Below are 72,089 nucleotides of genomic sequence, written 5' to 3'. Positions count from 1 at the left end.
GCTGTTACTGCTATTACTATGCTGTTACTGCTATTACTGTGCTGTTACTATGGCGTTACTGCTATTACTGTGCTGTTACTGCTATTACTGTGCTGTTACTGCTATTACTGTGCTGTTACTGCTATTACTGTGCTGTTACTATGGCGTTACTGCTGTTACTGCTATTACTGTGCTGTTACTATAGCGTTACTGCTATTACTGTGCTGTTACTGCTATTACTATGCTGTTACTGCTATTACTGTGCTGTTACTGCTATTACTGTGCTGTTACTATAGCGTTACTGCTATTACTGTGCTGTTACTGCTATTACTGTGCTGTTACTGCTATTACTATGCTGTTACTGCTATTACTATGCTGTTACTGCTATTACTATGCTGTTACTGCTATTACTGTGCTGTTACTATGGCGTTACTGCTATTACTGTGCTGTTACTATGAGATTACTGTGCTGTTATTGCTATTACTGTGCTGTTACTATGGGATGACTGTGCTGTTACTGCTATTACTGTGCTGTTACTATGGCGTTACTGCTATTACTGTGCTGTTACTATGGGATTACTGTGCTGTTACTGCTATTACTGCGCTGTTACTATGGGATTACTGTGCTGTTACTGCTATTACTGTGCTGTTACTATGGGATTACTATGCTGTTACTGCTATTACTATGCTTTTACTGCTATTAGTGTACTGGTACTGTGTTACTGCTATTACTGTGCTGTTACTATGGCGTTACTGCTATTACTGTGCTGTTACTATGGTGCTACTGCTATTACTGTGCTGTTACTATGGCGTTACTGCTATTACTGTGCTGTTACTATTACTGTGCTATTACTGTGCTGTTACTGCTATTACTGTGCTGTTACTATTACTGTGCTATTACTCTGCTGTTACTGCTATTACTATGCTGTTAGTATGCTGTTACTGCTATTACTGTGCTGTTACTATGCTGTTACGGCTATTACTGTACTGGTACTGTGTTACTGTTATTACTGTGCTGTTACTATGGCGTTACTGCTATTACTGTGCTGCAGTGACGTGCGGTGGTGGCTGTGAACGGAGAGGCACTGTCACAGCCACCACCGCACCGCAAACACCCCCCTTCCTGGCTGCCGCCGACACCTGCTGCCCCCCTCCTCCAGCAGCAGCAGCTAGCACCCGTCCCCTGCCGCAAACCTCCGCCCCTGCCCGCTGTAACACCCCCCCCCATCCCCGCCCGTTAGACTCCCCCCCCCCCACAAAAAAAATGATACTCACTGGGCAGGGGAGATGGGGGAGCAGTAGCCACACAGGCAGGGAACCGGGACTCGGGAGCCGGCACAGGTCACAGCATAGGGAGCATACGCGGCACTGTCGGAAGCTTACATGACAGGGGCTGCTGTGATTGGACAGCAGCTGGATCTGCTGTCCAATCACAGCAGCCCCTGTCAATTAGGCACTTCTAGAAGTGCCACTTTTAGTGTTATTTTTAATGGGCTTTTTAGCCCACTGCTTAGCCCTGCCCCAAGCCCCGCCCCCCGCTTCGTCCCCTTGCAGTTCTGTTTGGGAGGCACGCTTATCGATGCCTCCCAAACTAGGTTAAATCATTCAAACCAGTAAAATAATATAAAGAAAATACTTATGACAGAATATATGTCATAGGTATATTCTTTGTATTATTTTAAAACAAATTGACAGGGGAAGCACTGCCTCCCCTGCCTCCCCTGACTGCACGTCCCTGCTGTGCTGTTACTATGGCGTTACTGCTATTACTGTGCTGTTACTATTAATGTGCTGTTACTGCTATTACTGTGCTGTTACTGCTATTACTGTATTGGTACTGTGTACTGGTACTATGGTGTTACTGCTATTACTGTGCTGTTACGGCTATTACTGTACTGGTACTGTGTTACTGCTATTACTGTGCTGTTACTATGGCGTTACTGCTATTACTGTGCTGTTACTATTACTGTGCTATTACTGTGCTGTTACTGCTATTACTGTGCTGTTACTGTGCTGTTACTGCTATTCATGTACTGGTACTGTGTTACTATGGTGTTACTGCTATTACTGTGCTGTTACTGCTATTACTGTGCTTTTACTGCTATTACTGTGCTGTTACTATGGCGTTACTGCTATTACTGTGCTGTTACTGCTATTACTGTACTGGTACTGTGTACTGGTACTATGGTGTTACTGCTATTACTGTGCTGTTACGGCTATTACTGTACTGGTACTGTGTTACTGCTATTACTGTGCTGTTACTATGGCGTTACTGCTATTACTGTGCTGTTACTATTACTGTGCTATTACTGTGCTGTTACTGCTATTACTGTGCTGTTACTGCTATTCATGTACTGGTACTGTGTTACTATGGTGTTACTGCTATTACTGTGCTGTTACTGCTATTACTGTGCTGTTACTGCTATTACTGTACTGGTACTGTGTTACTATGGTGTTACTGCTATTACTGTGCTGTTACTGCTATTACTGTGCTGTTACTATGGTGTTACTGCTATTACTGTGCTGTTACTGCTATTACTATGGTGTTACTGCTATTACTGTGCTGTTACTGCTATTACTATGGTGTTACTATGGTGTCTGTGCTGTTACTGCTATTACTGTGCCGTTACTTTTACTTTTATTGCTATAACTGTGGTATTACTACAATGTTACTGCTATTACTTTGCTGTCACTGCTGTTACTATGATGTTACTGCTATTACTGTGCTGTTACTGCTATTACTATGATGTTATTGCAATTACTGTGCTGTTACTGCTATTACTATGCTGTTACTGCTATTACTGTACTGTTACTTTTACTTTTATTGCTATAACTGTGGTATTACTACAATGTTACTGCTATTACTGTGCTGTTACTGCTATTACTGTGCTGTTACTTTTACTTTTATTGCTATAACTGTGGTATTACTACAATGTTACTGCTATTACTGTGTTGTTACTATGGTGTTACTGCTATTACTGTGCTGTTACTATGGTGTTACTGCTATTACTGTACTGGTACTGTCTTACTGTGCTGTTAATTTTACTTTTATTGCTATAACTGTGGTATTACTACACTGTTACTGCTATTACTGTACTGGTACTGTTACTGCTATTACTGTGCTGTTAATTTTAATGTGGTATTACTGTGCTGTTACTGCTATAACTGTGGTATTACTATGTTGTCACTGTACTGGTACTATGTTCAGGGCCGATGCAAGCAATCCTCCCCCTGCCCCAGGCAAATCCTCCGCCCGCCGCCCGATGCAAACCCCCCCCCCCCCGTGCTCGGGGGGGGGGCAATACTGCGGCGGGCACCCACACTCCAGGGGGGGGTGTTTGCGGGCGATACTGAAGCGCTGCCCGATGCACACACCCCACCCCCCCCCCCCCCCCCCGTGCGCTCTGGGGGGGTGATACTGCGGCGGGCACCCGCACTCCGGGGTGTGTGTGTGCGGGCAATACTGCTGCTGCAGCCCCCGTGTCCAGGGGGGGAGGGCAGTGTTGATTCACAGGTGGGATGGGGGGGGGAGGGAAGCCCTCTGTCTTACCTGCTCCCCGCTCCCAGCTTTCTATGTTACCTCTATGGTACCTCTCCACGACGGCTCATTACCGCCCTCCAGTGGCTGGCCCTGACTATGTTACTGCTATTAATGTGCTGGTACTATTAATGTGGTATTACTGTGCTGTTACTATGGAATTACTATGCTGTTACTGCTATTACTATGTTATTACTGTGCTGTTACTGCTATAACTGTACTGGTACCAGGGGCGGATTGGCCCGTCAGGAAACCAGGCCACTTTCTGGATTACATTACATACACGACCCCCATAGAGGGAGAATAGAACCTGTGGCTTCTTTGCGCTCGCCCCCCTGTCGGAGGTGCATACCACTGTGTTGCTGCTATTACTGTGCTGTTACTTTTACTGTGGTATTACTGTGTTAACCTGCATTACTCTGAGCATAGTAATAATAGCACAGTAATAGCAGTATGTGCCGTTGTGTTACTGTGCTGTTACTATTAGTGTGTTGCTGCTATTACTGTGCTGTTACTATTACTGTGGTATTACTGTGTTAACCTGCATTACTCTGAGTATAGTAATAATAGCACAGTAATAGCAGTATGTGCTGTTGCATTACTGTTGCATTACTGTGCTGTTACTATTACTGTGTTGCTGCCATTACTGTGCTGTTACTATTACTGTGCTGTTACTATTACTGTGGTATTACTGTGTTAACCTGCATTACTCTTAGTATAGTAATAATAGCGCAGTAATAGCAGTATGTGCTGTTGCATTACTGTGCTGTTGCTATTACTGTGTTGCTGCTATTACTGTGCTGTTACTATTAGTGGTATTACTGTGTTAACCTGCATTACTCTGAGTATAGTAATAATAGCACAGTAATAGCTGTATGTGCTGTTGCATTACTGTGCTGTTACTATTACTGTGTTGCTGTTATTACTGTGCTGTTACTATTACTGTGTTCACCTGCATTACTGTGAGTATAGTAATAATAGCACAGTAATAGCAGTATGTGCTGTTGCATTACTGTGCTGTTACTATTACTGTGTTGCTGCTATTACTGTGCTGTTACTATTACAGTGTTGCTGCTATTACTGTGCTGTTACTATTACTGTGGTATTACTGTGTTCACCTGCATTACTGTGAGTATAGTAATAATAGAACAGTAATAGCAGTATGTGCTGTTGCATTATTGTGCTGTTACTATTACTGTGTTGCTGCTATTACTGTGCTGTTACTATTACTGTGGTATTACTGTGTTCACCTGCATTACTGTGAGTATAGTAATAATAGCACAGTAATAGCAGTATGTGCTGTTGCATTACTGTGCTGTTACTATTACTGTGTTGCTGTTATTACTGTTCTGTTACTATTACTGTGGTATTACTGTGTTCACCTGCATTACTGTGAGTATAGTAATAATAGGTACTTGTGAGTTATCCGGGCGTCCGATTTTTTGATTGTATGCCTTAAGTTAAGGCATACAATCAGATGCGATGCGATGCGATATCGCATCGCATCGCATGCGACCATCGGATGCGATGACCCGATTTTTCCATAGGAATCAATGTTAAAATGATTCCTATGGAAAAAGGGGTCCTTTTCATACCCCTACTATCCAAGTGGGCATGGAGTTGGATATAAACCTGTGGCGAGCGTAGCGAGGCGAGCCCCGCGAGGGGACGGTATTCTGTGTCCGCTCGCCACGCTTCGGGCTCGGTGGCTCGCTACGCTCGCCACAGGTTTATATCCAACTCCATGCCCACTTGGATAGTAGGGGTATGAAAAGGACCCTTTTTCCCATTGAATTCCATGTTAAAATGTGCTGTTGCATTACTGTGCTGTTACTATTACAGTGTTGCTGCTATTACTGTGCTGTTACTATTACTGTGGTACTACTGTGTTCACCTGCATTACTGTGAGTATAGTAATAATAGCACAGTAATAGCAGTATGTGCTGTTGCATTACTGTGCTGTTACTATTACAGTGTTGCTGCTATTGCTGTGCTGTTACTATTACTGTGGTACTACTGTGTTCACCTGCATTACTGTGAGTATAGTAATAATAGCACAGTAATAGCAGTATGTGCTGTTGCATTACTGTGCTGTTACTATTACAGTGTTGCTGCTATTACTGTGCTGTTACTATTACTGTGGTACTACTGTGTTCACCTGCATTACTGTGAGTATAGTAATAATAGCACAGTAATAGCAGTATGTGCTGTTGCATTACTGTGCTGTTACTATTACAGTGTTACTGCTATTACTGTGCTGTTACTATTACTGTGGTACTACTGTGTTCACCTGCATTACTGTGAGTATAGTAATAATAGCACAGTAATAGCAGTATGTGCTGTTGCACTCCTGCAGACAGAATGAGTAGCATCCGTTACACACCGGACCTAGATTCCATTGCTATTCGATTTAAGATTTGAGTACTATGCAACCTGTACTATTTATATACAATTCATACAATCTGCATTAGTCAAAATCTAATGTCAAATCTCACTGTGTGTACACAGCATAACAGTTCTGATAATCCCAATAAAAGGCAAACAGATAATGGACATAATTATTATCTCAGCCTTCTAACATGTGAGCAGCACAGTCCTCCATCATCAGGACACAGGCTCACATGGGGCCTTATTTTGGTTCACTCTTTCTGACAAATTTCTTCTTAGATGGACAAAACCATGTGCACTGCAGGTGAGGCAGATGTAACTTGTGCAGAGAGAATTAGATTTGGGTGGGGTCTTACTTCAAAGGGAGATCTATATTGCAGTGTAAAAATAAAGCAGCCAGTATTTACCCTGCACAGAAACAAAATAACTCACCCAAATCTAATTCTCCCTGCACATTTTACATCTGTCCCCCTGCAGTGCACATGGTTTTGTCCATCTAAGAAGGATTATGTCAGAAAGAGTGAACTAAAATAAGGCCCATGGTCCTTTGCAGTGTTATACTCTTCCGGATCAGGTAGGTAGCACAACACTTACCTGGATCTCACCTGGGCCGTGGATTCTTTCATCGCCGGTGGCAGGTGTGACTGCTGCAGACAGGTCACGCAGGAAATATCTATAAAAGTTAAATATTTATAACCTGTAAAGTAGCAACCAGGAAGCTGTGCTAGAACCTTATTAATATGTAGCTAAGGGCGAGGAAGGACATTGTGCTCCTGCTGAGAGCAGGGCTGGTGCTAGGCACCGGAGCGCCCCACTCAACTGCTGGGTGGGTGCACGACGTGTCCGTCCGGCCACCGGGGGTGCACGCGGTGTGTCTGGCCGCCGGGGGGGGGGGTGTCAGCGATGTGGCTACCCGGCCGCCGGGGGGGGAAGGGGTGCGCAATGTGGCCGTCGTGCTGCTGGGGGGGTGGGGGGTGTTCACTCACCGAACACCTGCTCCTTCCTCCGGCTCTCTGTCCTGCTCCTCTGCTGATGCAGTGGTAGAGCTTTCCAGCTCACTACCGCCCTCCAGTGGCCGGTGCCCTAGGCAAATGACTGGACCTGCCTAGTGGTGGTGCCGGCCCTGGCTGCGAGACACACAGTGCAGGGTGCAGAGGGTAGTATTGGATTTATACTAGAGATGTGCAGGCTTGGATTTCAGATCCGAGCCTGCACAAACGTTGGGTATCCGAGCCCAGATCCAAGCAGTGCTCGGAGCTTCCCGCCTGACTCGGATCCGGGCAAGTGGGCAAAACATCATCGCCCGCGTCGGATTCTCACGAGATCTAGAATCCCTTAAATTGCACCTCCCGCACCGCCATCTTCACTCCAGTCTAGGAGCAGGGTGGGGAAAGGTGTGCTGCTGCTGCTCTGTTCTGTCTCTCTGCTGGCGCCACATGTGCTGCTGTGTACTGTCTCTCTGCTGGCGCCACATGTGCTGCTGTGTACTGTCTCTCTGCTGGGGCCGCGTGTGCTGCTGTGTACTGTCTCTCTGCTGGGGCGCTTGTGCTGCTGTGTACTGTCTCTCTGCTGGCGCCACATGTGCTGCTGTGTACTGTCTCTCTACTGGGGCAGCGTGTGCTGCTGTGTTCTTTCTCTCTGCTGGGGCCGCGTGTGCTGCTGTGTACGGTCTCTCTGCTGGGGCCGCATGTGCTGCTGTGTACTGTCTCTCTGCTGGGGCCGCGTGTGCTGCTGTGTACTGTCTCTCTGCTGGGGCCGCGTGTGCTGCTGTGTTCTCTCTCTCTCTGCTGGGGCCACGTGTGCTGCTGTGTACTGTCTCTCTGCTGGGGCCGCGTGTGCTGCTGTGTACTGTCTCTCTGCTGGGGCCGCGTGTGCTGCTGTGTACTGTCTCTCTGCTGGGGCCGCGTGTGCTGCTGTGTTCTCTCTCTCTGCTGGGGCCGCGTGTGCTGCTGTGTACTGTCTCTCTGCTGGGGCCGTGTGTGCTGCTGTGTACTGTCTCTCTGCTGGGGCCGCGTGTGCTGCTTTGTACTGTCTCTCTGCTGGGGCCGCGTGTGCTGCTGTGTACTGTCTCTCTGCTGGGGCCGCGTGTGCTGCTGTGTACTGTCTCTCTGCTGGGGCCGCATGTGCTGCTGTGTTCTGTCTCTCTGCTGGGGCCGCGTGTGCTGCTGTGTACGGTCTCTCTGCTGGGGCCGCATGTGCTGCTGTGTACTGTCTCTCTGCTGGGGCCGCGTGTGCTGCTGTGTACTGTCTCTCTGCTGGGGCCGCGTGTGCTGCTGTGTTCTCTCTCTCTCTCTGCTGGGGCCACGTGTGCTGCTGTGTACTGTCTCTCTGCTGGGGCCGCGTGTGCTGCTGTGTACTGTCTCTCTGCTGGGGCCGCGTGTGCTGCTGTGTACTGTCTCTCTGCTGGGGCCGCGTGTGCTGCTGTGTTCTCTCTCTCTGCTGGGGCTGCGTGTGCTGCTGTGTACTGTCTATCTGCTGCGGCCGTGTGTGCTGCTGTGTACTGTCTCTCTGCTGGGGCTGCGTGTGCTTCTGTGTACTGTCTCTCTGCTGGGGCCGCGTGTGCTGCTGTGTACTGTCTCTCTGCTGGCGCCACGTGTGCTGCTGTGTTCTTTCTCTCTGCTGGCGCCGCGTGTGCTGCTGTGTTCTGTCTCTCTGCTGGGGCCGCGTGTACTGCTGTGTACTGTCTCTCTGCTGGGGCCGCGTGTGCTGCTGTGTTCTGTCTCTCTGCTGGGGCCGCGTGTGCTGCTGTGTACTGTCTCTCTGCTGGGGCCGCGTGTGCTGCTGTGTACTGTCTTTCTGCTTGGGCCGCGTGTGCTGCTGTGTACTGTCTCTCTGCTGCGGCCGTGTGTGCTGCTGTGTACTGTCTCTCTGCTGGGGCCGCGTGTGCTGCTGTGTTATGTCTCTCTGCTGGGGCCGAGTGTGCTGCTGCTTACTGTCTCTCTGCTGGGGCCGCGTGTGCTGCTGTGTTCTGTCTCTCTGCTGGGGCCGCGTGTGCTGCTGTGTACTGTCTCTCTGCTGGGGCCGCGTGTGCTGCTGTGTTCTGTCTCTCTACTGGGGCCGTGTGTGCTGCTGTGTACTGTCTCTCTGCTGGGGCCGTGTGTGCTGCTGTGTACTGTCTCTCTGCTGGAGCCGCGTGTGCTGCTGTGTACTGTCTCTCTGCTGGGGCCGCGTGTGCTGCTGTGTTCTGTCTCTCTGCTGGGGCTGCGTGTGCTGCTGTGTACTGTCTATCTGCTGGGGCTGCGTGTGCTGCTGTGTTCTGTCTCTCTGCTGGGGCTGCGTGTGCTGCTGTGTACTGTCTTTCTGCTGGGGCCGCGTGTGCTGCTGTGTTCTGTCTCTCTGCTGGGGCTGCGTGTGCTGCTGTGTACTGTCTCTCTGCTGGGGCTGCGTGTGCTGCTGTGTACTGTCTCTCTGCTGGGGCCGCGTGTGCTGCTGTGTACTGTCTCTCTGCTGGGGCCGCGTGTGCTGCTGTGTACTGTCTTTCTGCTTGGGCCGCGTGTGCTGCTGTGTACTGTCTCTCTGCTGCGGCCGTGTGTGCTGCTGTGTACTGTCTCTCTGCTGGGGCCGCGTGTGCTGCTGTGTTATGTCTCTCTGCTGGGGCCGAGTGTGCTGCTGCTTACTGTCTCTCTGCTGGGGCCGCGTGTGCTGCTGTGTTCTGTCTCTCTGCTGGGGCCGCGTGTGCTGCTGTGTACTGTCTCTCTGCTGGGGCCGCGTGTGCTGCTGTGTTCTGTCTCTCTGCTGGGGCCGTGTGTGCTGCTGTGTACTGTCTCTCTGCTGGGGCCGTGTGTGCTGCTGTGTACTGTCTCTCTGCTGGGGCCGCGTGTGCTGCTGTGTACTGTCTCTCTGCTGGGGCCGCGTGTGCTGCTGTGTACTGTCTCTCTGCTGGGGCCGCGTGTGCTGCTGTGTACTGTCTCTCTGCTGGGGCCGCGTGTGCTGCTGTGTTCTGTCTCTCTGCTGGGGCCGCGTGTGCTGCTGTGTACTGTCTATCTGCTGGGGCTGCGTGTGCTGCTGTGTTCTGTCTCTCTGCTGGGGCCGCGTGTGCTGCTGTGTACTGTCTTTCTGCTGGGGCCGCGTGTGCTGCTGTGTTCTGTCTCTCTGCTGGGGCTGCGTGTGCTGCTGTGTACTGTCTCTCTGCTGGGGCCGCGTGTGCTGCTGTGTACTGTCTCTCTGCTGGGGCCGCGTGTGCTGCTGTGTACTGTCTCTCTGCTGGGGCCGCGTGTGCTGCTGTGTACTGTGTCTCCTCTCTGCTCAGATAGAACGAGGGCTGCATAGGCTCGAGTGAATTTAAAAGCCTGTGAATTTGATGGTTGTAAGTAAAGATATAGAAGTGATTGAAAAGTGCCCAGGGGAAATCTCAGGTTGAGTGGCAGTTAGATCTGCCAATCAGGTAGCATAGGGGCGTCAGCTTAGAGAGGGGTATATTAGGTGATGCTGGTAGGAAGTACTTCCTCTTTGAGGGGTCGATTCTCTAACACAGAAATGTGGTAAAAACCCATTATCAGTGTTTTTACCACATTTCTGTATGCTCTGTGCCCCATCCGCAGTGTCACCGCTGCGGAGGGAATCGCCAGCAAAAGCCTATGGGCTTCTTACCACTGTGCTGTTTGAGGGATCCGTCACGGATCCCTCCCAGCATGCCCTGCGGCCGGCGCCGTCACTCTGCGCATGCACAGATGGACTCCCAGGCCACAGACCCGGAAGTCCAGTGCTGGCACCACATCGCAAGGGACAGCTCTTATCGAAAGAGCTGTCCCGTGTGTTAATAACGGCATATGTTACAGCATACAGTATGCCGTTATTAATAATGCGATGCCCGGCGATAAATGTTACAGCATATGCCGTTATTAATAATGCAATTACCAGCGATAAATGTTACAGAATATGCCGTTATTAATAATGCGATGCCCGGCGATAAATGTTACAGCATATGCCGTTATAAATAATGCGATGCCCGGCGATAATGGGCAGCGGATGTTACAGCATATGCCGTTATTAATAATGCGATGCCCGGCGATAAATGTTACAGCATATGCCGTTATTAATAATGCGATGCCCGGCGATAAATGTTACAGCATATGCCGTTATTAATAATGCGATGCCAAGCGATAAATGTTACAGCATATGCCGTTATTAATAATGCGATGCCCGGCGATAAATGTTACAGCATATGCCGTTATTAATAATGCGATGCCCAGCGATAAATGTTACAGCATATGCCGTTATTAATAATGCGATGCCCAGCGATAAATGTTACAGCATATGCCGTTATTAATAATGCGATGCCCGGCGATAAATGTTACAGCATATGCCGTTATTAATAATGCGATGCCCGGCGATAAATGTTACAGCATATGCCGTTATTAATAATGCGATGCCCAGCGATAAATGTTACAGCATATGCCGTTATTAATAATGCGATGCCCAGCGATAAATGTTACAGCATATGCCGTTATTAATAATGCGATGCCCAGCGATAAATGTTACAGCATATGCCGTTATTAATAATGCGATGCCCGGCGATACAGGGCTGCGGATGTTACAGCATATGCCGTTATTATTAATGCGATGCCCAGCGATACAGGGCTGCGGATGTTACAGCATATGCCGTTATTAATAATGCGATGCCCGGCGATACAGGGCTGCGGATGTTACAGCATATGCCGTTATTAATAATGCGATGCCCGGCGATACAGGGCTGCGGATGTTACAGCATATGCCGTTATTAATAATGCGATGCCCGGCGATACAGGGCTGCGGATGTTACAGCATATGCCGTTATTAATAATGCGATGCCCAGCGATACAGGGCTGCGGATGTTACAGCATATGCCGTTATTAATAATGCGATGCCCGGCGATACAGGGCTGCGGATGTTACAGCATATGCCGTTATTAATAATGCGATGCCCAGCGATACAGGGCTGCGGATGTTACAGCATATGCCATTATTAATAATGCGATGCCCGGCGATACAGGGCTGCGGATGTTACAGCATATGCCGTTATTAATAATGCGATGCCCGGCGATACAGGGCAGCGGATATTACAGCATATGCCGCTATTAATAATGCGATGCCCGGCGATACAGGGCTGCGGATGTTACAGCATACAGTATGCCGTTATTAATAATGCGATGCCCGGCGATACAGGGCTGCGGATGTTACAGCATACAGTATGCCGTTATTAATAATGCGATGCCCGGCGAGACAGGGCTGCGGATGTTACAGCATATGCCGTTATTAATAATGCGATGCCCGGCGATACAGGGCTGCGGATGTTACAGCATACAGTATGCCGTTATTAATAATGCGATGCCCGGCGATACAGGGCTGCGGATGTTACAGCATATGCCGTTATTAATAATGCGATGCCCGGCGATACAGGGCAGCGGATATTACAGCATACAGTATGCCGTTATTAATAATGCGATGCCCGGCGATACAGGGCTGCGGATGTTACAACATATGCCGTTATTAATAATGCGATGCCCGGCGATACAGGGCTGCGGATGTTACAGCATATGTCGTTATTAATAATGCGATGCCCGGCGATACAGGGCAGCGGATATTACAGCATACAGTATGCCGTTATTAATAATGCGATGCCCGGCGATACAGGGCTGCGGATGTTACAGCATATGCCGTTATTAATAATGCGATGCCCGGCGATACAGGGCTGCGGATGTTACAGCATATGCCGTTATTAATAATGCGATGCCCAGCGATAAATGTTACAGCATATGCCGTTATTAATAATGCGATGCCCGGCGATACAGGGCTGCGGATGTTACAGCATATGCCATTATTAATAATGTGATGCCCGGCGATAATGGGCAGCGGATGTTACAGCATATGCCGTTATTAATAATGTGATGCCCGGCGATAATGGGCAGCGGATGTTACAGCATATGCCGTTATTAATAATGCGATGCCCGGCGATACAGGGCTGCGGATGTTACAGCATATGCCGTTATTAATAATGCGATGCCCGGCGATACAGGGCTGCGGATGTTACAGCATATGCCGTTATTAATAATGTGATGCCCGGCGATAATGGGCAGCGGATGTTACAGCATATGCCGTTATTAATAATGCGATGCCCGGCAAAACAGGGCTGCGGATGTTACAGCATATGCCGTTATTAATAATGTGATGCCCGGCGATAATGGGCAGCGGATGTTACAGCATATGCCGTTATTATTAATGCGATGCCCGGCGATACAGGGCTGCGGATGTTACAGCATATGCCGTTATTAATAATGCGATGCCCGGCGATACAGGGCAGCGGATGTTACAGCATATGCCGTTATTAATAATGCGATGCCCGGCGATACAGGGCTGCGGATGTTACAGCATACAGTATGCCGTTATTAATAATGCGATGCCCGGCGATACAGGGCTGCGGATGTTACAGTATATGCCGTTATTAATAATGCGATGCCCGGCGATACAGGGCTGCGGATGTTACAGCATATGCCGTTATTAATAATGCGATGCCCGGCGATACAGGGCTGCGGATGTTACAGCATATGCCGTTATTAATAATGTGATGCCCGGCGATACAGGGCTGCGGATGTTACAGTATATGCCGTTATTAATAATGCGATGCCCGGCGATACAGGGCAGCGGATGTTACAGCATATGCCGTTATTAATAATGCGATGCCCGGCGATACAGGGCTGCGGATGTTACAGCATACAGTATGCCGTTATTAATAATGCGATGCCCGGCGATACAGGGCTGCGGATGTTACAGTATATGCCGTTATTAATAATGCGATGCCCGGCGATACAGGGCTGCGGATGTTACAGCATATGCCGTTATTAATAATGCGATGCCCGGCGATACAGGGCTGCGGATGTTACAGCATATGCCGTTATTAATAATGTGATGCCCGGCGATACAGGGCTGCGGATGTTACAGCATACAGTATGCCGTTATTAATAATGCGATGCCCGGCGATACAGGGCTGCGGATGTTACAGCATATGCCGTTATTAATAATGTGATGCCCGGCGATAATGGGCAGCGGATGTTACAGCATATGCCGTTATTAATAATGCGATGCCCGGCGATACAGGGCTGCGGATGTTACAGCATATGCCGTTATTAATAATGTGATGCCCGGCGATAATGGGCAGCGGATGTTACAGCATATGCCGTTATTATTAATGCGATGCCCGGCGATACAGGGCTGCGGATGTTACAGCATATGCCGTTATTAATAATGCGATGCCCGGCGATACAGGGCTGCGGATGTTACAGCATATGCCGTTATTAATAATGCGATGCCCGGCGATACAGGGCAGCGGATGTTACAACATATGCCGTTATTAATAATGCGATGCCCGGCGATACAGGGCTGCGGATGTTACAGCATATGCCGTTATTAATAATGTGATGCCCGGCGATACAGGGCAGCGGATATTACAGCATATGCCGTTATTAATAATGTGATGCCCGGCGATAATGGGCAGCGGATGTTACAGCATATGCCGTTATTAATAATGTGATGCCCGGCGATAATGGGCAGCGGATGTTACAGCATATGCCGTTAATAATAATGTGATGCCCGGCGATACAGGGCTGCGGATGTTACAGCATATGCCGTTATTAATAATGCGATGCCCGGCGATACAGGGCTGCGGATGTTACAGCATATGCCGTTATTAATAATGCGATGCCCGGCGATACAGGGCAGCGGATGTTACAGCATACAGTATGCCGTTATTAATAATGCGATGCCCGGCGATACAGGGCTGCGGATGTTACAGTATATGCCGTTATTAATAATGCGATGCCCGGCGATACAGGGCTGCGGATGTTACAGCATATGCCGTTATTAATAATGCGATGCCCGGCGATACAGGGCTGCGGATGTTACAGCATATGCCGTTATTAATAATGCGATGCCCGGCGATACAGGGCTGCGGATGTTACAGCATATGCCGTTATTAATAATGCGATGCCCGGCGATACAGGGCTGTGGATGTTACAGCATATGCCGTTATTAATAATGCGATGCCCGGCGATACAGGGCTGTGGATGTTACAGCATATGCCGTTATTAATAATGCGATGCCCGGCGATACAGGGCAGCGGATGTTACAACATATGCCGTTATTAATAATGCGATGCCCGGCGATACAGGGCTGCGGATGTTACAGCATATGCCGTTATTAATAATGCGATGCCCGGCGATACAGGGCAGCGGATGTTACAACATATGCCGTTATTAATAATGCGATGCCCGGCGATACAGGGCTGCGGATGTTACAGCATACAGTATGCCGTTATTAATAATGCGATGCCCGGCGATACAGGGCTGCGGATGTTACAGCATATGCCGTTATTAATAATGTGATGCCTGGCGATACAGGGCAGCGGATATTACAGCATATGCCGTTATTAATAATGTGATGCCCGGCGATAATGGGCAGCGGATGTTACAGCATATGCCGTTATTAATAATGTGATGCCCGGCGATAATGGGCTTCGGATGTTACAGCATATGCCGTTATTAATAATGTGATGCCCGGCGATACAGGGCTGCGGATGTTACAGCATATGCCACTATTAATAATGCGATGCCCGGCGATACAGGGCTGCGGATGTTAGAGCATATGCCGTTATTAATAATGCGATGCCCGGCGATAATGGGCAGCGGATGTTACAGCATATGCCGTTATTAATAATGTGATGCCCGGCGATAATGGGCAGCGGATGTTACAGCATATGCCGTTATTAATAATGCGATGCCCGGCGATAATGGGCAGCGGATGTTACAGCATATGCCGTTATTAATAATGCGATGCCCAGCGATAAATGTTACAGCATATGCCGTTATTAATAATGCAATGCCCGGCGATAATGGGCAGCGGATGTTACAGCATCCTGCCCTGAGTCTATATCAGTCTGGAAGCAGAAGCAGCTAAGGGGCGCATTTATCATTGGAATGCGATGCCGGGGCGGTGACATCGCCCGACATCGCATTGCGGTACCCTGCAATACTGCCGGGATGTATCATCTGGCAGGCGCAGGGACAGGGCTCCGAAAGGAGCCCGTCCCTGCGATGCCTGGAGCCAGAAGCCGGGGGAGTCTGCGCATGCGCGGTTATGCGATGACCCCCGCCGACCCCTCTTACCGCACTGCCCGAGCAGGCCATAGGCTACAATGGGCTATCGCCATCCCAGAATGGCGATAGCCCAGGGCTGCGATGCCGTGCTGCCCGATGTTGATACATCGGGCAGCTTCGCATCCCCCATAGAAACCTATGGGGGATGCGTCCGGCGGCGCTGCAGGGAGGATCGCAGTAGGGATTGGAGATTCCTGCTGCAGTCCCCCTTTGATACATTTAGGTGAAACAATATTTGCGGTTAACCCCCGAAAACGGGTGTTTTCGGAGATTTAGCCGCAAATATTAGTTGATAAATGGGCCCCATAGTCACCACATTCTCTCCTAGGGCGAGATGTATTAAAATACATCGCCCTTCGCCGCCCCCCCCCCCGCCGCGATGCCAGCGCATATGTACTAACATATGCGGCTGGCAGTGCGGTGACGGAGGCCCCCCGCGATACCTGTACTGTGGTGTGCGGGGGGGGTCTCCGTCACCTTTCTGCTGCCTCCTGCTCCCCTCACACCAGGGGACAGCTAAGCAGGCTGTCCCCGGCGCCTTCTCCTCCCCCTGCAGCCGGAAAGACGTCCGTCTGCTTCACTAGGGGGAGGAGGGGTTTACCTTCCGGGGTGCAGGAGGATCCTTCAGGAAGGTAAGCCCAAGGGGGGGTCAGGTTTGCGTGGGAGGCGGTGGGCGGCGAAAAGAAGCCCATAGGCTTCTATAGGGTATCGCCACCCAAAGGTGGCAATAACCTACAATGCGGTATCGGTGCGGCCGGGTTTTGATACATCGGAAAATGCGGTAAAACCCCGGTTTCAGTTTAATACATCTCGCTACTATTCCTCACACTTTTGTACTTACCCTCCTCATTCCTCCATGTATAGTTTGCTTTTTCTGTCTGTGTACCTTATCTGCTCCCTCTTGTACAGAATACCCTGTCACAGCCACATGTAGACAGTGTCAGGGCTGGGGATCTCCATGCTGGCAGTGGTGGTGCTACAGCACCACCTGCTGGTGCCCTGGTTACTAGGTTTGATTCCACTTCTGGCATTTGGTATGCGGGGTGTCTTTGAGGCACAAGGCCTTCTGTCTGTGGGCTCCCTGCCTGGGGATGGTGCAGCCATGCCTGTTACAGTTGGCCCACCATTTCTGCCCGCTCTGTTAGCTAAAGCAGTGTTAAGAGCTGCTCAATCAAACTAGTTATGCCCCCCAGGTGCTGCAAGGGGGGGGGGATTTAACCCCCAGCACACCAAAGGGCATTAGTAATAAGATATGAAAAACCAACATAATAGAGGGATTCAGAGATCTTAGTAACATATATTATGCAATAGATATGATAAGCTTCCAGGCCTCGTCACGGCTTCTCTGATGCCGGAAGTCCTACACCAGATATAATTGTCTTACTGTAAGGCTACATGATAACAGCACTTACCAATATATCTGAGTTGAGAGCCAGCCTATCAGGAGTTACCCCTAAATCCTCCTTGTGGCACTACAGGAACCAGCATGCCCTCCAGGGCTCACTCCATGTGGCCTCCCTGCCTACTGGCATAGCCGGGTCCCAGTCTGAGCAGCCTTGCTTACAGGGCCTTATGCCTCTTAATTTTACCACGAGTTTACCAGTAATGTTTTTGTTGCTGGTGGGTCACCAGTTTGCAGAATACATGGTTGTTTACCTCACCTCTGACCGCTGGGCACCTAGTTGTTTATACTGGCTTACAGTAGTTTGGTTTCCGGGCTTTTCCATTGCAGCAGGCTGCATATCAGAAATCCACTCTTCTGCTAGCAGCGAGGAGTCGGGGTCCCCCAAGCGCCCACACAAATTTGCGAAGCTAGGGGTGTGCAGTGGCTAAGCTAAGCGTGAACCCACTGGCAAGTCGCCCTTTCCTGGGGGAAATCCGGGGCAAAGCCCGGCAGCAAAGGGAAGTGTTTCGCCTTTAATGACGGCAAATGTGACAGGGGCACAAGGTGCCGCTTTCGTCACGAATGCCAGGTGTGCAGGGTGGGTCACCCCAGCAAGTCTTGCAAGGCAGCCAAGCAGGGTTACGCCAGCACTGGTGGCAAATAAGGCCCCTTCTCCCATAGTCGGTTCCGAGTTAGCCCGCAGGTGGTGGGTTACCCAAAGTTCTTGTTATAAGGTCAGTTACGGTGGTGTCCAATAGGAACCTTAAGTCTGCGAGGAAGTTTCCCGAGGTGGTGAGACAGAAGGTGCATGCGGAAGTAGAGTTGGGCAGGATGGCAGGTCCTTGCCTGGCTGACCCTCTTCCCCGGATGTGTTTTCCCTTTTGGGGGTTGTTCCCAAGAAAACACCCAGGAAATATAGACTAATACAGCACTTGTGTTACCCCCATGGGAGGTCCATCAATGACTCTATTACTGATGACCAGTGCAGTGTGCATTATCAGCTGTTTGATGAGGTTCTCAGCATGGTCCGGGGGTGCTCATGGCCAAGCTGGACATAGAGTTCGCTTTTTGCCTCCTTCCCCTTCACCCTGAGTCTTTTCGGTTTATGGGTTTCCGGCTTGGCGGCGGCATTTTCATAGACAAATGCCTGCCTATGGGTTGCTCCGTCTCCTGCTCCTATTTTGAGAAATTCAGCACCTCTGTGCACTGGTGTATAAATGCTGATGCATAACAATGCATGGGTTGTTATGGTGTGGCTCACTCCTTGGATGATTTTCTCTTTGTAGGGTCAGGAGACTGCAGTATGTGCGCAGATATCCTTGCAGCAGCAGCCACTATCCTAGGGTCGTTGGGGGTCCCCATTGCAGCTGACAAAATGGAGGGCCCGACTAGGGTACTTTCGTACCTAGGCATAGAGATTGATTCAGCCGAGGGCTGCTGTTGCTTGCCCGAGGACAAGGTGGCCAAATTGTTGGCTCTCATTGGGTAATGCCTTTGAAAGAGGAGGGTCCGGCTGCGGCTGATTCAGTCGTTGCTTGTATCTTTCAATATCGAATGTCGTATCATCCTCATGGGGCGCGTCTTCTGACAAAAATGGCAGAGGGCCACGGCGGGGGTTAGGGACCCACACCACACTATTAAATTGTGCCGGGAGATGAGGGATGACCTGGTAATTTGTCCAAGTTCCACAGTTTAATTGCGTGCTTCTATGGCCCTCCAAGCCCTCCTCTAGCGTTGAGCTTCAGCTGTTCACGGACGTTGCAGGCTCTGCGGGGTTCAGGGCATATTTATAGGGTGAGTGGAGCTGCGCCCCATGGCCTCAGTCGTGGATTATCCGTGGTTTCACGGCCAACCTGCTGCTGCTAGAGCTTTTCCCTATCATAGTCGCGGTGGAGTTATGGGCCACTCAGTTGGTGGATCGGAGCATAGTGTTCTGGTGTGACAACTTAGGGGTAGTTCACGCCATCAATAACGGTTTCCCCGGAGGCACTCTGGCTTTTGAGGCACCTGGTGTTGCATTGTTTACAGCACAACATTCAGTTCAGGGCTAGAGATGTCCTGGGGGTGGATAACAGCATAGCAGATGCCCTCTCGCGGTTTCAGTTCACGAGGTTTCGCGATTTGGCTCCCGGGTCTTAGTTGTCCCCCTTTTGTGTTTCAGGTCATAGAGCTGGCATGACGAACTTGGCTTTACTGCCCTTGGCCCCTTCCAAGCGTAGAGCTAACGGGGCTGCTTGGCGGGACTGGTCAGCATTTCAGGGTTTCCCTGAAGTCAGCGGTAAGTCAGTCGAAGACCGGTGACACGCTGTGGGATCACCACCAGAAGGGCAGGTCAAAGTCGGCTATGGCGGCGGCTTTGGCAGGTATAGCATTTCATTCACGCTTGCGTAATGAGCCCGATCCCATTTGGTCTTTCGTACTGGCGAAGGCTATGAGGGGTTGGGCTAGGGTGCAGCCGGTGGCACCGGACTCACGAAGACCTATAGATGAGCGCATGCTGGGCGAGATTGTGGCCTGCTTACCCAGCGAGAATGAGTTTGAGATGGCCCTCTTTACGGTGGCTTTTTCATTTGTTTTCTTTGGCGCATTCCGCATTGGCGAGCTGGTTGCTGCTAGTCTTTCAGGAGGGGCTGATAATGGACGGGATTAGGTCTAAGATGGACCAGCTGAGCAAGGGCAACTGGGTTACCTTGAGAGCCCTGGAGGACAATGCTATCTGTCCGGTTTCCCTGGCTAGGGAATATGGCTCTCGCAGACCGGGTGCTGCCTTACAGTTTTTGGCACACGCTGATGTGTTGCCTCTGACCCGATTCCGGTTTGTGGCTGTGTTTTGGGGCTGTTTGGTGGCTTCAGATTTGCGGGAGCAAGATTTTGGGACGCACTCGTTCCGTATTGGGGCTGCTACTTACGCAGCGGCGGTTGGGCTTCTACCTTCCGCCATTCAGGCGGTTGGCAGGTGGAAGTCTTCCGCTTATAAGAGTTATATAAGATTAGATAAGTTGTAATTATGTGCCTGTTGCAATCGGTTCTGGAACGGGTAGCGTTCTGGAATCGACGGTGTGAAGGGAATTTTTTACTTTTTCCTCCGATTGTGGACTAATTCAATTAGCTGTCCCATTAAGTTCACCGGAGTTTTTTTTTAAGGTTTTCACCTTCACTTGGGCTGTAGTCAATGTCATTTTCTGTTGTGTTACAATATATCATTGATGTTAACCAGTAGGTTTTTCTTTTACAGCCCCCCGCAATGACTCTGGGTAGGGTTTGGTTAGTAGGGCACTCATTTATTTTCTGGGCTACTAGGCACCCTATGGCTGCTAGGGCTCCGGTTCTGTCTCGGGCCTGAGCTGTGCATTGGTTCGGGGCTTACAGAGGGAGGGTCTATGGGATTTGCTGTTTGCCAAAGCCCGTAAATGGGGCCGCCCGGACATGCTTGTTATTCACCTCTGGGGTAATGATGTGGTCAAGAGGACCGGCATTGCACTTACCATTAAATTTCGCTGGCCTGGGTTATGAGTTGTGTGGTCCCACATAGTGCCCCGTTTCCACTGGCGGGTTTGTCGGGGCATAGTAGCCATTGAGAAAGCCAGGAGGAAGGTGAATCATGCAATATCTAAGCATGTTGTGACACAGGGCAGCAGGGCATTTCAGCATCCTACACCAGTTTGTGCAGACCATATAGGGTCCATTTTTGGACTCCGGTATGGCAGTGTTTTTATAGGACAAGAAATATGTAAAGGCAAAAGAAGTATCTCTGTGTGGTGCACCAGAAGAATTTAATAAAAGATAACCTTTATTAATTAATTTATAAAAAAAAAAACGGAAGCGAAATGAAAAACAAGATACATACAAATACAAACATTTAACATGTGAATAAAAAGGATATCACTATCCTCACAACGTGGGACTCCACTGTTCCAATGTTAATCTAATTCTCACTATAATAGTGAATATGATGTATATTGAATTGTTTCAAATTTATTGGTATTCGGGTGAGAGTTGCAGTGTCTGATAAGGTACTTAGTATATGGTAGATCGTCTATTGGGTAGGTCAGATCGCTATATTGTAGCTATATCTGATCATAACCTGAAGTCCTCTACTCCAATAGATAGACATTATACCACTAGGTAATGTTGTTTAATGCGCCAAAACCACTGCACAATGGCAAGTGGTATATCCCTTCTGATGGAGTGTCACGTCTGATACTGTCAGCATGCACTCAGAGACTGGGCGGGATGCCAGACGCCGGCCGGGCTGACAGGTCTGTGGATGACCGGAGTGCTCGGCAGTAGACGCCGCTCGGTCAGTCTCCGTGCTGTCGCTGCAGGGATCACAGTGTAGACGTCACACACTGTGCGTCCAGCAGCCGCAGGGGATGGTATGACCGTCAGGGTCCGGTCAAACACCGCTAACTTCTCTATATCTCACAACAATTCAAATAAACATTTCATATGTGGGAAGGGGAAAGTGGAGTCAAAACCATGCAGTGTGTGGTCGGCGCACGCTTCGCTAATGAGCTGGTCCTGACGAAGGCACCTTAGTGGGATCATCACCATTGTAGGGACCACTGCTGTGTACTGTCTCTCCTCCTTTGTGCTGGGGCCTGCCTCTGCTGTATAGTCCACTGGTGTTGCTAGTGCCTGCCCTGCACTGCCTAGTGGCTGCCAGTACCTACTTACCTACCTACTGTACAGTACCTACTTACTTACCTACCTGCCAACCAGTACCTATCGCAGTATATAATTCCAGTCTGCTGTTGCCACTGGCTACCAGTACCTATCGCAGTATATAATTCCAGTCTGCTGTTGCCACTGGCTACCAGTACCTATCGCAGTATATAATTCCAGTCTGCTGTTGCCACTGGCTACCAGTACCTACCGCAGTATATAATTCCAGTCTGCTGTTGCCACTGGCTACCAGTACCTATCGCAGTATATAATTCCAGTCCACATCACACCAGCAAGTCACTACTTGTCAGTTTCCTCCTCAATCCGAATCGGTGGGAGTCCTGCAGGCCATGCCACCGGCCAGTGGTGTAACTAGATACATGTGGTCCCCATAGCAAGAGTTTGTAAGGGCCCCTATTTATCACCTAATGCTGAAAAATGTATACAGCACATGATACTTTGACAGGCAAAGTGGGCCCCTCTCAGCTCTGGGCCCAAATAGCAACTGCACCCCCTGCACCTATGGTAGTTACACCCTTGACTGCTCTTCCATCCGGGATTCTTCTGGAGGATCCTGCAGCGGTCTGCCTTCTACTGCTGCCGCGAGTCGGAACACTGCTACATCTTTCACTTAGCAATTGACCGTCCAACAGTCATTTGCGATGAGTACAAAGTATGACAGGGGTCATCCTATGGCAAAGTGTATAACTGCGGCCTTGACAGCTTTGTTGGTGTTAGACGTGCATCCGGTGTCCACCATCACTGGAGTGGGATTAGATGATTGATGGAGGTATTGTGTCCTCGGTACCAAATCCCATAAGATTCCACTTCACTAGGCAGGCGATACCCAGGATGTACAGCGATGTCCGAATAAATGTCCTCAGTGCCCTGAAAAATGCAGTTGTACCCACTGTCCACTTAACAACGGACATGTGGACAAGTGGTACAGGGCAAACTAAGCACTATATGACTGTGACAGCCCACTGGGTGGATGCATCGACTTCCGCAGCAGCAGCAGCATCTCCTGCACCCCAGCTCCTTCCAAGGCAGGCTACGCTGTGTATCACCGGTTTCAGGAAGAGGCCCAATGCCGACAACAACTGAGGGAAATCATTGCGCAATGGCTTACCCCACTTAGACTCTCCAGGGTATTTGTGGTGTCGGACAACACCGGTAACATTGTGCGGGCATTACATATCAGCAAATTCCAACATGTGCCATGTTTTGCCCACACAATAAATTTGGTGGTACAGCATTTTCTTAAAAGTGACAGGAGCGTGCAGGAGATTCTTGCAGTTGCCCGCCAAATTGTTGGACACTTTCGCCATTCTGCCACTGCCTGCCAAAGACTGGACCACCATCAATCCCTCCTGAACCTGCCCTGCCATCACCTCAAACAAGAGATTGTGGTGCGCTCGAACTCCACCCTCTATATACTGCAGAGGATGGAGGAGCAGCAAAAGGCCATCAATCCTACACAGCCACCTATGACATAGGCAAATGAGCGGGGCTGCACCTGACTCAAGCGCAGTGGAGGCGGATCTCCGTGTTGTGCAAGGTTCTCCAGCTATTTGAACTAGCCACACGGGAAGTCAGTTCCGACACTGCCAGCATTAGTCAGGTGATTCCCCTGATCAGGCTGTTGGAGAAGCAGCTGGAGAAAGTGAAGGAGGAGCTAAAGCACTGTGATTCACTCTTCTGGATAATGCCCTCCATACGCTTTGCCAGGATACGAGGGGGGTAAGTCTGTTAAAGTCAGAGGAATACATTCTGGCCACCGTGCTCAATCCTCGGTTTAATGATCGAGCACGGTGGCCAGAATGTATTCCCGTCCAGGCCTATACAGCAGTATCACTGGACCGGCCTATACAGCAGTATCACTGGACCGGCCTATACAGCAGTATCACTGGACCGGACTATACAGCACTATCACTGGACTGGCCTATACAGCGCTATCACTGGACTGGCCTATACAGCGCTATCACTGGACCGGCCTATACAGCACTATCACTGGACCAGCCTATACAGCACTATCACTGGACCGGCCTATACAGCGCTATCACTGGACCGGCCTATACAGCACTATCACTGGACCGGCCTATACAGCAGTATCACTGGACTGGCCTATACAGCAGTATCACTGGACCGGCCTATACAGCAGTATCACTGGACCGGCCTATACAGCACTATCACTGGACCGGACTATACAGCACTATCACTGGACTGGCCTATACAGCAGTATCACTGGACCGGCCTATACAGCAGTATCACTGGACCAGACTATACAGCACTATCACTGGACCGGCCTATACAGCAGTATCACTGGACCGGCCTATACAGCGCTATCACTGGACCAGCCTATACAGCAGTATCACTGGACCGGCCTATACAGCACTATCACTGGACCGGCCTATACAGCGCTATCACTGGACCAGCCTATACAGCAGTATCACTGGACCGGCCTATACAGCACTATCACTGGACCAGCCTATACAGCAGTATCACTGGACCGGCCTATACAGCACTATCACTGGACCGGCCTATACAGCAGTATCACTGGACCGGCCTATACAGCAGTATCACTGGACCGGCCTATACAGCACTATCACTGGACCGGCCTATACAGCAGTATCACTGGACCAGACTATACAGCACTATCACTGGACCGGCCTATACAGCAGTATCACTGGACCGGCCTATACAGCGCTATCACTGGACCAGCCTATACAGCAGTATCACTGGACCGGCCTATACAGCACTATCACTGGACCGGCCTATACAGCAGTATCACTGGACCGGCCTATACAGCAGTATCACTGGACCGGCCTATACAGCACTATCACTGGACCGGCCTATACAGCACTATCACTGGACCGGCCTATACAGCAGTATCACTGGACCGGCCTATACACTAGTATCACTGGACCGGCCTATACAGCGCTATCACTGGACCGGCCTATACAGCAGTATGACTGGACCGGCCTATACAGCGCTATCACTGGACCGGCCTATACAGCACTATCACTGGACCAGCCTATACAGTGCTATCACTGGACCGGCCTATACAGCGCTATCACTGGACCGGCCTATACAGCAGTATGACTGGACCGGCCTATACAGCACTATCACTGGACCGGCCTATACAGCGCTATCACTAGACCGGCCTATACAGCACTATCACTGGACCGGCCTATACAGCACTATCACTGGACCGGCCTATGCAGCACTATCACTGGACCGGCCTATACAGCAGTATCACTGGACTATATACAGCACTATCACTGGACCGGCCTATACAGCGCTATCACTGGACCGGCCTATACAGTGCTATCACTGGACCGGCCTATACAGCGCTATCACTGGACCGGCCTATACAGCAGTATGACTGGACCGGCCTATACAGCGCTATCACTGGACTGGCCTATACAGCGCTATCACTGGACCGGCCTATACAGCACTATCACTGGACCGGCCTATACAGCGCTATCACTGGACCGGCCTATACAGCGCTATCACTGGACCGACCTATACAGCGCTATCACTGGACTGGCCTATACAGCACTATCACTGGACCAGCCTATACAGCGCTATCACTGGACCGGCCTATACTGCACTATCACTGGACCGGCCTATACAGCGCTATCACTGGACCGGCCTATACAGCGCTATCACTGGACCGGCCTATACAGCGCTATCACTGGACTATATACAGCGCTATCACTGGACCGGCCTATACAGCGCTATCACTGGACTATATACAGCACTATCACTGGACCGGCCTATACAGCGCTATCACTGGACCGGCCTATACAGCGCTATCACTGGACCGGCCTATACAGCGCTATCACTGGACCGGCCTATACAGCGCTATCACTGGACCGGCCTATACAGCGCTATCACTGGACCGGCCTATACAGCAGTATGACTGGACCGGCCTATACAGCGCTATCACTGGACCGGCCTATACAGCGCTATCACTGGACCGGCCTATACAGCGCTATCACTGGACCGGCCTATACAGCGCTATCACTGGACCGGCCTATACAGCACTATCACTGGACCGGCCTATACTGCACTATCACTGGACCGGCCTATACAGCGCTATCACTGGACCGGCCTATACAGCGCTATCACTGGACCGGCCTATACTGCACTATCACTGGACCGGCCTATACAGCGCTATCACTGGACCGGCCTATACAGCACTATCACTGGACCAGCCTATACAGCGCTATCACTGGACCGGCCTATACAGCACTATCACTAGACCAGCCTATACAGCGCTATCACTGGACCGGCCTATACAGCGCTATCACTGGACCGGCCTATACAGCGCTATCACTGGACCGGCCTATACAGCGCTATCACTGGACCGGCCTATACAGCGCTATCACTGGACCGGCCTATACAGCGCTATCACTGGACCGGCCTATACAGCGCTATCACTGGACTATATACAGCGCTATCACTGGACCGGCCTATACAGCACTATCACTGGACCGGCCTATACAGCACTATCACTAGACCGGCCTATACAGCACTATCACTGGACCGGCCTATACAGCGCTATCACTGGACCGGCCTATACAGCGCTATCACTGGACCGGCCTATACAGCACTATCACTGGACCGGCCTATACAGCACTATCACTGGACTATATACAGCACTATCACTGGACCGGCCTATACAGCGCTATCACTGGACCGGCCTATACAGCGCTATCACTGGACCGGCCTATACAGCGCTATCACTGGACCGGCCTATACAGCGCTATCACTGGACCGGCCTATACAGCGCTATCACTGGACCGGCCTATACAGCGCTATCACTGGACCGGCCTATACAGCGCTATCACTGGACCGGCCTATACAGCGCTATCACTGGACTATATACAGCGCTATCACTGGACCGGCCTATACAGCGCTATCACTGGATCAGCCTATACAGCACTATCACTGGACCGGCCTATACAGCACTATCACTGGACCGGCCTATACAGCGCTATCACTGGACCGGCCTATACAGCGCTATCACTGGACCGGCCTATACAGCACTATCACTGGACCGGCCTATACAGCACTATCACTGGACTATATACAGCACTATCACTGGACCGGCCTATACAGCGCTATCACTGGACCGGCCTATACAGCACTATCACTGGACCAGCCTATACAGTGCTATCACTGGACCAGCCTATACAGTGCTATCACTGGACCGGCCTATACAGCGCTATCACTGGACCGGCCTATACAGCACTATCACTGGACCGGCCTATACAGCGCTATCACTGGACCGGCCTATACAGCGCTATCACTGGACCGGCCTATACAGCGCTATCACTGGACCAGCCTATACAGCGCTATCACTGGACCGGCCTATACAGCGCTATCACTGGACCGGCCTATACAGCACTATCACTGGACCGGCCTATACAGCGCTATCACTGGACTGGCCTATACAGCGCTATCACTGGACCAGCCTATACAGCGCTATCACTGGACCGGCCTATACAGCACTATCACTGGACTATATACAGCGCTATCACTGGACTATATACAGCGCTATCACTGGACCGGCCTATACAGCGCTATCACTGGACCGGCCTATACAGCACTATCACTGGACCGGCCTATACAGCACTATCACTGGACCGGCCTATACAGCACTATCACTGGACTGGCCTATACAGCGCTATCACTGGACCGGCCTATACAGCACTATCACTGGACCGGCCTATACAGCACTATCACTGGACTATATACAGCACTATCACTGGACTGGCCTATACAGCACTATCACTGGACCGACCTATACAGCACTATCACTGGACCGGCCTATACAGCACTATCACTGGACCGGCCTATACAGCAGTATGACTGGACCGGCCTATACAGCGCTATCACTGGACCGGCCTATACAGCACTATCACTGGACCGGCCTATACAGCGCTATCACTGGACCGGCCTATACAGCACTATCACTGGACCGGCCTATACAGCACTATCACTGGACTATATACAGCACTATCACTGGACCGGCCTATACAGCGCTATCACTGGACCGGCCTATACAGCACTATCACTGGACCAGCCTATACAGTGCTATCACTGGACCGGCCTATACAGCAGTATCACTGGACCGGCCTATACAGCACTATCACTGGACCGGCCTATACAGCGCTATCACTGGACCGGCCTATACAGCGCTATCACTGGACTATATACAGCGCTATCACTGGACCGGCCTATACAGCGCTATCACTGGACCGGCCTATACAGCGCTATCACTGGACCGGCCTATACAGCGCTATCACTGGACCAGCCTATACAGCGCTATCACTGGACCGGCCTATACAGCGCTATCACTGGACCGGCCTATACAGCGCTATCACTGGACTGGCCTATACAGCGCTATCACTGGACCGGCCTATACAGCACTATCACTGGACTATATACAGCGCTATCACTGGACTATATACAGCGCTATCACTGGACCGGCCTATACAGCACTATCACTGGACCGGCCTATACAGCGCTATCACTGGACTGGCCTATACAGCGCTATCACTGGACCGGCCTATACAGCACTATCACTGGACTATATACAGCGCTATCACTGGACTATATACAGCGCTATCACTGGACCGGCCTATACAGCGCTATCACTAGACCGGCCTATACAGCACTATCACTGGACCGGCCTATACAGCACTATCACTGGACTGGCCTATACAGCGCTATCACTGGACCGGCCTATACAGCACTATCACTGGACCGGCCTATACAGCACTATCACTGGACCGGCCTATACAGCACTATCACTGGACTGGCCTATACAGCGCTATCACTGAACCGGCCTATACAGCACTATCACTGGACCGGCCTATACAGCACTATCACTGGACTATATACAGCGCTATCACTGGACTGGCCTATACAGCACTATCACTGGACCGACCTATACAGCACTATCACTGGACCGGCCTATACAGCACTATCACTGGACCGGCCTATACAGCAGTATGACTGGACCGGCCTATACAGCGCTATCACTGGACCGGCCTATACAGCGCTATCACTGGACCGGCCTATACAGCGCTATCACTGGACCGGCCTATACAGCGCTATCACTGGACCGGCCTATACAGCGCTATCACTGGACTATATACAGCACTATCACTGGACCGGCCTATACAGCACTATCACTGGACCGGCCTATACAGCGCTATCACTGGACCGGCCTATACAGCGCTATCACTGGACCGGCCTATACAGCGCTATCACTGGACCGGCCTATACAGCGCTATCACTGGACCGGCCTATACAGCACTATCACTAGACCGGCCTATACAGTAGTATCACTGGACCGGCCTATACAGCACTATCACTGGACTATATACAGCACTATCACTGGACCGGCCTATACAGCGCTATCACTGGACCAGCCTATACAGCGCTATCACTGGACCGGCCTATACAGCATACAGCGCTATCACTGGACCGGCCTATACAGCACTATCACTGGACCGGCCTATACAGCGCTATCACTGGACCGGCCTATACAGCGCTATCACTGGACCGGCCTATACAGCAGTATCACTGGACCGGCCTATACAGCGCTATCACTGGACTATATACAGCACTATCACTGGACCGGCCTATACAGCGCTATCACTGGACCGGCCTATACAGCATACAGCGCTATCACTGGACCGGCCTATACAGCACTATCACTGGACCGGCCTATACAGCGCTATCACTGGACCGGCCGATACAGTGCTATCACTGGACCGGACTATACAGCACTATCACTGGACCGGCCTATACAGCACTATCACTGGACCGGCCTATACAGCAGTATGACTGGACCGGCCTATACAGCGCTATCACTGGACCGGCCTATACAGCGCTATCACTGGACCGGCCTATACAGCGCTATCACTGGACCGGCCTATACAGCGCTATCACTGGACTATATACAGCACTATCACTGGACCGGCCTATACAGCACTATCACTGGACCGGCCTATACAGCACTATCACTGGACCGGCCTATACAGCGCTATCACTGGACCGGCCTATACAGCGCTATCACTGGACCGGCCTATACAGCGCTATCACTGGACCGGCCTATACAGCACTATCACTAGACCGGCCTATACAGTAGTATCACTGGACCGGCCTATACAGCACTATCACTGGACTATATACAGCACTATCACTGGACCGGCCTATACAGCGCTATCACTGGACCAGCCTATACAGCGCTATCACTGGACCGGCCTATACAGCATACAGCTCTATCACTGGACCGGCCTATACAGCACTATCAATGGACCGGCCTATACAGCGCTATCACTGGACCGGCCTATACAGCGCTATCACTGGACCGGCCTATACAGCAGTATCACTGGACCGGCCTATACAGCGCTATCACTGGACTATATACAGCACTATCACTGGACCGGCCTATACAGCGCTATCACTGGACCGGCCTATACAGCAGTATCACTGGACCGGCCTATACAGCACTATCACTGGACCGGCCTATACAGCGCTATCACTGGACCGGCCGATACAGTGCTATCACTGGACCGGACTATACAGCGCTATCACTGGACCGGCCTATACAGCGCTATCACTGGACCGGCCTATACAGCAGTATGACTGGACCGGCCTATACAGCGCTATCACTGGACCGGCCTATACAGCGCTATCACTAGACCGGCCTATACAGCGCTATCACTGGACCGGCCTATACAGCGCTATCACTGGACCGGCCTATACAGCGCTATCACTGGACCGGCCTATACAGCGCTATCACTGGACCGGCCTATACAGCGCTATCACTGGACCGGCCTATACAGCACTATCACTGGACTGGCCTATACTGCACTATCACTGGACCGGCCTATACTGCACTATCACTGGACCGGCCTATACAGCGCTATCACTGGACCGGCCTATACAGCGTTATCACTGGACCGGCCTATACAGCGCTATCACTGGACTGGCACAGTACAGTATGCACAGCGGGGTTATGGCCAGCAGGCACAGTACAGTATACACAGCGGGGTTATGGCCAGCAGGCACAGTACAGTATACACAGCGGGGTTATGGCCAGCAGGCACAGTACAGTATACACAGCGGGGTTATGGCCAGCAGGCACAGTACAGTATACACAGCGGGGTTATGGCCAGCAGGCACAGTACGGTATACGTAGCGGGGTTATGGCCAGCAGGCACAGTACGGTATACACAGCGGGGTTATGGCCAGCAGGCACAGTACAGTATACGTAGCGGGGTTATGGCCAGCAGGCACAGTACAGTATACACAGCGGGGTTATGGCCAGCAGGCACAGTACAGTATACGTAGCGGGGTTATGGCCAGCAGGCACAGTACGGTACGGCAGCGTAACACAGAATCTGTATGTCTGACACACACACACCATAGCTGCCTACCCTCATGTCACCTAGCCCACATTACACTGTTACACCATAGTTACCTCCCCTCCTGCATTCTACAGGAGACTCCCTGACATAGCAGCAATCTCCCTCTCTCCCTCATTAGTCTAGGAATCTCCCTCATGTCACCTAGCCCACATTACACTGTTACACCATAGTTACCTCCCCTCCTGCATTCTGCAGGAGACTCCCTGACATAGCAACAATCTCCCTCTCTCCCTCATTAGTCTAGCAATCTCCCTCATGTCACCTAGCCTACATTACAGTGTTACATCATAGTTACCTCCCCTCCTGCATTCTGCAGGAGACTCCCTGACATAGCAGCAATCTCCCTCTCTCCCTCATTAGTCTAGCAATCTCCCTCATGTCACATAGCCCACATTACACTGTTACATCATAGTTACCTCCCCTCCTGCATTCTGCAGGAGACTCCCTGACATAGCAGCAATCTCCCTCTCTCCCTCATTAGTCTAGGAATCTCCCTCATGTCACCTAGCCCACATTACACTGTTACACCATAGTTACCTCCCCTCCTGCATTCTGCAGGAGACTCCCTGACATAGCAGCAACCTCCCTCTCTCCCTCATTAGTCTAACAATCTCCCTCATGTCACCTAGCCCACATTACACTGTTACACCATAGTTACCTCCCCTCCTGCATTCTGCAGGAGACTCCCTGATATAGCAGCAATCTCCCTCTCTCCCTCATTAGTCTAACAATCTCCCTCATGTCACCTAGCCCACATTACACTGTTACACCATAGTTACCTCCCCTCCTGCATTCTGCAGGAGACTCCCTGACATAGCAGGAATCTCCCTCTCTCCCTCATTAGTCTAGCAATCTCCCTCCGGTCACCAAGCACACATTACACTGTTACATTATAGTTACCTCCCCTCCTGCATACTGCAGGAGACTCCCTGACATAGCAGGAATCTCCCTCTCTCCCTCATTAGTCTAGCAATCTCCCTCATGTCAGCTAGCCCACATTACACTGTTACATCATAGTTACCTCCCCTCCTGCATTCTGCAGGAAACTCCCTGACATAGCAGCAATCTCCCTCTCTCCCTCATTAGTCTAGTAATCTCCCTCATGTCACCTAGCCCACATTACACTGTTACATCATAGTTACCTCCCTTCCTGCATTCTGCAGGAGACTCCCTGACATAGCAGCAATCTCCCTCTCTCCCTCATTAGTCTAGTAATCTCCCTCATGTCACCTAGCCCACATTACACTGTTACATCATAGTTACCTCCCCTCCAGCATTCTGCAGGAGACTCCCTGACATAGCAGCAATCTCCCTCTCTCCCTCATTAGTCTAGAAATCTCCCTCATGTCACCTAGCCCACATTACACTGTTACATCATAGTTGCCTCCCCTTCTGCGTTCTGCAGGAGACTCCCTGATATAGCAGCAATCTCCCTCTCTCCCTCATTTGTCTGGCAATCTCCATCATGTCACCTAGCCCACATTAACTGTTACATCATAGTTCCCTCTTCCCCTGCATTCTGCAGGAGACTCCCTGACATAGCAGCAATCTCCCTCTCTCCCTCATTAGTCTAGCAATCTCCCTCCTGTCACCTAGCCCACATTACACTGTTACATCATAGTTATCTCCCCTCCTGCATTCTACAGGAGACTCCCTGACATAGCAGCAATCTCCCTCTCTCCCTCATTAGTCTAGGAATCTCCCTCATGTCACCTAGCCCACATTACACTGTTACACCATAGTTACCTCCCCTCCTGCATTCTGCAGGAGACTCCCTGACATAGCAGCAATCTCCCTCTCTCCCTCATTAGTCTAACAATCTCCCTCATGTCACCTAGCCTACATTACAGTGTTACATCATAGTTACCTCCCCTCCTGCATTCTGCAGGAGACTCCCTGACATAGCAGCAATCTCCCTCTCTCCCTCATTAGTCTAACAATCTCCCTCATGTCACCTAGCCCACATTACACTGTTACACCATAGTTACCTCCCCTCCTGCATTCTGCAGGAGACTCCCTGATATAGCAGCAATCTCCCTCTCTCCCTCATTAGTCTAATAATCTCCCTCATGTCACCTAGCCCACATTACACTGTTACACCATAGTTACCTCCCCTCCTGCATTCTGCAGGAGACTCCCTGACATAGCACGAATCTCCCTCTCTACCTCATTAGTCTAGCAATCTCCCTCCGGTCACCAAGCCCACATTACACTGTTACATTATAGTTACCTCCCCTCCTGCATACTGCAGGAGACTCCCTGACATAGCAGGAATCTCCCTCTCTCCCTCATTAGTCTAGCAATCTCCCTCATGTCAGCTAGCCCACATTACACTGTTACATCATAGTTACCTCCCCTCCTGCATTCTGCAGGAGACTCCCTGACATAGCAGCAATCTCCCTCTCTCCCTCATTAGTCTAGTAATCTCCCTTATGTCACCTAGCCCACATTACACTGTTATATCATAGTTACCTCCCTTCCTGCATTCTGCAGGAGACTCCCTGACATAGCAGCAATCTCCCTCTCTCCCTCATTAGTCTAGTAATCTCCCTCATGTCACCTAGCCCACATTACACTGTTACATCATAGTTACCTCCCCTCCAGCATTCTGCAGGAGACTCCCTGACATAGCAGCAATCTCCCTCTCTCCCTCATTAGTCTAGAAATCTCCCTCATGTCACCTAGCCCACATTACACTGTTACATCATAGTTACCTCCCCTCCAGCATTCTGCAGGAGACTCCCTGACATAGCAGCAATCTCCCTCTCTCCCTCATTAGTCTAGAAATCTCCCTCATGTCACCTAACCCACATTACACTGTTACATCATAGTTGCCTCCCCTTCTGCGTTCTGCAGGAGACTCCCTGATATAGCAGCAATCTCCCTCTCTCCCTCATTTGTCTGGCAATCTCCATCATGTCACCTAGCCCACATTAACTGTTACATCATAGTTCCCTCTTCCCCTGCATTATGCAGGAGACTCCCTGACATAGCAGCAATCTCCCTCTCTCCCTCATTAGTCTAGCAATCTCCCTCCTGTCACCTAGCCCACATTACACTGTTACATCATAGTTACCTCCCCTCCTGCATTCTACAGGAGACTCCCTGACATAGCAGCAATCTCCCTCTCTCCCTCATTAGTCTAGGAATCTCCCTCATGTCACCTAGCCCACATTACACTGTTACACCATAGTTACCTCCCCTCCTGCATTCTGCAGGAGACTCCCTGATTTTGCAGCAATCTCCCTCTCTCCCTCATTAGTCTAACAATCTCCCTCATGTCACCTAGCCTACATTACAGTGTTACATCATAGTTACCTCCCCTCCTGCATTCTGCAGGAGACTCCCTGACATAGCAGCAATCTCCCTCTCTCCCTCATTAGTCTAACAATCTCCCTCATGTCACCTAGCCCACATTACACTGTTACACCATAGTTACCTCCCCTCCTGCATTCTGCAGGAGACTCCCTGATATAGCAGCAATCTCCCTCTCTCCCTCATTAGTCTAACAATCTCCCTCATGTCACCTAGCCTACATTACAGTGTTACATCATAGTTACCTCCCCTCCTGCATTCTGCAGGAGACTCCCTGACATAGCAGCAATCTCCCTCTCTCCCTCATTAGTCTAACAATCTCCCTCATGTCACCTAGCCCACATTACACTGTTACACCATAGTTACCTCCCCTCCTGCATTCTGCAGGAGACTCCCTGATATAGCAGCAATCTCCCTCTCTCCCTCATTAGTCTAGCAATCTCCCTCCGGTCACCAAGCCCACATTACACTGTTACATTATAGTTACCTCCCCTCCTGCATACTGCAGGAGACTCCCTGACATAGCAGGAATCTCCCTCTCTCCCTCATTAGTCTAGCAATCTCCCTCATGTCAGCTAGCCCACATTACACTGTTACATCATAGTTACCTCCCCTCCTGCATTCTGCAGGAGACTCCCTGACATAGCAGCAATCTCCCTCTCTCCCTCATTAGTCTAGTAATCTCCCTCATGTCACCTAGCCCACATTACACTGTTACATCATAGTTACCTCCCTTCCTGCATTCTGCAGGAGACTCCCTGACATAGCAGCAATCTCCCTCTCTCCCTCATTAGTCTAGTAATCTCCCTCATGTCACCTAGCCCACATTACACTGTTACATCATAGTTACCTCCCCTCCAGCATTCTGCAGGAGACTCCCTGACATAGCAGCAATCTCCCTCTCTCCCTCATTAGTCTAGAAATCTCCCTCATGTCACCTAGCCCACATTACACTGTTACATCATAGTTGCCTCCCCTTCTGCGTTCTGCAGGAGACTCCCTGATATAGCAGCAATCTCCCTCTCTCCCTCATTTGTCTGGCAATCTCCATCATGTCACCTAGCCCACATTAACTGTTACATCATAGTTCCCTCTTCCCCTGCATTCTGCAGGAGACTCCCTGACATAGCAGCAATCTCCCTCTCTCCCTCATTAGTCTAGCAATCTCCCTCCTGTCACCTAGCCCACATTACACTGTTACATCATAGTTACCTCCCCTGCTGCATTATGCAGGAGACTCTCTTACATAGCAGCAATCTCCCTCCCTCATTAGTCTACCAATCTCCCTTATGTCACCTACCCACATTACACTGTTACATCATAGTTACCTCCCCTCCTGCATTCTGCAGGAGACTCCCTGAAAAAGCAGCAACCTAACTCTCTCCCTCACTGGTCTAGCAATCTCCCGCATGTCACCTAGCCCACATTACACTTTTACATCATAGTTACCTCCCCTCCTGCATTCTGCAGGAGACTACCTGACATAGCAGCAATCTCCCTCTCTCCCTCATTAGTCTAGTAATCTCCCCCATGTCACTTAGCCCACATTATACTGTTACATCCTAGTTACCTCCCCTCCTGCATTCTGCAGGAGACTCCCTGACATAGCAGCAATCTCCCTCTCTCCCTCATTAGTCTAGCAATCTCCCTCATGTCACCTAGCCCACATTACACTGTTACATCATAGTTACCTCCCCTCCTGCATTCTGCAGGCGACTCCCTGACATAGCAGCAATCTCCCTCTCTCCCTCATTAGTCTAGCAACTTCCCTCATGTCACCTAGCCCACATTACACTGTTACATCATAGTTACCTCCCCTCCTGCATTCTGCAGGAGACTCCCTGACATAGCAGCAATCTCCCTCTCTCCCTCATTAGTCTAGCAATCTCCCTCATGTCACCTAGCCCACATTACACTGTTACATCATAGTTACCTCCCCTCTTGCATTCTGCAGGAGACTCCCTGACATAGCAGCAATCTCCCTCTCTCCCTCATTAGTCTAGCAATTTCCCTCATGTCACCTAGCCCACATTACACTGTTACATCATAGTTACCTCCCCTCCTGCATTCTGCAGGAGACTCCCTGACATAGCAGCAATCTCCCTCTCTCCCTCATTAGTCTAGCAATCTCCCTCATGTCACCTAGCCCACATTACACTGTTACATCATAGTTACCTCCCCTCCTGCATTCTGCAGGAGACTCCCTGACATAGCAGCAATCTCCCTCTCTCCCTCATTAGTCTAGCAATCTCCCTCATGTCACCTAGCCTACATTACACTGTTACATCATAGTTACCTCCCCTCCTGCATTCTGCAGGAGACTACCTGACATAGCAGCAATCCCCCTATCTCCCTCATTAGTCTAGCAATCTCCCTCATGTCACCTAGCCCACATTACACTGTTACATCATAGTTACCTCCCCTCCTGCATTCTGAAGGAAACTATCTGACATAGCAGCAATCTCTCTCTCTCCCTCATTAGTCTAGCAATTTCCCTCATGTCACCTAGCCCACATTACACTGTTACATCATAATTATCTCCCCTCCTGCATTCTGCAGGAGACTCCCTGACATAGCAGCAATCTCCCTCTCTCCCTCATTAGTCTAGCAATCTCCCTCATGTCACCTAGCCCACATTACACTTTTACATCATAGTTACCTCCCCTCCTGCATTCTGCAGGAGACTACCTGACATAGCAGCAATCTCCCTCTCTCCCTCATTAGTCTAGTAATCTCCCCCATGTCACTTAGCCCACATTATACTGTTACATCCTAGTTACCTCCCCTCCTGCATTCTGCAGGAGACTCCCTGACATAGCAGCAATCTCCCTCTCCCTCATTAGTCTAGCAATCTCCCTCATGCCACCTAGCCCACATTACACTGTTACATCATAGTTACCTCCCCTCCTGCATTCTGCAGGAGACTCCCTGACATAGCAGCAATCTCCCTCTCTCCCTCATTAGTCTAGCAATCTCCCTCATGTCACCTAGCCCACATTACACTTTTACATCATAGTTACCTCCCCTCCTGCATTCTGCAGGAGACTACCTGACATAGCAGCAATCTCCCTCTCTCCCTCATTAGTCTAGTAATCTCCCCCATGTCACTTAGCCCACATTATACTGTTACATCCTAGTTACCTCCCCTCCTGCATTCTGCAGGAGACTCCCTGACATAGCAGCAATCTCCCTCTCCCTCATTAGTCTAGCAATCTCCCTCATGCCACCTAGCCCACATTACACTGTTACATCATAGTTACCTCCCCTCCTGCATTCTGCAGGAGACTCCCTGACATAGCAGCAATCTCCCTCTCTCCCTCATTAGTCTAGCAATCTCCCTCATGTCACCTATCCCACATTACACTGTTACATCATAGTTACCTCCCCTCCTGCATTCTGCAGGATACTCCCTGACATAGCAGCAATCTCCCTCTCTCCCTCATTAGTCTAGCAATCTCCCTCCTGTCACCTAGCCCACATTACACTGTTACATCATAGTTACCTCCCCTCCTGCATTCTGCAGGAGACTCCCTGACATAGCAGCAAACTCCCTCTCTCCCTCATTAGTCTAGCAATCTCCCTCATGTCACCTAGCCCACATTACATTGTTACATCATAGTTACCTCCCCTCCTGCATTCTGCAGGAGACTCCCTGACATAGCAGCAATCTCCCTCTCTCCTTCATTAGTCTAGCAATCTCCCTCATGTCACCTAGCCCACATTACACTGTTACATCATAGTTACCTCCCCTCCTGCATTCTGCAGGAGACTCCTTGACATAGCAGCAATCTCCCTCTCTCCCTCATTAGTCTAGCAATCTCCCTCATGTCACCTAGCCCACATTACACTGTTTCATCATAGTTACCTCCCCTCCTGCATTCTGCAGGAGACTCCCTGACATAGCAGCAATCTCCCTCTCTCCCTCATTAGTCTAGCAATCTCCCATATGTCACCTAGCCCACATTAACTGTTACATCATAGTTCCCTCTTCCCCTGCATTCTGCAGTAGACTCCCTGACATAGCAGCAATCTCCCTCTCTCCCTCATTAGTCTAGCAATCTCCCTCATGTCACCTAGCCCACATTACACTGTTACATCATAGTTACCTCCCCTGCTGCACTATGCAGGAGACTCTCTTACATAGCAGCAATCTCCCTCCCTCATTAGTCTACCAATCTCCCTCATGTCACCTACCCACATTACACTGTTACATCATAGTTACCTCCCCTCCTGCATTCTGCAGGAGACTCCCTGAAAAAGCAGCAACCTAACTCTCTCCCTCACTGGTCTAGCAATCTCCCGCATGTCACCTAGCCCACATTACACTGTTACATCAGTTACCTCCCCTCCTGCATTCTGCAGGAGACTCCCTGACATAGCAGCAATCTCCCTCTCTCCCTCATTAGTCTAGCAATCTCCCTCATGTCACCTAGCCCACATTACACTGTTACATCATAGTTACCTCCCCTCCTGCATTCTGCAGGCGACTCCCTGACATAGCAGCAATCTCCCTCTCTCCCTCATTAGTCTAGCAATTTCCCTCATGTCACCTAGCCCACATTACACTGTTACATCATAGTCACCTCCCCTCCTGCATTCTGCAGGAGACTCCCTGACATAGCAGCAATCTCCCTCTCTCCCTCATTAGTCTAGCAATCTCCCTCATGTCACCTAGCCCACATTACACTGTTACATCATAGTTACCTCCCCTCCTGCATTCTGCAGGAGACTCCCTGACATACAGTAGCAGCAATCTCCCTCTCTCCCTCATTAGTCTAGCAATTTCCCTCATGTCACCTAGCCCACATTACACTGTTACATCATAGTTACCTCCCCTCCTGCATTCTGCAGGAGACTCCCTGACATAGCAGCAATCTCCCTCTCTCCCTCATTAGTCTAGCAATCTCCCTCATGTCACCTAGCCCACACTACACTGTTACATCATAGTTACCTCCCCTCCTGCATTCTGCAGGAGACTCCCTGACATAGCAGCAATCTCCCTCTCTCCCTCATTAGTCTAGCAATCTCCCTCATGTCACCTAGCCTACATTACACTGTTACATCATAGTTACCTCCCCTCCTGCATTCTGCAGGAGACTACCTGACATAGCAGCAATCCCCCTCTCTCCCTCATTAGTCTAGCAATCTCCCTCATGTCACCTAGCCCACATTACACTGTTACATCATAGTTACCTCCCCTCCTGCATTCTAAAGGAAACTATCTGACATAGCAGCAATCTCTCTCTCTCCCTCATTAGTCTAGCAATTTCCCTCATGTCACCTAGCCCACATTACACTGTTACATCATAATTATCTCCCCTCCTGCATTCTGCAGGAGACTCCCTGACATAGCAGCAATCTCCCTCTCTCCCTCATTAGTCTAGCAATCTCCCTCATGTCACCTAGCCCACATTACACTTTTACATCATAGTTACCTCCCCTCCTGCATTCTGCAGGAGACTACCTGACATAGCAGCAATCTCCCTCTCTCCCTCATTAGTCTAGTAATCTCCCCCATGTCACTTAGCCCACATTATACTGTTACATCCTAGTTACCTCCCCTCCTGCATTCTGCAGGAGACTCCCTGACATAGCAGCAATCTCCCTCTCTCCCTCATTAGTCTAGCAATCTCCCTCATGCCACCTAGCCCACATTACACTGTTACATCATAGTTACCTCCCCTCCTGCATTCTGCAGGAGACTCCCTGACATAGCAGCAATCTCCCTCTCTCCCTCATTAGTCTAGCAATCTCCCTCATGTCACCTAACCCACATTACACTGTTACATCATAGTTACCTCCCCTCCTGCATTCTGCAGGATACTCCCTGACATAGCAGCAATCTCCCTCTCTCCCTCATTAGTCTAGCAATCTCCCTCCTGTCACCTAGCCCACATTACACTGTTACATCATAGTTACCTCCCCTCCTGCATTCTGCAGGAGACTCCCTGACATAGCAGCAAACTCCCTCTCTCCCTCATTAGTCTAGCAATCTCCCTCATGTCACCTAGCCCACATTACACTGTTACATCATAGTTACCTCCCCACCTGCATTCTGCAGGAGACTCCCTGACATAGCAGCAATCTCCCTCTCTCCTTCATTAGTCTAGCAATCTCCCTCATGTCACCTAGCCCACATTACACTGTTACATCATAGTTACCTCCCCTCCTGCATTCTGCAGGAGACTCCCTGACATAGCAGCAATCTCCCTCTCTCCCTCATTAGTCTAGCAATCTCCCTCATGTCACCTAGCCCACATTACACTGTTTCATCATAGTTACCTCCCCTCCTGCATTCTGCAGGAGACTCCCTAACATAGCAGCAATCTCCCTCTCTCCCTCATTAGTCTAGCAATCTCCCATATGTCACCTAGCCCACATTACACTGTTACATCATAGTTACCTCCCCTCCTGCATTCTGCATATATGTGTATATGACAGCGTTGCACAGAGCCTGTATGTCTGACACACGGTGAGCATGCTGATGACACGTATGTGCATATGACAGCGTTACACAGAGCCTGTATGTCTGACACGCACACGGTGAGCACGCTGATGACACGTATGTGTATATGACAGCGTTACACAGAGGCTGTATGTCTGACACACACACGGTGAGCACGCTGATGACACGTATGTGTATATGACAGCATTACACAGAGCCTGTATGTCTGACACACACACGGTGAGCACGCTGATGACACGTATGTGTATATGACAGCGTTACACAGAGGCTGTATGTCTGACACACACACGGTGAGCACGCTGATGACACGTATGTGTATATGACAGCGTTACACAGAGCCTGTATGTCTGACACACACGGTGAGCACGCTGATGACATGTATGTGAATATGACAGCGTTACACAGAGCCTGTATGTCTGACACACACGGTGAGCATGCTGATGACACGTATGTGTATATGGCAGCGTTACACAGAGCCTGTATGTCTGACACACACGGTGAGCACGCTGATGACACGTATGTGTATATGACAGCATTACACAGAGCCTGTATGTCTGACACACACACGGTGAGCACGCTGATGACACGTATGTGTATATGACAGCGTTACACAGAGGCTGTATGTCTGACACACACACGGTGAGCAAGCTGATAACACATATGTGTATATGGCAGCGTGACACACACGGTGAGCACGCTGATGACACATATGTGTATATGACAGCGTTAAACAGAGCCTGTATGTCTGACACACACACGGTGAGCATGCTGATGACACGTATGTGTATATGACAGCGTTACACAGAGGCTGTATGTCTGACACACACACGGTAAGCACGCTGATGACACGTATGTGTATATGACAGCATTACACAGAGCCTGTATGTCTGACACACACACGGTGAGCACGCTGATGACACGTATGTGTATATGACAGCGTTACACAGAGGCTGTATGTCTGACACACACACGGTGAGCACGCTGATGACACGTATGTGTATATGACAGCGTTACACAGAGCCTGTATGTCTGACACACACACACGGTGAGCACGCTGATGACATGTATGTGAATATGACAGCGTTACACAGAGCCTGTATGTCTGACACACACGGTGAGCACGCTGATGACATGTATGTGAATATGACAGCGTTACACAGAGCCTGTATGTCTGACACACACGGTGAGCACGCTGATGACACGTATGTGTATATGACAGCGTTACACAGAGGATGTATGTCTGACACACACGCGGTGAGCACGCTGATAACACATATGTGTATATGGCAGCGTGACACACACGGTGAGCACGCTGATGACACATATGTGTATATGACAGCGTTAAACAGAGCCTGTATGTCTGACACACACACGGTGAGCATGCTGATGACACGTATGTGTATATGACAGCGTTACACAGAGGCTGTATGTCTGACACACACACGGTGAGCACGCTGATGACACGTATGTGTATATGACAGCATTACACAGAGCCTGTATGTCTGACACACACACGGTGAGCACGCTGATGACACGTATGTGTATATGACAGCGTTACACAGAGCCTGTATGTCTGACACACACACGGTGAGCACGCTGATGACACGTATGTGTATATGACAGCGTTACACAGAGCCTGTATGTCTGACACACACGGTGAGCACGCTGATGACATGTATGTGTATATGGCAGCGTTACACAGAGCCTGTATGTCTGACACACACACGGTGAGCACGCTGATGACACGTATGTGTATATGACAGCATTACACAGAGCCTGTATGTCTGACACACACACGGTGAGCACGCTGATAACACATATGTGTATATGGCAGCGTGACACACACGGTGAGCACGCTGATGACACATATGTGTATATGACAGCGTTAAACAGAGCCTGTATGTCTGACACACACACGGTGAGCATGCTGATGACACGTATGTGTATATGACAGCGTTACACAGAGGCTGTTTGTCTGACACACACACGGTGAGCATGCTGATGACACGTATGTGTATATGACAGCGTTGCACAGAGGCTGTATGTCTGGCACACACACACGGTGAGCACGCTGATGACACGTATGTGTATATGACAGCGTTGCACAGAGGCTGTATGTCTGACGCACACACACACGGTGAGCACGCTGATGACACGTGTATATGACAGCGTTGCACAGAGGCTGTATGTCTGACACACACACGGTGAGCACGCTGATGACACGTATGTGTATATGACAGCGTTGCACAGAGGCTGTATGTCTGACGCACACACACACGGTGAGCACGCTGATGACACGTATGTGTATATGACAGCGTTGCACAGAGGCTGTATGTCTGACACAAACACACACGGTGAGCACGCTGATGACACATATGTGTATATGACAGCGTTACACAGAGGCTGTATGTCTGACACACACACGGTGAGCATGCTGATGACACGTATGTGTATATGACAGCGTTGCACAGAGGCTGTATGTCTGACACACACACACACGGTGAGCACGCTGATGACACGTATGTGTATATGACAGCGTTACACAGAGGCTGTATGTCTGACACACACACGGTGAGCACGCTGATGACACGTATGTGTATATGACAGCGTTACACAGAGGCTGTATGTCTGACACACACACACATGGTGAGCACGCTGATGACATATATGTGTATATGACCAGGGCAGCCGAGAGGAATGCCGGGCCCCGGTAAAATGTTGGGGGCGTGGCCTAAGTGTGTGTGTTGTGGGAACCTCCCACACTTAGGCCACGCCCCCAAAATGTTTAGAGGTGGGTGAAAGAAAACTCTAAAAACTGTAATCTCAGACGCAGCACACACCTACAGCATGTGCTGTGCTGACTGCAGGCTCAGCATGACCTCTCACGCTGTCAGTGAGACACTCAGGCTGAGCCTGCTGTCAGCACAGCACATGCTGTAGAAGTGTGTGCTACTGTTGCTACCCGGGAGGGATGGAGGGGAAAGGGAGGGGTCAGACCAGGGCCCCTGCAGGGCCCCTTCAGCAAGCCTGGGCCCGGGTAATTAGTACCCACTCCCCCCCTCTCTCGGCTCCCCTGTATATGACAGCGTTGCACAGAGGCTGTATGTCTGACACACACACACACACGGTGAGCACGCTGATGACACATATGTGTATATGACAGCGTTACACAGAGGCTGTATGTCTAACACACACACGGTGAGCACGCTGATGACACGTATGTGTATATGACAGCGTTACACAGAGCCTGTATGTCTGACACACACACACATGGTGAGCACGCTGATGACACGTATGTGTATATGACAGCGTTGCACAGAGGCTGTTTGTCTGACACACACACACACACGGTGAGCATGCTGATGACACATATGTGTATATGACAGCGTTGCACAGAGGCTGTATGTCTGACACACACACACACGGTGAGCATGCTGATGACACGTATGTGTATATGACAGCGTTGCACAGAGGCTGTATGTCTGACACACACACGGTGAGCACGCTGATGACACATATGTGTATATGACAGCGTTACACAGAGGCTGTATGTCTGACACACACACGGTGAGCACGCTGATGACACGTATGTGTATATGACAGCGTTACACAGAGGCTGTTTGTCTGACACACACACGGTGAGCATGCTGATGACACGTATGTGTATATGACAGCGTTGCACAGAGGCTGTATGTCTGACACACACACACAGGGTGAGCACGCTGATGACACGTATGTGTATATGACAGCGTTGCACAGAGGCTGTATGTCTGACACACACACACAAACGGTGAGCACGCTGATGACACATGTGTATATGACAGCGTTGCTCAGAGGCTGTATGTCTGACACACACACGGTGAGCACGCTGATGACACGGATGTGTATATGACAGCGTTGCACAGAGGCTGTATGTCTGACACACACACGGTGAGCACGCTGATGACACGTATGTGTATATGACAGCGTTACACAGAGGCTGTATGTCTGACACACACACGGTGAGCACGCTGATGACACGTATGTGTATATGACAGCGTTACACAGAGGCTGTATGTCTGACACACACACACACGGTGAGCACGCTGATAACACATATGTGTATATGACAGCGTTACACAGAGGCTGTATGTCTGACACACACACGGTGAGCACGCTGATGACACGGATGTGTATATGACAGCGTTGCACAGAGGCTGTATGTCTGACACACACACGGTGAGCACGCTGATGACACGTATGTGTATATGACAGCGTTGCACAGAGGCTGTATGTCTGACACACACACGGTGAGCACGCTGATGACACGTATGTGTATATGACAGCGTTGCACAGAGGCTGTATGTCTGACACACACACGGTGAGCACGCTGATGACACGTATGTGTATATGACAGCGTTACACAGAGGCTGTATGTCTGACACACACACGGTGAGCACGCTGATGACACGTATGTGTATATGACAGCGTTGCACAGAGGCTGTATGTCTGACAGACACACACACGGTGAGCACGCTGATGACACATATGACGCTGTGACTGGCCGATCACTGCACCTGCTCATGCAGATGTCACTCTGCAGTCCAGGACAATAGGTGAATGGGTTTGTGGTGGGGAATGACAGATGGAATTTGGTACAAAAGGGTTGGAATTTAGCATTCAGGAGGCGTCTTTCCGCACAGCAGGGGGGGGGGGGGTGTTACCCTCCCCCTTATGGACTTTCTCTGCCCTTCTACAATCTATGCTTTGCTTCCCTTTGTCTGCTCCCCACATTCACCCCCCCCCCCCTCCCCTCCTCCTCCTGCGATCTAAGTGTTGTCACTTGTACATAGCCAGTGGCACATTATACTCCACTACTAGGGAATAAGTGTACAGACATCGTCATCACCTCCGTCATTAATGTCATCTTTCACCTTCATCATAATGCATCAGTTCTATCATCTGTCATCTCCATCATCCGTCTATCATCTGTCACCTCCATCATCTCTATCATCTGCCACCTCCGTCATCATTATCATCTGTCACCTTCATCATAATGCATCAGTTCTATCATCTGTCATCTCCATCATCTCTATCATATGTCACCTCCATCATCCGTCTATCATCTGCCACCTCCGTCATCTCTATCATCTGTCACCTCCGTCATCATAATCATCTGTCACCTCCGTCATCATTATCATCTGTCACCTTCATCATCTGCATCAGTTCTATCATCTGTCACCTCCATCATCTCTATCATATGTCACCTCCATCATCCGTCTATCATCTGTCACCTCCATCATCTCTATCATCTGTCACCTCCATCATCTCTATCATATGTCACCTCCATCATCCGTCTATCATCTGCCACCTCCGTCATCTCTATCATCTGTCACCTCCGTCATCATTATCATCTGTCACCTCCGTCATCATTATCATCTGTCACCTTCATCATCTGCATCAGTTCTATCATCTGTCACCTCCATCATCTCTATCATATGTCACCTCCATCATCCGTCTATCATCTGTCACCTCCATCATCTCTATCATCTGCCACCTCCGTCATCATTATCATCTGTAACCTTCATCATAATGCATCAGTTCTATCATCTGTCACCTCCATCATCTCTATCATATGTCACCTCCATCATCCGTCTATCATCTGTCACCTCCGTCATCTCTATCATCTGTCACCTCCATCATCTGTCACCTCTGTCATCTCCATCATCTCTATCATCTGTCACCTCCATCATCTATATAATCATTTTAATCATCTGCTTCATCCCTGTCATCCGTCACCTCCGTCATCCTTGTCATCCGTCATCTGTCACCTTCATCATCTGCATCATCCCTATCATCTGTCAACTCCGTCATCCCTTTCATCTGTCACCTTCATCTGCATCATCTATATCATCTGTCACCTCCGTCATCCCTGTCATCTGTCACCTCCGTCATCCCTGTCATCTGTCACCTCCGTCATCCCTGTCATCTGTCACCTCCATCATCCCTGTCATCAGTCACCTCCGCCATCCCTGTCATCAGTCACCTCCGTCATCCCTGTCATCTGTCACCTTCATCATCTGCATCATCCCTATCATCTGTGACCTCTGTCATCCCTGACATCTGTCACCTTCATCTGCATCATCTATATCAGTGTTTTTCAACCACTGTGCCGTGGCACACTAGTGTGCCTTGAGCTGCTCCCAAGTGTGCCCCCAGATCTACAGATGCCCAAACCAGTTTATAGCCACCACCAGTTCAACTGTTATTTACTGGTCTCTTTTTTTATGTAAAGGGTCAATGTATTTTAGTTTTGTTACCTGTGTGGACCAGTGTGATTGTTTTTTATATGGAGGCATATAGGTTTGGATTTTTCCTGTGGGGGCCAATGTGTTTTGCCCTGTGGGGATCTCATGGTGTGCCTTGACAATTTGAAAATCTTATTTAGTGTTCCGCAAGGTAAAAAGGTTGAAAATCACTGATCTATATCATCTGTCACCTTCATCTGCATCATCTATATCATCTGTCACCTTCATCACCCTGTCATCTGTCACCTCCGTCATCCCTGTCATCAGTCACCCCCGCCATCCCTGTCACCAGTCACCCCCGCCATCCCTGCCATCAGTCACCTCCGTCATCCCTGTCATCAGTCACCTCCGCCATCCCTGTCATCAGTCACCTCCGTCATCCCTGTCATCTGTCACCTTCATCATCTGCATCCTCTCTATCAACTGTCACCTCTGTCATCTATATCATCTATTACCTTCACCATATGCATCAGCTCTATCATCAGTCACCTCCGTCATCCCTGTCATCAGTCACCTCCGTCATCCCTGTCATCAGTCACCTCCGCCATCCCTGTCATCAGTCACCTCCGCCATCCCATTCATCAGTCACCTCCGCCATCTCTATCATCTGTCACCTTCATCATCTGCATGATCTCTATCATCTGTCACCTTTATCATATGCATCAGCTCTATCATCTGTCACCTCCGCCCTCTGCGTAATCTTTATCATTTGTCACCTCCATCATCTGCATCATCTCTCTCATCTGTCACCTCCATCATCTCTATCATCTGTCACCTTCATCATCTGCATCATCTCGATCATCTGTCACCTTCATCTTCTGCATGATCTCTATCATCTGTCACCTTTATCATATGCATCCGCTCTATCATCTGTCACCTCCGCCCTCTGCGTAATCTTTATCATTTGTCTCCTCCATCATCTGCATTATATCTATAATCTGTCATTTTCATCATGATTCCTCTGCATCCTCTATATCATCTGTCACCTCCATCATCTTCATAATCCCTGTCATCTTCATCATCCCTGTCAACTGTCACCTTGATTATCTGCATCATCCATATCATCTGTCACCTCCGTCATCTGCATCATCACTATCATCTGTCACCTCCGTCATCTGCATCATCCCTATCATCTGTCACCTCCATCATCCCTATCATCTGTCACCTCCATCATCCCTGTCATCTTCATAATCCCTGTCATCTTCATCATCCCTGTCATCTGTCACCTTCATCATCTGCATCATCCATATCATCTGTCACCTCCATCATCTGCATCATCCCTATCATCTGTCACCTCCGTCATCCCTATCATTTGTCACCTCCATCATCCCTGTCATCTTCATCATCCCTGTCATCTGTCACCTTCATCATCTGCATCATCCATATCATCTGTCACCTCCGTCAACTGCATCATCCCTATCATCTGTCACCTCCGTCATCTGCATCATCCCTATCATCTGTCACCTCCGTCATCTGCATTATCACTATCATCTGTCACCTCCATCATCCCTATCATCTTCTTAATCGCTGTCATCTTCATCATCCCTGTCATCTGTCACCTTCATTCTCTGCATCATCCCTATCATCTGTCACCTCCATCATCCCTATCATCTGTCACCTCCATCATCCCTATCATCTGTCACCTTCATTCTCTGCATCATCTCTATCATTGGTCACCTCCATCATCCCTGTCAGTTGTCAACTTCATCATCTGCATCACCTTCATCATCCCTGTCATCAGTCACCTCCATCATCCCTGTCATCTGTCACCTTCATCATCTGCATCATCTCTATCATCTGTCACTTCCATCATCTGCATCATCTCTATCATCTGTCACCTTCACCATCTCTATCATCTGTCACCTTCATCATATGAATCCGCTCTATCATCTGTTACCTCCGCCCCCTGCGTAATCTTTATCATTTGTCACCTCCATTATCTATATCATCTCTGTCTTCTGTCATCTGTGTCATCCCTGTCATCTGTCAACTTCATCATGTGCATCATCCCTATCATCTGTCACCTCCGTCATCTGCATCACCTCCATCATCCCTGTCATCAGTCACCTCTGTCATCCCTGTCATCTGTCACCTTCATCATCTGCATCACCTCCATCATCCCTGTCATCAGTCACCTCTGTCATCCCTGTCATCTGTCACCTTCATCATCTGCATCACCTCCATCATCCCTCTCATCAGTCACCTCTGTCATCCCTGTCATCTGTCATCTTCATCATCTGCATGATCTCTATCATCTGTCACCTTCATCATCTGCATCATCTCGATCATCTGTCACCTTCATCTTCTGCATGATCTCTATCATCTGTCACCTTCATCTTCTGCATGATCTCTATCATCTGTCACCTTTATCATATGCATCCGCTCTATCATCTGTCACCTCCGCCCTCTGCGTAATCTTTATCATTTGTCTCCTCCATCATCTGCATTATATCTATAATCTGTCATTTTCATCATGATTCCTCTGCATCCTCTATATCATCTGTCACCTCCATCATCTTCATAATCCCTGTCATCTTCATCATCCCTGTCAACTGTCACCTTGATTATCTGCATCATCCATATCATCTGTCACCTCCGTCATCTGCATCATCACTATCATCTGTCACCTCCGTCATCTGCATCATCCCTATCATCTGTCACCTCCATCATCCCTGTCATCTTCATAATCCCTGTCATCTGTCACCTTGATTATCTACATCATCCATATCATCTGTCAACTCCATCATCTGCATCATCCCTATCATCGGTCACCTCCATCATCCCTATCATCTTCATCATCCCAGTCATCTGTCACCTTCATCATCTGCATCATCCCTATCATCTGTCACCTCCGTCATCCCTGTCATCTTCATAATCCCTGTCATCTTCATCATCCCTGTCATCTGTCACCTTCATTATCTGCATCATGCCTACCATCTGTCACCTCCGTCATCCCTGTCATCTTCATCATCCCAATCATCTGTCACCTTCATCATCTGCATCATCCCTATCATCTGTCACCTCCGTCATCCCTGTCATCTTCATAATCCCTGTCATCTTCATCATCCCTGTCATCTGTCACCTTCATTATCTGCATCATCCCTATCATCTGTCACCTCCGTCATCTGTATTATCACTATCATCTGTCACCTCCGTCATCCCTGTCATGTTAATAATCCCTGTCATCTTCATCATCCCTGTCATCTGTCACCTTCATTATCTGCATCATCCCTATCATCTGTCACCTCCGTCATCTGCATCATCACTATCATCTGTCACCTCCATCATCCCTATCATATGTCACCTCCATCATCCCTGTCATCTTCATAATCCCTGTCATCTGTCACCTTGATTATCTACATCATCCATATCATCTGTCAACTCCATCATCTGCATCATCCCTATCATCTGTCACCTCCATCATCCCTATCATCTGTCACCTCCGTCATCCCTGTCATCTTAATAATCCCTGTCATCTTCATCATCCCTGTCATCTGTCACCTTCATTATCTGCATCATCCCTATCATCTGTCACCTCCGTCATCTGCATCATCACTTTCATCTGTCACCTCCATCATCCCTATCATCTGTCACCTCCATCATCCCTGTCATCTTCATAATCCCTGTCATCTGTCACCTTGATTATCTACATCATCCATATCATCTGTCAACTCCATCATCTGCATCATCCCTATCATCTGTCACCTCTGTCATCCCTGTCATCTTCATCATCTGTCACCTCCATCATCCCTATCATCTGTCACCTCCGTCATCCCTATAATCTGTCACCTTCCTTCTCTGCATCATCCCTATCATCTGTCACCTCCATCATCTGCATCATCCCTATCATCTGTCACCTCTGTCATCCCTGTCATCTTCATCATCTGTCACCTCCATCATCCCTATCATCTGTCACCTCCGTCATCCCTATAATCTGTCACCTTCCTTCTTTGCATCATCCCTATCATCTGTCACCTCCATCATCCCTGTCAATTGTCAATTTCATCATCTGCATCACCTTCATCATCCCTGTCATCTGTCACCTTCATCATCTGCATCATCTCTATCATCTGTCACTTCCATCATCAGCATCATCTCTATCATCTGTCACCTTCACCATCTCTATCGTCTGTCACCTTCATCATATGCATCCGCTCTATAATCTGTCACCTCCACCCTCTGCGTAATCTTTATCATTTGTCACCTCCATCATCTGCATCATCTCTATCTTTTGTCATCTGTGTCATCTCTATCATCTGTCACCTCCATCACCTCTATCATCTGTCACCTTTATCATCTGCATCAGCTCTATCATCTGTCACCTCCGCCCTCTGCGTAATCTTTATCATTTGTCTCCTCCATCATCTGCATCATATCTATAATCTGTTACTTTCATCATGTTTCCTGTGCATCATCTATATCATCTGTCACCTCCATCATCCCTGTCATCTTCATAATCCCTGTCATCTTCTTCATCCCTGTCATCTGTCACCTTCATAATCTGCATCATCTATATCATCTGTCACCTCCATCATCCCTGTCATCTTCATAATCCCTGTCATCTTCATCATCCCTGTCAACTGTCACCTTGATTATCTGCATAATCCATATCATCTGTCACCTCCGTCATCTGCATCATCACTATCATCTGTCACCTCCGTCATCTGCATCATCCCTATCATCTGTCACCTCCATCATCCCTGTCATCTTCATAATCCCTGTCATCTGTCACCTTGATTATCTACATCATCCATATCATCTGTCAACTCCATCATCTGCATCATCCCTATCATCTGTCACCTCCATCATCCCTGTCATCTTCATAATCCCTGTCATCTTCATCACCCCTGTCATCTGTCACCTTCATTATCTGCATCATGCCTACCATCTGTCACCTCCGTCATCCCTGTCATCTTCATCATCCCAGTCATCTGTCACCTTCATCATCTGTATCATCCCTATCATCTGTCACCTCCGTCATCCCTGTCATCTTCATAATACCTGTCATCTTCATCATCCCTGTCATCTGTCACCTTCATTATCTGCATCATGCCTACCATCTGTCACCTCCGTCATCCCTGTCATCTTCATCATCCCAGTCATCTGTCACCTTCATCATCTGCATCATCCCTATCATCTGTCACCTCCGTCATCCCTGTCATCTTCATAATCCCTGTCATCTTCATCATCCCTGTCATCTGTCACCTTCATTATCTGCATCATCCCTATCATCTGTCACCTCCGTCATCTGTATCATCACTATCATCTGTCACCTCCGTCATCCCTGTCATTTTAATAATCCCTGTCATCTTCATCATCCCTGTCATCTGTCACCTTCATTATCTGCATCATCCCTATCATCTGTCACCTCCGTCATCTGCATCATCACTATCATCTGTCACCTCCATCATCCCTATCATCTGTCACCTCCATCATCCCTGTCATCTTCATAATCCCTGTCATCTGTCACCTTGATTATCTACATCATCCATATCATCTGTCAACTCCATCATCTGCATCATCCCTATCATCTGTCACCTCTGTCATCCCTGTCATCTTCATCATCTGTCACCTCAATCATCCCTATCATCTGTCACCTCCGTCATCCCTATAATCTGTCACCTTCCTTCTCTGCATCATCGCTATCATCTGTCACCTCCATAATCCCTGTCAATTGTCAATTTCATCATCTGCATCACCTTCATCATCCCTGTCATCTGTCACCTTCATTATCTGCATCATCTCTATCATCTGTCACTTCCATCATCAGCATCATCTCTATCATCTGTCACCTTCACCATCTCTATCGTCTGTCACCTTCATCATATGCATCCGCTCTATAATCTGTCACCTCCGCCCTCTGCGTAATCTTTATCATTTGTCACCTCCATCATCTGCATCATCTCTATCTTTTGTCATCTGCGTCATCTCTATCATCTGTCACCTCCATCATCTGCATCAGCTCTATCATCTGTCACCTCCGCCCTCTGCGTAATCATTATCATTTGTCTCCTCCATCATCTGCATCATCTATAATCTGTCACTTTCATCATGTTTCCTCTGCATCATCTATATCATCTGTCACCTCCATCATCCCTGTCATCTTCATAATCCCTGTCATCTGCATCATCCCTATCATCTGTCACCTCCATCATCCCTATCATCTGTCACCTCCATCATCCCTATCATCTGTCACCTCCATCATCCCTGTCATCTTCATAATCCCTGTCATCTTCATAATCCCTGTCATCTGTCACCTTGATTATCTACATCATCCATATCATCTGTCAACTCCGTCATCTGCATCATCACTATCATCTGTCACCTCCATCATCCCTGTCATCTTCATAATCCCTGTCATCTTCATCATCCCTGTCATCTGTCACCTTCATTATCTGCATCATGCCTATCATCTGTCACCTCCGTCATCCCTGTCATCTTCATCGTCCCTGTCATCTGTCACCTTCATCATCTGCATCATCCCTATCATCTATCACCTCCATCATCTGTTTCATCCCTATCATCTGTCACCTCCATCATCCCTATCATCTGTCACCTCCATCATCCCTATCATCTGTCACCTCCATCATCTGCATCATCTCTATCATCTGTCACCTCCATCATCCCTATCGTCTGTCACCTTCATCATATGCATCCGCTCTATCATCTGTCACCTCCGCCCTCTGCGTAATCTTTATCATTTGTCACCTCCATTATCTGCATTATATCTATAATCTGTCACTTTCATCATGATTCCTCTGCATCCTCTATATCATCTGTCACCTTCTTTCTCTGCATCATCCCTATCATCTGTCACCTCCATCATCCCTATCCTGTCACCTCCATCATCTGCATCATCTCTATCATCTGTCACCTCCATCATCCCTGTCATCTGTCACCTTCATCATCTGCATCATCTCTATCTGTCACTTCCATCATCTGCATCATCTCTATCGTCTGTCACCTCCATCATCTCTATCATCTGTCACCTCCATCATCCCTGTCATCTGTCACCTTCATCATCTGCATCATCTCTATCTGTCACTTCCATCATCTGCATCATCTCTATCGTCTGTCACCTCCATCATCTCTATCATCTGTCACCTCCATCATCCCTGTCATCTTCATAATCCCTGTCATCTTCATCGTCCCTGTCATCTGTCAACTTCATCATCTGAATCATCCCTATCATCTGTCACCTCCGTCATCTGCATCATCACTATCATCTGTCACCTCCATCATCCCTATCATCTGTCACCTCCATCATCCCTGTCATCTTCATAATCCCTGTCATCTTCATCGTCCCTGTCATCTGTCAACTTCATCATTTGCATCATCCCTATCATCTGTCACCTCCGTCATCTGCATCATCACTATCATCTGTCACCTCCATCATCCCTATCATCTGTCACCTCCGTCATCCCTTTCATCTTCATAATCCCTGTCATCTTCATCATCCCTGTCATCTGTCACCTTCATTATCTGCATCATCCCTGTCATCTGTCACCTCCGTCATCTGCGTCATCCCTATCATCTGTCACCTTCACCATCTCTATCGTCTGTCACCTTCATCATATGCATCCGCTCTATAATCTGTCACCTCCGCCCTCTGCGTAATCTTTATCATTTGTCATCTGCATCATCTGCATCATCTCTATCTTTTGTCATCTGCGTCATCTCTATCATCTGTCACCTCCATCACCTCTATCATCTGTCACCTTCATCATCTGCATCATCTCTATCATCTGTCACCTTCATCATCTGCATCAGCTCTATCATCTGTCACCTCCGCCCTCTGCGTAATCTTTATCATTTGTCTCCTCCATCATATGCATCATATCTATAATCTGTCACTTTCATCATGTTTCCTCTGCATCATCTATATCATCTGTCACCTCCATCATCCCTGTCATCTTCATCATCCCTATCATCTGTCACCTTCATTATCTGCATCATGCCTATCATCTGTCACCTCCGTCATCCCTGTCATCTTCATCGTCCCTGTCATCTGTCACCTTCATCATCTGCATCATCCCTATCATCTGTCACCTCCGTCATCTGTATCATCCCTATCATCTGTCACCTCCATCATCCCTATCATCTGTCACCTCTGTCATCCCTATCATCTGTCACCTTCATTCTCTGCATCATCCCTATCATCTGTCACCTCCATCATCCCTATCATCTGTCACCTCCATCATCTGCATCATCTCTATCATCTGTCACCTCCATCATCCCTGTCAATTGTCAACTTCATCATCTGCATCACCTTCATCATCCCTGTCATCAGTCACCTCCGTCATCCCTGTCATCTGTCACCTTCATCATCTGCATCATCTCTATCATCTGTCACTTCCATCATCTGCATCATCTCTATCATCTGTCACCTTCACCATCTCTATCGTCTGTCACCTTCATCATATGCATCCGCTCTATCATCTGTCACCTCCGCCCTCTGCGTAATCTTTATCATTTGTCACCTCCATTATCTGCATTATATCTATAATCTGTCATTTTCATCATGATTCCTCTGCATCCTCTATATCATCTGTCACCTTCTTTCTCTGCATCATCTCTATCATCTGTCACCTCCATCATCCCTATCCTGTCACCTCCATCATCTGCATCATCTCTATCATCTGTCACCTCCATCATCCCTGTCATCTGTCACCTTCATCATCTGCATCATCTCTATCTGTCACTTCCATCATCTGCATCATCTCTATCGTCTGTCACCTCCATCATCTCTATCATCTGTCACCTCCATCATCCCTGTCATCTTCATAATCCCTGTCATCTTCATCGTCCCTGTCATCTGTCAACTTCATCATCTGAATCATCCCTATCATCTGTCACCTCCGTCATCTGCATCATCACTATCATCTGTCACCTCCATCATCCCTATCATCTGTCACCTCCATCATCCCTGTCATCTTCATAATCCCTGTCATCTTCATCATCCCTGTCATCTGTCAACTTCATCATCTGCATCATCCCTATCATCTGTCACCTCCGTCATCTGCATCATCACTATCATCTGTCACCTCCATCATCCCTATCATCTGTCACCTCCGTCATCCCTGTCATCTTCATAATCCCTGTCATCTTCATCATCCCTGTCATCTGTCACCTTCATTATCTGCATCATCCCTGTCATCTGTAACCTCCGTCATCTGCGTCATCCCTATCATCTGTCACCTCCATCATCCCTATCATCTGTCACCTCTGTCATCCCTATCATCTGTCACCTTCATTCTCTGCATCATCCCTATCATCTGTCACATCCATCATCCCTATCCTCTGTCACCTCCATCATCTGCATCATCTCTATCATCTGTCACTTCCATCATCCCTGTCATCTGTCACCTTCATCATCTGCATCATCTCTATCATCTGTCACCTTCATCATATGCATCAGCTCTATCATCTGTCACCTTCATCATCTGCATCAGCTCTATCATCTGTCACCTCCATCATCCCTATCATCTTCATAATCCCTATCATCTTCATCATCCCTGTCATCTGTCACCTTGATTATCTGCATCATCCCTATCATCTGTCACCTCCGTCATCTGCATCATCACTATCATCTGTCACCTCCATCATCCCTGTCATCTTCATAATCCCTGTCATCTTCATCATCCCTGTCATCTGTCACCTTGATTATCTGCATCATCCATATCATCTGTCACCTCCATCATCCCTGTCATCTGCATAATCCCTGTCATCTTCATCATCCCTGTCATCTGTCACCTTCATTATCTGCATCATCCCTATCATCTGTCACATCCGTCATCTGCATCATCACTATCATCTGTCACCTCCGTCATCTGCATCATCCCTATCATCTGTCACCTCTGTCATCCCTGTCATCTTCATCATCCCTGTCATCTGTGGTCACCTTCATTATCTGCATCATCCCTATCATCTGTCACCTCCGTCATCTGCATCATCACTATCATCTGTCACCTCCGTCATCTGCATCATCACTATCATCTGTCACCTCCGTCATCTGCATCATCCCTATCATCTGTCACCTCCGTCATCCGTGTCATCTCTCACCTTCATTATTTGCATCATCCCTTATCATCTGTCACATCCGTCATCTGCATCATCCCTATCATCTGTCACCTCTGTCATCCCTGTCATCTGCATAATCCCTGTCATCTTCATCATCCCTGTCATCTATGGTCACCTTCATTATCTGCATCATCCCTGTCATCTTCATCATCCGTGTCATCTGTTAACTCAATCACCCGTGTCATCTGTCACCTTCATCATCTGCATAATCTCTATCATCTGCCACCTCCGTCATCTGCATCATCACTATCATCTGTCACCTCCGTCATCAGCGTCATCCCTATAATCTGTCACCGTCATCATACTGCATCATCCCTATAATCTGTCACCTTCATCATGATTCATCTGCATCATCTCTCTTATCTGTCACCTCCGTCATCGTTGTCACCTTCATCTGCATCATCTATATCCTCTGTCACCTTCACCATCTGCATCATCCCTGTCATCTGTCACCTCCGTCACCCTGTCATCTGTCACCTCCGTCATCCCTGTCATCTACATCATCCCTATTATCTGTTACCTCCATCATCCCTGTCATCTGTCACCTCCGTCATCCCTTTCATCTTCATTATCCCTGTCATCTGTCACCTTTATCATCTTCATCATCCCTATAAACTGTCACCTCCATCATCCCTGTCATCTTCATCATCTCTGTCATCTTCATCATCCCTGTCATCTGTCACCTCCATCATCTCTATCATCTGTCACCTCCATCATCTGCATCAGCTCTATCATCTGTCATCTGCCTCATCTCTATCAACTGTCACCTCCATCATCTGAATATATCATCTGCATCAGCTCTATCATCTGTCATCTGCATCATCTCTATCAACTGTCACCTCCATCATCTGAATCTACCATCTGTCATCTCCATCATCTGTGTCATCTGCATCAGCTCTATCATCTGTCACCTCCATCATCTGCATCTGTCATTTGTCACCTCCATCATCTGCGTCATGTGCATCAGCTCTATCATCTGTCACCTCCATCATCTGCGTAATCGTTATAATTTGTCACCTCCGTCATCTGCACAGGGCCAGATTAACAATGGGCCCGATGGAGCTGTAGCTCCCGGCCCACTCTCCAAATAGGCCCATTTTGTAGCTGAGGGCCGGTGCTTTCCAATGAGCCTGGCCCTGCGTTGCTAGCCTCCCGAGAACTGGAGATACCGCCATGGAAAGCTACAACGTTTTCCCCAAAGGATAACAATGGGATCGCTAACTGTGACCACCACCCAGTTCCAATAGCTGCCAGTTCCCCCTTCGGCATCACAGAAGCTTGAGGTTTTCCATATGGATTAATTGGTTCCAGAGATATTGCGGGTAAACCGAATTTTTTTTTTTCATTTCTGAAATGTTATATCATGGCTGTTCATGTTTGAGGGCAGATTTCTCTGGAACCAAGCGGCCAAGTTTCACGAGACCAAAATCATTCGAAACCCACTCAAAAGTTCATGTAAATGGGCCAATTGGTTAAGGGGGGGAAAGGGTTGTGGTTCTCTCTCCCCCTCACACCAGAAAATGCAGGGACTATACTGGTGTAAAAGGGGCCAGCCCGGGAATGTCCCTGCATTGACGGGACCAAAATTATTCGAAGCCCACATGTAAATGGGTCAGATATATCTGGTTGTTTAAAGGGGGGTTTCTCTCCCCAACACAAGAGAAAATGCAGGAACTAGGCTGATGTAAAAGGTACCTGTATGATCCAGGAAACCATATTCCCATGTAAGTCCCTGCATTTTCTGGTGTGAAAGGGGTATTATTTCAAATAGCCGGGACCTGCAGTGCTCTGAATACAGCCGCGCAGCCCCCTGTTCTCTGCTCAGCTGTCAATGGCTGTCACTTCTGCCTGGCGGTGGCTGTCCCCCGGTTACCACAAGCATGTAATCCCACATGGCAACGAGCATGGAACCCCTGGCAATGAGCATGTAGGTAAGCAGCACTTATGTAGCATAATTTTTAGAAGGCATTATGGTGTTTGACATAATAGGTAATGTATTAGGAATCATTAGTATGGTTCAGGTCTGTTTTTTGTTCTGTTCTGTTTGTGTTTGGCATTTGACTCTATGGTGGCCTCTGGTGGTCAGTCTGTGCCATTGCAGCTCAAATCTTCTGCAGTCTTGATTTATTCACAAGGCTGATTGATAATGAGCTCATTATTCCTGCTGGCAGGTTGGCTGGAGATGTCACAGGTGTGCTAGTCACCTGAGTCCTTCTTAAGGCATTCTCCCCAGCAATGCAGAGCCGGTGATAGCTTCCTGTTTCCTGGTTTGCAATTTCCTGGTCTGGATTGTCTTGTTCTGCTGCAGTCTGAGTCCAGTCATCCCGTGCCTTATGCAGGATTCTTCCTTGGACGTGCTGCTGCTACCTTTCCTGCGTGAGCCTGCTGACTCTCAAGCATCTGGGAACCACTACCTTCCATCTTATGCCCAGTGTCGTGAGTAGTCTTAGGCTATAGTTAGGTTGCTCTGTGGTGCATGTCAGTTACCCAAGAGGAGGTTGGGCATTATTCCTCCAGTTTATTTATGTGGGGTTGTTCCCCTTTAAGTTGTGCTAGGAACAACTTCTCTGGTGTTTGTTTGCGACAGGGTCGCTTGACTGTTGTTTTGGTTGTGACGGAGTCGCAGTATTTTCATTATTATTTCCATACTTGTGTCACTTCTGGGACTTGTACTACTGCATTATCATCTTTAGTTGGTGTAACGATCAGATCAGGTGATCGATCAAATTAACGTATGCCTCCTGTTATGATTATCTGTTCGATCAATGTATGTCTGATATTGTTGTAAAGTTATGTCTCCTGTGATTATTATGTTTGGAATCAGGACATGTCTTGTATTATGTGTGTAAACTGTAGGTGACCCTGGTTTGAGTTTGAGGCCTGTATTCCCTCAGTTTGACCATCTGTAGAAATCCTCTGAAGTTAGGATGTCAGATAAGATCGGAAACCCCTCATAAACCACATTGGGGGGGAAGAGCAATAGTGTCCGGCCAACAGGCCCAAGGTGCTCTGCCCTCCACTAAATTACCTCTTATCACTTGAAGAATGTATAAAATCTACTTCAAAGCAGGGACAAATTCTTCATGGGAAAGATCCTATATTTATGGACCTTCCCTAGGCTCAGCAAGAGGTGGGAGGGATGAGGGAGGCTGCAGATAAAACCTCTGTACCTTTGAATACCTAGTTGTACTTCTTGGGGTGCAGCATCGAGCTAGAAGTGACCACTTGTTTCTTGTGGAGCCCCCCCCCCCCCACGCCAGAATTGTATTTACGTGTAAGATATGGTTCTGTCATTTCTTTCTATTTCCTTTTTATTTCTGAAATTGCATTTATCTTGTGTGTGCTTTTAAAATCATTATACTATCTTGTAACCATTTTTATCCCTTAAAGCTCTGTAGTATTTCTAGGAATAAATAATACATATTTCCAGTCTCTGATTCTGTGTTCTTAAGACTCATTAGCCTCAGAAGAGAACGCTACAACGTTACCATTTTTATATTGCATTGTGTGGTCAGGTGCAAGCCAAGCCGCTCCTTGCGCAGTTTCAAGCGCTAAAATCAGGTTTTGGCTGGTGGCAGTGTACCTCAAAGAGGGAACCCGAGTGTCCAAAGTGAACCCCAGTCACGGCCGGAGCTGCTCAGATTGACATATCGGAGCAGGCGACCGGTGGGTCCGTGACAGTCGGGGTTATTAGTTTAGTCAGATTATCCTTTTGGACCTCTCCTTGGCGGTCGTCGTGGGCTTGTCACCACTTAACACCTGACTGCACCGGAGCTTGGGTGGGCCTAACTCGCCCTTTCAGCCGTGGCGGCTACAGGCGAAGCCTAGCATCCCGCAGTCCACAACCACCTGTCAGGGAGGTCCAATAGAGTGAAGTTAGATGCAGCTCCACCATACTCAGTTACTCCCTGGATCGTAACATTATGGACATTATGGTGTGGGGTTTAACATGTAATGGGCATTATGTTGTAAGTTTTTAATGCATGCCTTTGGTGCGCAATGTCCCTGTATATGAAGTATATTTTTGCTCAATCCGTTTGGTATAGTGTGTATTTTGACTCATTCCATGCGGCACAATGTGTAAGAGGCAAGTACAGTATAAGGGGGTTACAATTGTGTTGCATGTTTTGTATAAGGGGTATATGGTGTGGTAAACTTAGGCGATCACATAAAAGGTGCTGAAATGTTCAGGGCCGGATTTGTCACTAGGCCCGTGAGGCACGGGCCTAGGGGCGGCACCTGTCATGGGCGGCAGCCGTCAGGCACCTGCTGTCAATCAGCCTAGCTAGATCAGCTGGCGTGTGCAGTAGCCAAGGTAACGGCTAAACCCTCACAGCCTGCTCGCGCACCTCTGTAGCGTTGCCTCCTGGATCTCCTGCCTCACATCAGTCTCCTCCGGCGTAGGGAAGGGGCAGCGTCACTTCTTATTTTAGATTGGCAGCTGGCCAGGCAGTCACCTCAGTCCGGCACCAAGAGGGAGATGCGGTGCTCATCGCGGCTTCCTAGCTAGCCCTGTTACTTTTACAGAGCTGGCGTTCAATTACCAGCTACTGTGCCTGTGCGCTCAGCGCTGCTGCACATGTCCCACACTGGGCAGCCTGAAGCTACAGTCTCATGATCCCTCCCTCCGAGCAGTGCATACAGGCAGTATTTACTGCCTGCTCACACACTCCGTCCACACAGGCTGTACAGTCACCTTCTATTGTTTTATGTTCCTTACAACAAGGAACTTTTCTTCCTGCAGTGCACACAGGTTACCGAGCCCTCCCTCCTCTCATCACTGCTGCTGCACGGAAAGGAATGTGTCCAGAGCAGACAGATAACTGTTTGAATCCCTTTTATTAAACAAACAGTAAAGGAGCCCATACACGCTCCGTTGCGTCCGGCTCCGTTCTGTACTATGCGATGCGCGCTCCCACGCATCACATAGTACGGTACAAAAAGTATGTGCTGCACATACTTTTTGTACTAGGTACACATCGTATCGGATCGCAGTGCATGCACAATGCATGCACTAGGGATGCGATCCGATACGATGTGTACTTTAAAAGTACAGAATGTAGCTTTAAAATGGAGCGTGTATGGGCTCCTTAAGTGCTACTTTCCTTGTGCTCCAGAGCTATTTATTGTGTACATACTTCCCAGAGCCAGGAGGGACAGTTTGCGTGCACATATGTATATATGGGGGGGGGGCAAATATTTTGTGCCTAGGGGTGGCCTGACCCCTAATTTCGCCCCTGCAAATGTTGTCTACCAAGTTTTGGCTTTCAGCATTCCTTTTATGACTGGAGTGCCGTCTCACCCCACAAGTATCTTAGGACATCGGCGTCCTGCGGGTGCACATTTGTTGGGCACCTGGCAATATACAGTATCTCCCTGCATTATGTGTCGGAATGTGTGTATGTATATACGTACGTACACATATATATATATATATATATATATATATATATATATATATATATATATATATATATATATAGACAAGAATAACAGTGCGCAAAAAAGAAGATACTTGTAATGGAACTAAAAGTCCCAGCAGTTGTGCGAATCAGTCCAGTATTAGGAACAATCAAGTCTTCATAGCACTCAGGTTGATAATTAAACCCGGCAGCTCTGTTTTTCCACCTTAACGGTGTTCCCTGGGTCCAGCAGGTAATTTTAGAACGCCTTGTTTGGTACGTGATTCCATCCTCCAGATGGTTTACCTTGTCTTGTGTGTTGTGAATAAATCTTTAAAAACAGACTCTATCGAGCGCCTGTTTTCATTTTCATTGTTCTATATATATATATATATATATATATATATATATATATATATATATATATATATATATATATATATAGTCAAAAAAGAATACAGGAGGGGCGCTCCATAGTGCATAAAAGACAACTTTTTAATAATATGATAGTAAAAGCACAGACATGTGGAGCAAACAAATGCTTGTACCATAAAAGTACCTGCTGTGGACTGGGTACCACAAGGTTTGTATATATGAATTCCAGGCAACCTCCTACCAGCCTTCTGGAGCACAATCGCCTCTGCTGCTCACATTGTAGCCAGGTGCCCATGCTCACTGGGGGATAGCGGTGACTGGTGGCTGCTACTGCTGTCTGGTGTTCCAGTAACTTCTCTAGGCTATAATTGTGTGTGCTGGACATCATGTGTGGCCTTATGTGTAATTGGCATTACGGCATGTGGCTTTATGTGTAATGGGTATTACAAAGATCGCTAAAATGTGCAATGGGTGTGTGCAGAGCCGACCCTAGCCTATATGACGCATCTGACCCTGCTCCCCTTTCCCAGCACCATCAACCCTCATCATAGTAGTCATCATTTTGGTGCTCCTACCCGCAATATTTTAAATAGAAACAGTGCACACATTTGGTGCGCAGCCCAAACAGGGGTGTGTTCTTGCTGGGAAGGGGCATGGCCACACAATTTTACCCCCAATTCAAATTATGCCACACAGTAGTGCAACTTTATTAACCTTATTTCATGCGATGGTGTCCCTTATTCACGTTACATCACACTGTAGTACCACTTTACCTTATATACATTACTCCTCACATTATTCAAATTATACCCTTAGAAAAAAATTCTGAGAAAATATTGTATTTTAACCACCTCCATGGCTACACTGCAACCCAGCACAAAGCAGTGTGTGCTGGGCAGAGGACAAGAGCTGCAGCTGCTGCTGTCACTAAGGGGAGGGGGCCCGGGGCCCCCACTGGGCCCTCCTATCAGACTTTGGCCTGGGTAATTTGTACCCCCTACCCCTTTCTCTCGGTACCCCTGATAATACCACACAGTAATGCCCCTTACACGACACACATTATTAATGTCCTTATAACCATAATGCCCCTTACACATTATGCCAACCTTTATACACATAATGACACACATAATGCCCCTTACACATATGTTGCACATTATTAACCCCTTCCTGACACAGCATGTTTTTGCCTTCCTGACAGAGCCCTTTTTTTAAATCTGACATGTATCACTTAAGTGGGGATAACTTTTTTTTGCTTTTACTTATCCCAGAGATTTTGAGATTGTTTTCTCGTGACACATTGTACTTCAAATTAGTGGTAAATTTGGGTCGATACAGTCTGTGTTTTTTTGTGAAAAATACCAAAATGTCGTTAAAAAATGGAAAATTTAGCAATTTGCAAAATGTTAAATTTTCTGCTTGTGAGACAAATAATCATACCACTCAAAATAGTTAATAACTAACATAGACCATATGTCTACTTTATGTTTCCATCATTATTTCAACTTCCTTTTAATTTTTTTGGACACTAGGAGGCTTACAATATGAATAGCAAATTTTCAAGAAAATTTCAAACACTGTTTTTTTTAGGGACCAGTTCAGTTCTGATGTGACTTTGAGGGACTTGTATGTGAGACACCCCCATAAATGATGCCATTTCAAAAACTGCACCCCTCACAGTATTCAAAACAGCATTTTGGAAGTTTGTTAACCCTTTAGGTGTTTCACAGGAATTAAAACAAAGTGTAGGTGAAATTTCAAAATTTCATTTTTTTTACAGATTTGCAATTTTAATACATTTTTCTAAGGAACACAGTAGATTTTACTAGAGAAATGTGACTAAAAATTGATTCCCCCAATTCTTTTGTTTTCATAAATATCCTATATGTGGCCCTAGTGTGCACGTTGACCAAACCACAGGCTTCATAATAGAAGGAGCACCTACTTGATTTTGGAGCCTCCTTTTTATGAGATTATTTTTTAGGCACCATGTAGGTTTCTAGGCACCATAAGATGCTAAAAGTTAGGAACCCCCCCACAAGTGACCCTATTTTGCAAACTACACCCCTCAGGGAATTCATCTAGGGGTATAGTGTACATTTCAAACCCCCAGGGGTTTCACCAATTGTGGTACAACTGGGCAGTGAAAATGAAAAATTAATTTTTTTTTACACAAAAATGCAGTTCTGGCTCAAAAATTTTCATTTTCACAAGGAATGAAGGAGACAAAGCACCCCAAAATCTGTGCCCCAATTTCTCCCGAGTACGGCAATGCCTCACATGTGACCAAAAAATACCATTTGGGTGCATGGCAGGACTCAGAAGGGAAGGAGTGATTTTTGGATTTTGCAGCTCAGATTCTGGTGGAATGTTGGTGGGTGCTATGTTGCATTAGCAAGACCCCCGAAGCACCAATACAGTGGAACCCCCCCACAAGTGACCCCATTTTGCAAACTACACCCCTCAGGGAATTCATCTAGGGGTATAGTGTACATTTCAAACCCCCAGGGGTTTCACCAATTTTGATACAACTGGGCTGTGCAAATGAAAAATTACATTTTTTACACAAAAATGCAGTTCTGGCTCAAAATTTTTCATTTTCACAAGAAATGAAGGAGACAAAGCACCCCAAAATCTGTGCCCCAATTTCTCCCGAGTATGGCAATGCCTCACATGTGACCAAAAAATACCAGTTGGGTGCATGGCAGGACTCAGAAGGGAAGGAGTGATTTTTGGATTTTGCAGCTCAGATTCTGGTGGAATTTTGGTGGGTGCTATGTCGCATTAGCAAGACCCCCGAAGCACCAATACAGTGGAACCCCCCCACAAGTGACCCCATTTTGCAAACTACACCCCTCAGGGAATTCAACTAGGGGTATAGTGTACATTTCAAACCCCCAGGGGTTTCACCAATTGTGGTACAACTGGGCAGTGAAAATGAAAAATTACATTTTTTTTACACAAAAATGCAGTTCTGGCTCAAAATTTTTCATTTTCACAAGGAATGAAGGAGACAAAGCACCCCAAAATCTGTGCCCCAATTTCTCCCGAGTATGGCAATGCCTCACATGTGACCAAAAAATACCAGTTGGGTGCATGGCAGGACTCAGAAGGGAAGGAGTGAAATTTGGATTTTGCAGCACAGATTCTGGTGGAATTTTGGTGGGTGCTATGTCGCATTAGCAAGACCCCCAAAGCACCTATACAGTGGAACCCCCCCACAAGTGACCCCATTTTGCAAACTACACCCCTCAGGGAATTCATCTAGGGGTATAGTGTACATTTCAAACCCCCAGGGGTTTCACCAATTTTGATACAACTAGGCAGTGAAAATGAAAAATTACATTTTTTTACACAAAAATGCAGTTCTGGCTCAAAATTTTTCATTTTCATAAGGTATGAAGGAGAAAAAGCACCCCAAAATCTGTGCCCCAATTTCTCCCGAGTACGGCAATGCCTCATGTGTGACCAAAAAATGGCAGGACTCAGAAGGGAAGGAGTGATATTTGGATTTTGCAGCACAGATTCTGGTGGAATGTTGGTGGGTGCTATGTCGCATTAGCAAGACCCCCAAAGCACCAATACAGTGGAACCCCCCCACAAGTGACCCCATTTTGCAAACTACACCCCTCAGGGAATTCAACTAGGGGTATAGTGTACATTTCAAACCCCCAGGGGTTTCACCAATTGTGGTACAACTGGGCAGTGAAAATGAAAAATTACATTTTTTTACACAAAAATGCAGTTCTGGCTCAAAATTTTTCATTTTCAGAAGGTATGAAGGAGAAAAAGTACCCCAAAATCTGTGCCCCAATTTCTCCCGAGTACGGCAATGCCTCACATGTGACCAAAAAATACCAGTTGGGTGCATGGCAGGACTCAGAAGGGAAGGAGTGATTTTTGGATTTTGCGGCTCAGATTCTGGTGGAATGAATGGTGGGTGCTATGTGGCATTAGCAAGACCCCCGAAGCACGGTGAAATTATGAACCTAATAATCCATAGATGTGTGGTATATTTTAAAACACTCCTTTATACATAGGCCGGGTTTGTCGGGGCAAGTGTCACACTGGAAAATAGTTTGCTTTCTTATTCCCTTTTTATAGCAAACTTTGCACCTTTTTTGTGTCCTGCCCTTTTTTGCAGTGGAGGGGATTTCATCAGGAAAATGCTGCCCTGGTACAATACGGGGGCCAGTACTAGAAGTACTGGGGCCCTCTGCCTGCTGGTTCCCAAATATTAGGCCCTTTATGACTTCCTCTTGAAAGTGCATAAATGTCCCTCTCTGGCTGGTAGAACGGAATAGCACGTAAGCGTTATACAGTGCCATCTGGATGATATACACGGCCAGCTTCTTGTACCAGATTTTTGTTTTCCGCAGGGCACTGTACGGCTTCAGTACCTGATCTGAAAGATACACTGCGCCCATGTACCTATTGTAATCCAGGATACAATTAGGTTTTGAGGTGTGGGTACTGGTACCTCGTACAGGGACGGAGGTGGTACTGTCTCCGTGAATTGTTGTCAGTATAAGGACATCCCTCTTGTCCTTATATTTGACCAACAACATATTTTCGGTGCATATTCCCCTGCTTTCACCCCTTCTCATTACTTGGGCAATGTGCGTTTTTGGGAGGCCTCTTTGGTTCTTGCGCACAGTACCGCAAGCTGCTGTACCTCTTGAACCAAGGGCCTTAAACAGGGGGATGCTGGTGTAAAAGTTATCCACATAGAGGTGATAACCTTTATCCAGGAAGGGGTGCACTAAATCCCAGACAATTTTTCCACTAACACCTACGAGGGAGGGGGGGCATTCTGGCGGTTCAATTCTTGAATCCTTCCCTTCATATACCCTAAACCTGTGAGTGTACCCTGAGGTGCTTTCACACAGCTTATACATTTTTATGCCATACATTGCCCTCTTACTGGGAAGGTACTGGCGGAATTTAACCCTTCCTTTAAAATGTATAAGGGACTCGTCTATGCAAATGAATTTATCTGGGATGTACATCTCTTCAAATTTGGCACTGAAGTGATCAATGACCGGCCTGACTTTGAATAGCCGGTCAAAGGTGGGATCATCTCTGGGTGGGCACTGTGCATTATCGTTGTAATGCAAAAATTTAAGGATTAACTCAAAACGAGTCCGGGTCATGGCCATACGGTAAAGTGAGGTGCTGTACAGAACATCTGTACTCCAATATTGCCTAATTTCTGGCTTTTTTACTATGCCCATATGAAACACCAGACCCCAAAACGTCATCATCTCTACTGCATCTACAGGGGTCCACCTAGCAAATGATGACGTGGGGTTTTGAGCAATAAACTGCTGGGCATATAAATTAGTTTGGTCCACCATTAAATTTATAAAATCATCAGAGAAAAATAATTTGAAAAAGTCAATTTCTCTGAGACCTGTGGAATCAAAATGGATTCCTGGGATGGCCAAAAACTCAGGAACTTGGGGCTCAAAATTGTCTGGTGGTGGGGTCCATACGAGATCAATTATTGGGGGGGGGGGGTCTCAGCTGCTCTACGGGGGCGTCTTTGAGGGGGTCCCTCATCACTAGAGGAGGAAGAGGAGCTTTAGCTGAATCCTTCAAATTCCCTGCTTGCCTCACTGGCTGTGTCAGAGTCAGAGGCAAGCATGGCATATGCCTCCTCCGCTGAATACATTCTTCTGGATGACTGGGATGACATTTGGGATGACATTTGGGATGCCATTTTTATTTTTGTGTTTCTGGTAGTGAAATGTTTCAACACGTGTATAGTGTAGGAGGGGTACAAACTTTATTTCAATGTAGTATGTAGTGTGTAGTGTGTATGTAGTGCAGAAAAAAAAAAAAAAAAGGTCCGGCGCCAAAAATTGAGCACAGATGTTGGTCAGTAACGTCCGTCACTGAACAGCGCTCAAAGGCAACAGGAATTTGATAAAAAAAAAAAAAAATTAAAAAAAGACCCCACAGCACCCTCAAAAAAAAAAAAAAAGGTGATCAGTGATGCGACACTGATTACCAGTGAGGGGCAGCAGGTGCACAACCTTTGGTGCAACTGACAGTGCAACTGGCAGGTATATATAAAAAAAAAACCTCTGCACCCCCAAAAAGTTGCTGATCACCTCAGATATAGTGATCAGCACAAAAGGGGGGGGCAGCAGACACAAAATATAGCACTCTCTATCACTCTCTGTCACTATCTCTCTCTATCTCTCTCTATCTCTCTCTATCTATCACTATCTATCACTCTATGACACTGCAGCAGCAGCACTGACAGTTATATATATAAAAAATAACCCCTGCACCCCCAAAAAGTTGCTGGGGGTGCACAAAAGGGGGGCAGTAGACACAAAATATAGCACTCTCTATCACTCTCTGTCACTATCTCTCTCTATCTCTCTCTATCTATCACTCTATGACACTGCAGCAGCAGCACTGACAGTTATATATATAAAAAATAACCCCTGCACCCCCAAAAAGTTGCTGGGGGTGCACAAAAGGGGGCAGCAGACACAAAATATAGCACTTTCTATCACTATCTCTCTCTATCTCTCTATCTCTCACTATCTATCACTCTATGACACTGCAGCAGCAGCACTGACAGGTATATATATAAAAAAAAAACCTGCGCCCCCAAAAAGTTGCTGATCAGTTAATTTATACTGATCAGCACAAAAGGGGGGGGGGGGGCAGCAGTCAGTTGCACACGCAGTACAGCTGTATATATATAAAAAATATATAGCACAATCTGTCACTATCTCTCTATCTCTCTCTATCTCTCTATCTATAACTCTATCACACTGCAGCAGCACAAAATATAGCACTCTCTGTCACTAGCCCTCTCTATCTCTCTCTATCTCTCTCTCTCTATCTCTCTATCTATAACTCGAACACACTGCAGCAGCACAACACAGCACAGCACAACACAGGAAGTCACAAGAAGTAACAAGATCCAGGAACGCTACAAGCAGTGATCAGGTAAGTGTTTGCAAGGATCAGGTCAGTATATCGCGGCAGATAGGCACGGTGACCGCACTGCACGCAATTCCAGACCGGAATGGCGTCTGCAGTGCAGTCACCGTCAGTTTAAATCACCCTCCATGGCTGTGATTGGTTCGTCGGTCCGACGAACCAATCACGGCCTTTGGGGGCGGGTGAAGTGAGGTGGGGTGACACCAGTGTCACCCTTACACCCCGTGGTGATTGGTGCTGTACTTTACAGCACCAATCACCACCGATCCCTGTGTCACCGGCGAACGTTATTCGCCGGTGACACAGAAAACGCTGTAATTGGCTGTTCACACTGAACAGCCAATCACAGCGATCGCCGACGGGGGGCGGCATCGCAGCCCCCCCTGGGCATGCAGGGACATGTCTGCTGTCAGGGACAGCAGACATGTTTAAACTGTCACCGCGTCTATAGACGCGGTGACAGTTAAATGGCATGACGTACATTTATGCCATGTGTCGGGAAGTACATCCCGGCCATGACGTAAATGTACGTCAAATGTCGGGAAGGGGTTAATGCCCTTATACACATGACACACATAATGCCCATTACACATATGTTGCACATTATTAATGCCCTTATACACGACACACATAATGCATGTTACACATATGTCGCACATTATTAATGCATTTATACATGACACACATAATGGCCGTTACACATATGCCGAACACTATTGCACAACCAACCCACCCGCAGACAGCACTCGCACAGCCGCTAACACTGTGACCTCTACCTGGATACAAATGTTTCCTCATAGATCTTGTCTCAATAGGCCATGCAGCTCCTGGCCAGTTCTGCTAACGTTGGGTGCCTTTTTTGCTGAAAATTCGTCTTATTTGCATTGTTATGACCAGCACACACAAGGAGCTTCCGATGATTAAAATGATGTGCGGCATGCCTATATTCTGTGTGTGACTGTGGCTGTACCTTCATACAGAATGCTATGTTACAGTGATTTCCATGAATACACTATTCCGTATGCAGATACAGCCTTACTCACACACAAAATATAGGCATGCTGCATATCATTTTAATCAGCAGAAGCTGATGCCCCTAGGCATTCCAAATGCCCTAGGCAATTGTCTAGTTTGCCTATGCCTAAGGCCGGCCCTGGGTGTGTGTTGTATAATGTTAGGCCACGCCCCCTTTTCTCAGCGCAAGGGTCCCACCTACTACAAATCCGGAGGGGGGGGCCCGCGAAACATGCCCTTGCTCCGGGCACCGTGGAACCTAGCTACACCACTGACCGGATCAGGGTGACAAAGGTCAGATGGCACCCTGTGAACTACTGCACAGCCCTGACACTAACCCTCTTGCCACAGCTGCGGATATGGCAGCGCCACATCCGCTCCCTCACACTGAGCCTCATAGAGTGTCCATTGGGGCAGGTCTGGGTGTTAGGCAGGAATTTTTGGCTCTGCAGAAATGCCACCGAGTCCGCCTCAGTCTGGGGCAAGTTGAAGAGTGTCAGCTTTTCAGCAGCCATGACTGAAATACGTCTGCCTGTCACACGCTGACTGGCTGGTCACGCGGAACACACTACGCTACATCTGACTGACTATGCTGACTAGCTGGTCACGCGGAACACACTACGCTACATCTGACTGACTATGCTGACTAG

This window comes from Crinia signifera, chromosome 9 (assembly GCF_055691185.1).
Source record: "Crinia signifera chromosome 9, ASM5569118v1, whole genome shotgun sequence".
NCBI classification, from domain to species: domain Eukaryota; kingdom Metazoa; phylum Chordata; class Amphibia; order Anura; family Myobatrachidae; genus Crinia; species Crinia signifera.
Note: the sequence above shows the minus strand (reverse complement) of the source record.